The sequence below is a fragment of the Corvus hawaiiensis genome, chromosome 6, assembly GCF_020740725.1.
Source record: "Corvus hawaiiensis isolate bCorHaw1 chromosome 6, bCorHaw1.pri.cur, whole genome shotgun sequence".
Taxonomy (NCBI): Eukaryota; Metazoa; Chordata; class Aves; order Passeriformes; family Corvidae; genus Corvus; species Corvus hawaiiensis.
Genome location: NC_063218.1, coordinates 62,856,517 through 62,924,874, shown reverse-complemented (window position 1 = coordinate 62,924,874; position 68,358 = coordinate 62,856,517). Strand labels below are relative to the sequence as shown.

Sequence of the window (68,358 nt, the reverse complement as noted above, 5' to 3'; positions counted from 1 at the left end):
GGCTTCTGTGGAAAGAGACATCAGTTTCAGATCAAGATGGGCCATTACAGCCACCTTATCTAATCATCATCCCTCACACAGACCTGAAACCATCAGGCAGATCTAAAAAGCTTAAAACTGCACATTCCAGAAAGGCACCCACTTGGCAGCTCTGCAGTAAAACAACAGTGCTTCAAAATGCCACACTTCCTTGGGAAGGGACATCTGACAATTTTGCTGTGAGCACTACTCAGCTCTGGAGATGATGGACCAGCAAGGTTTGCAGCCCATAACATGAATTCAGATAGCACAGAGTGACAAACCCTGGCAGGAACAGCACAGTTTGAGTACTTCAGCTGTGAATTCAAGCTAAATGAAGTAGGTGATCAATCTTTCAGCCCTCTGCAGGTGAATTGAGGGAAACAAAACAGACAAAATGATTGAAGCACAACTTTATGAATAATACATAAGCATTTCCTTTTATATAGGGCTACATGAAATTCCAGAGGTCTGTGGTACACTAGAAAAGAGGTGTAAACCCCTGATTTGTAACAAAGTGCCCCAAAAATGCATGAATGCTTTGATGACTTCAGGTGCCCTCCTTCACAAGTACCTTCTTCCTTCTTCGTTTGCTCAAGAATTTGGGTAGGGTCTTTCCTAACTGAAAGCTTTCTAGCTAAAACGAACTTTTGTTAAAATGGGCAAGTCATTGAGCCCAAAATTCAGCCTTTTAAACATGTGAGGTTTGGATGCACTTTTGCTGAATCCACAGCAGATCCAAAGGAACCTCCAGAAATTCCTGCTAGCATTACTAGCAGGAATGGCCTTTGGTTGCAGTCACTTACAGAGGCTGTAAGGGCTCTGCAGTCAGTGCTGACCTTACAGATCCTCATGTTGTTTTGTTAACATGATGGTTTCATGTCTCTTGGAGATTTGCCCTAAGATACATCCTTTGAAACAGGTACGCATGGAATTATCAGCCGGCAAACTGCCCTTCTCCCCCAGCCCCTGGAAATGATCAAATATCTTTGACATGGGGAAGCTGAACTGGGAGGAAATGCTGGTTATCCTCTTGAAGTAACCCCTAGAGAAGATGAGGATGTTATTGCAAACATGTGAGAAAAAGCAAGTTTTCCCATTGTCAGCATGCAAAATAGACACAGGACAATAGGCACCATGATTTTTCTGCAATCAGGTTGGCAAATCCTTGAATGTGAAGAAAATGAAAGCCAGAGGCAGTGTGTTCCAAAGAACTATTAATTAACTAAGGGTTATAAAGCTGAGATTTAGACAGCTGACTCCTCAAAGAGACAGAAGCAGCACAGAGTCTTGAAAACAACATGAAACCTCAGTATTAGAACAGGTATAATGTATTTCTCTAACAAAAGAAGTTTTTCCAGTATCAGCTTCTTTTCTCAAGCAGTGTCTTTGTCCAAAAGAAAATAAGAAAATTTTGCTACATATACTCCAAATGAAAAAATGAGAACACTCCCATTGGTACATTTTCTATCACCATAATCCCAAAGTGGTCTCTAATAAATTCTCTTCAGATAAAAAGCTCAGATGTTGTTTCTACCGTCACATTCTCACGGATTACTGCATTCCTAGGTTAGACATTAGTGCCAAAGTGGGGTATCCTAAGAGTTTGTACATTTGACCTTCAGTACCACAGTTCCTGTCATTTCCAGTCCAACACCTGAATGTTCTGCAAAAGGTACACAAAGCATGGAAGCAAATAACAAAACACTGCATAAGGGGACATTTCACCCATGTATAGGCAAATAAAAATAACCCCAGAGCTGTGTGGGTGCAACAATTAACAAGGGATTTACTTAAACTAATAAGAGAAAAATTCAGGACCAAACTGGATTCACTGTAATTAAATCACTGCAGATAGAACAAGGATGATCTAATGTAATAACCTCATGACATCCGGTCCAAATACAAAGAGCCTTCCTATGACTGAACAGGTTTCTTTTCTCACATTGATTCTTACCTAATTTTCCAAGCTTTTCAGGACAAGGGACGTCTTAGTTACTAAAAGCTGAGAATCTCTTGCAATAATCTGTGCAAACAAAATAGCAATATAATTTTAGAGATACCTTTCTTCAGAGAGTTCCCAACAGTACTCACGCATTGTACAAAAATAGGCTTTATTAAATTCTGCAGGAGCCAAAAGCCTTTATTCCTTGAAGAGGCCATATGCCACCAGTGAACAAGGGTTTAGGGCTCCTAGGGAGCTGGGATCCAGAAAATGCTGCCTCTTACTGGTGCAAGATCATAACTTTAGGAGATACAGAAGCAAGCACTGAATCCTGAGCTCAGTGAGAGCTTGGAAACAGGGCAGCTCTTGTTCAGAGCTTTTTCTTGTTTCTATGGGCTGGGAGCCTTGGGCTTGAACCAAACAGAAATCAGTGTAGTTCAGAAAAACCTCAGCATTACTAAGGCAAGATCTTCAGGCCAGACTGTAAGGACTGGTACCTGACATTCAGTGCTCATTAGGAGCAGTGAACCACAGAGGTCCCTCCCTATTTCAGGGACAAGCAATTCCCAAAGCCAGCCCATCCCTGATGCCTGCAGGAAGTCCATGGAGACAGTTTTAACTTCCTTATTCCCAGGCAAAGTAGCAAGAGAAAGATGTGAAATTCCTTCCAGTCACCGAGTTTCCACATTTGCAGTGACACTGCCCATAAAGTAGGAGATTGATGGCATTTCCATGGTGGTGACAGCAGAATGGGCAGTTAGAAGGTAAGAGATTTCCTTACAATAGCCAGCAACTCACTATTTTAAAAAAGCTAGCAAACAAAGATATAACTCCATAAAGGAAACAGGCACGTTCCTATGTATGCCTGCTGCAGTTTGTGTTCTCCTTACAGCCATGACACATTCCTTTGTGTTAGCTACGTGGTGAGGTGCTAAAGGAGAACAAAAAACAAATAAAAACAAATGTTTTATCTCTTCACTGAAATGAACACACCCAAAACACACTTAGCTCCTAGTTCCAAAATTAGGATAGATTTTTGAAGTGCTTCAAGCACCATCCACATTATCCAAAAAGCCTAAATACTCACACTGTAGAATAAATATGGAGAGATGAACTTCTTCCTAAAAGGATAACAAATACTGTCTTGCTTGTCATACTTTTACTACAGAAAACCAAAAATTACTAATAAAAACTATCAATCACTTCTTCTGGCCACATTCACAGACCCACTTGATTCTTCCCAGTAGAAAAATTAATTTAGAACTTTAACATGGCTTTATTCACACCAGCACCAAGATGTATCTCTTGGGAACAAGCTTGGTCTGTCAGGAATAGCTGCAGTAATCACATTAAAGCTCCTCACTATCACAGAGCAAACCTCACCTGCAGAGACATAGCTTTTATGTTTACATGTACATGCAGGTTTATGTATAAATATGTATTTTTACATATATACACAGACACATACTCACATGCAAATACGCTTTTGGAGAGAAATCTTGTGTCTCAAACACAAAAGGCTGTCTCACCACAAGTACGATTCTGAGATCTCATCTGCAGTCACCTATATCACAAACATGCAGAACTTCAGTTCTTTCTGGCTTTATTTTGCTGGGATGCCATGGCAAGTGGTAAATGCTCTGCTGCCACCCAATGACGTTTCTTGGGATTGTCCATTTCCCAAGACCCTTTTCTCCTACTCTACAACCAGGTTAAAAAAAAAATAAAAAAAATCAGGTTAAATTAAAGGCAGCACTTAAAGCTGAAGCACTTTGCATACCTGTGGTGGCTTGGCCTCTGGAGAACACAGGACATCTCCGCCTCTCTTCACCTGTATGCAAATGGCCCCAGTCCTTTTCATCATTCCGCCAACAGCGGCAAAACTTTATCTGAATCCCCAGTCACAAAACCATCATTGTGCTGCGGCAGTTAATTTTTACTGGTTTACAATGTGCTTTCCTTTGCACAAGAGATAATGCCAGCTAAGCACAGCAAACCTTTCACCCAGCTGTTATTATGCTTTATAGGCCATCAAAGCGTTGATTTCGCAGCATTGTGTCAATGCCAGACACACCAATTCCCCTCACTGTTTCCACTGCTCAGCTCCTTTCTGTGCCCTCCTGACAAAGCACAACTTGTTTTAGTCCTTACTACTACATCTAAATTTAGTTTGCAATGCTGTATAAACACAAGTGGGAGCCCGTCAGGTTTAAGTGGAAAAGGGGAAATGCTGTAACGTGGGTCTTGAGGTTCCCCCCACCTAGAACTAAGTCCTCAGAAGTTTGAACACTTCAGCTTTCCTTGCAGTAAAAATAGACATTTGTAGAGTGCCAGTTTAAGGAAATCCAAGAAACTAGCCAAGTAATTTTTATCAATATGTATTTGCACACAAGAACAAGCTGTTCAGTTCTGAAGAATCTGCCCAGAGTTCCACGGCAGCAACATGTGCATCTGCTCAAATTAGTATTATTTAACATTTGTCAGCCCAGAGTATACTTTCAAATGTGGTTTACATTTTCAGTTATCAGCTTGAGCTAGTATAAAAGACCCTGACTGCTCAGTTGAGAGTTTATTGTCACAGAGGAACCACAATTACAGGTTTAAAGGAAGCCCAGCAGTCTTTGATTTATTTTCACCTATTTCATTACTATTCTTGTTTTGGCACACAAGGATGTTCCTCTCACCAGAACATACACGTTGTAGAGTAATACACTAAAAACCTACAGGAAGGAAGAATTAACTTCTTTCCCAATAACCATCTACAAGAAAATGTGATCACTGCATTAAAAGCTAGACATTATTTCCAAAACGTTCTGTCCGCTGCTGCTCTCTGGGGTTCTCAAAGATCACAGATTGTCCTGAGACTCATTAGTGGTTAATGGTATTTAACTGTGAGACAACAAAACTAGACTTGGCACTTTATAAGAAGTGCCACTTTCATACTCTTACATTTTCATACTCCAAGCACTGTGCAGAAGTGTTACAGATACAAACATTTTGGTACAAACAGATGTGTATTACTGATAATTCACTGCCTCAAAAGATACCTTTTTATGTTTTGCCATTAAAAAACAAAACCCGATTGTATTCCAACCCCCTTGATTCAGGCCCCAGCACTTAACTATGCTGAGAATGTTCCATTAAGTGCATCCAGAAGTGCTGACCACACAGCCCAGCTTGCACGGTCAGTGTAAAATGGGGGCTTGAACTCCCTCTGCTGGCTAAAAACACAGCTAGAGAGTTTTTAAAAAGCCTCCCACGTCCAAAAAAAAAAAAAAAAAGAAAAAAAAATAGGACATTAAAAAACTTTTTAAAAAATAAAATAATCTTTATCTCTTCTTTGGGAATTTTTAGTTGTTGGCATCTCAAAATGATTTTGCACTACCTGAAAAGAAAACTCCTGACCTCCCATTTGTTGCTCCCATGAAACACCGGTCTGTGACTGGGAAGCTCTGCAGATGAATCCTGCACAACTTCCTTCTTTGTCAATAGATCACAAAGGGGATCGCAGCTGTGATGAAACACCAACCAGTCTGTACAAAAAAGATGGGAGAACTGCTGGGAAAAAAAATCCCTCAACACAGTAGCAATTTAAGATGTATTTGACAAGAACCAAAATTACAAATTTAGGTCAAATTTACTGAGGAGAAAGGTCTACTAGAGGTAATGGAGTGGCAAATGGGGTTCAATCCCCAATCCTGAGATAAGTTTTTGTGCTTAAAGTCATTTTGGCTCAGTTTCTTCCCTGGAAAGTGCTCCTTGTCTTCATCTATCTCAATTTCCAGAGAGAGGATTTCTGCCCCAAGGAGCCTACAGAGCAGATTCTGTCCCTTCTGTGATAGGTCAGATAATCTAGTTTTTTAAAACTTATTCCAAAATTATTTTGAGAGCGCTTCATCTGACCTACCACTACCTTGCACAGGAGTATTCATTTCCACGTCACAATTAACCAGCCAAGATGATATTGCACAGTTAGAAAGACTGTGATAGCAACCCTATAAAATGACCTAAAGCATAAAAAGCAAAGCAGCCCTTGCTGGACAGGGGGCTCCATCCCATTAACCCCACTGGTCAGCCCAGCTCTGCAGGGAGCAAATTCAAATGGCAATATTTTACACATACTCTACTTGAGCCTGAACACCACCACAAGGTACAAGACAGATTTATGTTTCCATGTTTTGATGGCTGCAGTATTTCCCTCAGCCATATAATGTAACAGTGGAGGCATTACCAAAAGTTATGGAAAAGCAGTGTCAAGGAGCACCATAACACCCCTCCATAGCCCCTCCTAAGGACACAAACCAGTGTAAATTTGCTGGAGGAGAAATTAATTGTAGCAATGAAATAACAGCTAGATCCTCACAAATATTCTATCAACAGTTTGTTCTGTAAAATGATACAGCACAGTGGTCCCTAAAACATTAGTTCTGCTTTCTGGCAAGTTTGTCACCACACCAACCCACTGGTGGCCACAGAAAATGTAGCTGTCATGTAACATAGTTGGGACAAATCTTTCAAAATTCCTTTACACAATGGAATTGCCTTCCTCTCAGTGGGATTCAGACATACATTGATGGGTCACAAACCTTTTAACCCAAACCACCATTTTATCTGTGTGGGATTGGGATTTAATTCAGCTCTTCCTCCTTTAATGAACTAGATGTGGTCCTCCCCAAACACCTGTTCATGAGTGTCTGGTGAAAAGCCAGGTAACACCTCTCTGTGCAGATCAGAAATGACACGCATGAAAACTTGGTGCAGAACTGCGTATGAGGTGACTCAGACCTACATTCCACAATGTACACCTATACAATGTATTTGAGCCTTAGAATATTTAAGCCTGAACCCAAACTTTCCTCATACCTCACTTTCCAATGTCTAGGCTATTCAGAAGTAGAGGATGCTGCTTTACAGATCTCCAGAGGACTGCGTCAGGGTCACTCAGGAGATGAGAAGAGAACCAAGGGCTTTGGAAAACGTCAGAGGCAAAAGTTAATAGTCACTGTGGAGGGTCTCAAACAAGCAGATGTTTCAAACATGTGCCTAATTTTTAAGTGCTGAGTTTGATGGCAGTAGATATTACAGTGGGCACCAACCCAAGACAGAGCTAAGGAGGAAAGGCTAGTGGACAAAACAGGAAGAAAAGCAGAGCATGAAAAACATTTTTTCACATGCTTTCTTAGTCTGTGTAATCTACCCTAGAGAGGCCTCAGCAAGCAAGTTAACTTCAGACCTCAATTACAACATGTGGGCAACTTTATTGCCCAACAAAAAGTACATTAGACATTTATAATCTCATTTTATTAAATTTTCCTCCTCGTGGCATTTACTATTGGGTGTGTATGTGTGTGAGGTTAATACAAAAATCTATACTATATTTGTATATTAACAAGATTAAAAGCTCACCTGCGTGGCAGGTGTTGCTGTGGGCACACGCTTGGATTATGGATTAACCAACTCCTATCAAAAACTGGGGTCTATCACCAAATCTAAAGCAAGGAAGGCAGGTACTTTTCCTGCTGATCATCCAGCTGAGGGCTCTGATTCAATTACATCAGGAAAGAATAGCTTTGCTTTCTTCACGAAATCTGATTACAGAAAGAAAGAGGCAACACCTCACACAACATAGTGAATCTTAAAGGATATCCTATTCCTCTATGGCCCCTTCTGCTGGCTACTTTGATCTAAGAGTTATTGTCTGGGCTTAACAACTTCACCTCTGATTTCACAGGGAACTTCTTTAGAGGCGTTTTCCTATAGCAGTTGTCCAAGTCTTTTCAGATGAACCACCAATTATCCAGGATGCTGGGAACTAAACACTTGTAGTTTTGGTGAAACACAAGATTACTCTCACTGGTATTAAACAGGTATGGGAAGACACACTAAAGACTCAAGTTTTACTTTCTAAGATCAGTACTTGCTAAAAAAAAAGAGCACTGTCAGCAGCTCAGCATGTTTTGTGAGGAACCAATTCATTCCTAAAGGCAAGGAGACCTAACATAATGAAACCAGATTGGCTTCCCAGCTCACCTCAGAAGGAAAGCTCGATGTACAAGGCCATTGTTACACCACCACCACTAGCCAGTTCAATGCTATAGTGTTACAGTTTTTCAGCAGACACAAAAGCAGTTCTTTCCTGGGAGCTAACAAATCCATTCTGCTTTTAGCCAGAATCCTCCACAATAACCCTAATTTTAAGCATAAAAATCAAAATCCCTTCTGGTCTTACCTAACGTGACAGGTTGTGTAACACAATCCTCACAACTCAACTCTAATTTCTGCATCCAGCCCAGCAACCTGTGGTTGTATTAGAGATTGTATTTCACATTACACAGACACACACACCTGCTACACAGCAGAATTTGGTCTTAAAAATGCACTCAATTTTCTATTTTGACATGAATTTCCACCTTCTCAAATGCTGATGATCCTTTGCCAGTGAGACTGTGCAGGGCAATTGGCCTCCTGGGCAGTTTTCCAAATTCAATATGATGCTGCAAGTGCTCACCAGCTCTGACAAGTAAGACTGTTCACTCACCTCAAAGAACAAAATACAAGAAGTACAAAGGAAGATGAGGCTAAAAGCATTTTTGAAGTGTGTTTCAGGTCTGACAGAAGACTGAAGCTGTCGTTTAGGATGGTCATCCTGCATTTTTCCTCTAGTTTATGCAGCTGAAGTAGTGACTTAATAACTAGAATCTATCAGTTTACTCCCCCTTACCAAACTTCCAGCACACGTGCCAGCCTCAGCTCATCCCTACTAAATATTTATAAATAAGATGGCAAATCAGTAATAGTCCTCCCTCCTCTTTTGATAAGATAGGAAATAAGTAGAGTTAGAAGTTTAGAGGTTCCGGGATTTTGGTTTGGTTTGGATTTTTTTTAAATTTTAAAACAAAGTAAAAAAGTTATATAAAACAATAGGCAGCAGCAAAATCATAAACCAACTGATGTGGAAAAGTCAACATCATCTTCTAAACATGCAACTGAAGCTCACAGCTGGTGAAAAAAAAAAAAGAAGGCAGTATTGTGTGTTAGCAAAGGCAGTGAGCAGGGACTGCAGGTTTTATTCTTAACTCTCCCACAGATTTCAAGCTCGGCTGTAGGCAGATCACCAAATATCTCAGCTGATCATCTACAAAATAAGGATAGCAATATTTTCCTATCCCAGCAGGATGTTTTCGGAAGAGTGCTTGGGAAGCACTCGCTGCAGTGATGGGGGCCTTGAAAGTCTCTGCACACAACAAAGACAACACCTGCTCAACTGGTTAATGGGAAAAAGATGACTGAGACTGTTACAAGGAATTTCTAGCATTAAAGGACAAGCTGCAATTGCATCTGGCTTACAGTTAAGAAATTCAGCATCAGTGAATCATTTGTTTTGTACAATTACTCTGGAAAAAAATTAAGTATAAGACTAGATGAGAAAATAATGCAAATAAACTACATAAATGGCTGGAATTCTACATCAAAGGTACCATTTAGGTTTTAGGTTTATAGTGGGTAACACAGGTAGCTCATGACAAAAGATCCTTATGCTTCCTTTGGCAAACAAGTGCATAGATGATGGAGGTAACTGCACATCACAGTTCTTCCTCCAGAATTGCAACAATTTTAGTTAACTAAGACACTTTTGAAAAGCATTCATTATGCCTTGTGACTCCATTTTATACAGGCTTGAAGTTCTTCTCATATTCTCTGTGAAAGATAATGATAGGTGGCTCTTCCAGTGGTTTGCTGGACATATCCCTGTGTACTTAGTATTTGAAAAATGCCAGCTCAAGCTTGAGGGGGTTTTTTTCTGACCATCTTCTTTCCCTTTATGCTGGGAAAATTGTAGCTCTACAAATATAGAAGAGGTTTTGAGTTCATAATGAAATATGAAGTTTATGATTAAGGAAGTCTGATGATCTGGTGTCTATTCCTAAATTAGCAACAGATTTCCCGTGACCTTAACTTCATCATTTAGACACTTCATGATCTATTTTATCTTTTAAAAAAAGAGATGGTATGTCTGGAGGGTGCAGGAAAGAAATCAAGAAAGGCTTCAAATTCTACTCTGCCTTGGATCCAGGGAAACATCAGACCAACTTCAATTAACAAAATTAAATTTGTTAACTACTTCACCATTACCTTTGTTAAGGTAAGGTTTTGTAATATTAAGGTTAATTATTACATCATCGCTTTTTGTAACGTTTTCTAGTTCTCCTAGGATTTTTGCAGTATCAGTCCCCTGGTAATAACTCTTGAATTCATTCACCAAACCAAGTTTGAAAGAAGACCTGAAGTGTCAGAGGTATGAGTGTCATGCATTTTGTGACATCTGGTAGCAGGCAGAGCAGAGTGCTCAAACTAAGTGTTCTTACCAAGGGAAAAATCAAATTATCCGACCTACTTGGCTTGTCAGAGAGCCAACACAAACTGGGAGAAGGGCAACACATACCCTCTTCTTGCCCAAAAAGCTAAGGGATGTAGAAATGAGATTAAAGGGAACCCAGCAGAGTGAACTGCATGGAGAACTACGGGGAGCTAGTGCAAGGTCAGCTACCAGCAACACAGCACACACAGCTCAAGCTCATCTTCCTGTGTGTAATGAGAAGCTGAAGGACCATAGTTTTGTTTTTGCTATCCCTACTTGTACAACACTTGCACGCTGTAAACATTTGTAAGCCATTAGCTGGATCCAGCAGCACATGCTGTAACAACAAAAGCTAGGTTTGTTACAGCCATGGGAATTCCTTCCAGTGAAACCACAGAGAGGTAGGCGGGACAGGATCTCAGGGAGCAGCAGAGCCACCACCACGCAGGGGCAGGTTCACAAACATCCAGACAAAGCTATAGCAGGTGACCATCAAATCCTTCCTAAAACAGCTCTCGAGTGAAGGGGAGTCTGCAACCTCCCAGATACAGTGCTCAGCATTAGGGAGCAGCCTCAAATCCAAACTACAGCTTCTCCTACAACCAGCAAACAGAGATTACACAGCATCAGCAGTTCGCTCCTCTCAACCATTTACATATTTGAATATTGTATAAAAAACTATTTGCCTGTCTCTTGTTGATCTGAACAAATTATTTCCTTTGAAGTTCTTCTAAACTCACACCTTTCAACTGTCTTAAGACCTCTGTTACTGACCCGTGATGAACACCTTCTCCCAAATATTTAAAATGCAGGTCCCAAAACGGAAACAGCGGGGCCCAAAGGGAAATACTATTACAAATTACAGCAAAGCAATTCCTTTTGAGCTCTTTCAGATGATGTTAGCTCATTCAATTTGCAGTACACTATCAGTCCATAATATTTGTCTTCTAATACCACTTTTTCCCTGCCATGTACTGCTAAATTGTAACTGCATATTTATCTCTTAAATTTCACTTCAGTAATTTCAGTAATTTCCTCCAGTTTATTAAGGTCATTTTGAAACAGTGTCAGAGTGTATTGCTTAGAGATGGATTACAAAGCCACTTTTACCCCTCCACTCACGAACCCCAAATTATTCCTACCCAGAGTTCACATAACAAAACGGCTCTGAATGTTTATAAAGTCTGCAGATTAAGTCAAAACCATTGGTTCACTGAATCATTGACTTGTGGAAAGCTCCTAAGAGCTGTATGCATTTTTAATTAGACAAAAGTCTAGTGAAAGAAAAAAAAAATCATTAACACCTACATAAACAATGTAGGCAAACACCTATTTTTATATTGTTTTCAATAAAACCCCAAGACAGAGCACTGGAATGACTGGATCTGACTACAGCACAATGTTAAACTGCAAAAGCTGTGGTAACACCCTGTGGTACTCCTAATACACAGGCAAGTGAAAAGATAAACCATCTAGTAAGACAAGAGATATCTCTGAAACGTGAGGTGAAGGTAACTAATCTATAACCTGCATTGTTTTCCTATAGGGCCTATTTTTTCTTCTAGCTTTATATGTCCTTTTTTATTTTTTTTCCCTGCACTTTAAGAAGCGTTGGAGGGATGCAAAGCAATATTCCCTAAAATGTGTCAAGTTCATAGTTGAGTGTGCCTGTGAGGTTCACCACTGTATTTCTGTATTTTTACTAAAAGAATTGAGAAGGCTTCAGTTGAATCCTTCCTCTCCTTCCACTCCTAAATATTTAAGCAATAAAAATTCATAGCAAATCAGGAAGGGGGAAAAAAAAAAAAAATTACATGAGGAATCTCAAATTAGCCTTAATTAGGTGATTAAGGTCTTCCTTCAGAAGCTAGAAAAATCTGATCCTTGCTTTAATAACACAAGATGATCTTCTCTTTGCTTTGGCTTTCACATGCTCCACCTAAGCATCTGCAACAACCATTGTCAGAGACATCAGCTTGTTCCAGAACTGATTTTGTTCTGTCCTTCATAAAACCCCTTCTAAATCAGAACATGCTACCAAAAAATACCACAGACTCTGCTGAATTATGTGCAAAATCTGCCCCAGCTGAAATGCTGTGAGAATGCTTTTGCACTGATCTCTTGGGGAAAAGAGAGATGAAGGAATATCTGTTTTGCAGAGACTGGAAATGCAAATTAAAATCAACCTGGTCAAAACCACCAGCGCTCAGTTCCAACGAGATTTCACCTTAAAAACTGAGTGTATCAAGTACCCACAGAGGATGCTATGTGCCTCTAGAATTGAGAAGTAACAGAGCAGCACCCTTTAGGTCTGCATATTGAAACCAAGCACTTGTACCCCACTTGCCTGTAACCTCCTCCAGGGGCCCAGCCTTTAACTGGCAAAAACAATGGGAACAGAGATGTCGAGAGCTGCAGGAATCAGTAGCAAGGTGTAGCAAGTAGAAAGGCAAAAACAAACCACAAGAATCACTTCAACACCCCAATTATTTTCAAGTTTAAGAAGAAAAAACTTTTTTAATAATGCAAACCTCAAATTTTACCTAATGATGTACATTCATTTTCATGATTTATACAATTATTGCATAAGATTTGTGGTCATTTACATCTTCCAGTTCAAATGACATTAGGTAGCACAATTTTATATTAAATTCTAGTTACACTTCCAGTCAATTACACAAGTGTGAAACAAGAACAAGACAAGAACAAGTCCCTTCAGAATGCCTTCTCCACATTTCACTAGATGCAAAGATGGCATAATGGAGACAGCTGTGATGTTTATGGTAATCCCACACCAATTTGTGTTGCTTTGGTAGATTGTAGTGTAATGTAATGGCAAAAAAAAAGCCAAAAAACAAACCAAAAAAACCCACAAAAAACAAACAACAAAAAAATCAACCACAAAATCCCAAACAACCTTAAGAGGCCATAAAAAATAGTGAAACTTGCAGGCTGATAAGAACAGGACACTTCCTTTTTGGCAAGGCAAAGCTACTTCAAGTATTCAGAAAAGTGGAAAACAAAAAAGATTTTTTTTTTTCCGATGAAAAGGTAAAATAAGACTGTTCAACCACTGCTTAATAAGTCCCAATACACTGGTGGGAGTGATTATAAATCATGCTAGAAGGAACCGAAACCATCCTGACATAAAGCCATACTGAACAAAACAAGCTCAAAACTAGAAAAACCGTGTGCTGATGCCTTTACCGGCTTGCTGTGATGAGTGTTTTAAGTGCATGACTGAAAACAAGCATGATGACGCCACTGAAACCAGGAACAGAGACAAGAGACTGCACACAGACAAGGGCATGTCTTAAGAGGCAGGACCGCAGAAGTAAAGATTGCAGGAGTAGCTCAGAACTCAGCTCACATTTGTTCTACACATACGAAAGCGACAACACGTTTTGCTCCACAGCACAAAGAAAATACAAGCAAAAGATAAAGAAACAGACAAGAATCATTAAGTAATTTCTGAACAGTGAGACCTCAAACACATCATCATCCTGGATATTTTCCTATCCTTCATCCAGGACAGAGAGAAAAGGCAAACAATGAAAAAAGAAGAAGAAAGGTACACAGGATGACTGCTTGGCACTCTTGAAAAATGTTTTTTAACTAAAAAAAAAATCAAGGGACTTAAGAATAGTAGCCAATTACCTCCCCCAAGCCTTTGTCAATACAGAGATGACCACAATAATGTGTATTTTGGTGACAAGTGTCTCAATGAGAAGGCAGTGCCCCAAAGGGCAGTTTGATTTTTACACATAAAAACAGTAGTTGTGGTAGATTCTATTCTTCATAGCAGTTTACTAGTTGTGACAGAGATTCAAGCAAAAACACCTTTTTAGAGGAACACTATGGGATAATGAAAAGCATGTGGACACAGCTTACCGTGAATCCTCCACTTTGGATTTGTTGAGAAGCTGATTTACCCAAAAAGTTTTACCCAGCTGAAAGTTAGTGGTCCACAGCACGTGGTCCTTAAGCCATAAAATAATGTGATCCTGCAATACTGGTTGAGCACCTTCAACTCCCACAGGCTCAAATTAAAATTTCAACTGTTAAGCACTTCGATTATCCCATTCAACCTTTTTTTCCTCCCCTTCCCCCTTTAAGTGGTCGACTCCAGTGACCATGGTACAACATTCCAGCCAAAGTTCATTCCCCTTAGCTTTTTCATGGAATACGACACAGTGTAGAACAGGACTTGGAAAAAAGTAAAAGGAAGAGGTTCAGTAAAGAGCAACATGAGAACATTGACTCTAAAAGAGAGCTCAGTTTTACCACATTGAAAACCACGAGTGCAACTGCTCCAGCCCAGGTTCTGGCTGCTCTCAGTGACCAGAGTGGCACAGCCAGCATGAACCCTCATGGAAAACAAAGAAAAACAGGGGATGTGCAAAGCAGGCAGCCCCTGTTTCTAAGCTGGAATCGATTGTGTTCCGACGTGATTAACTCCTGAAAATTTGGTAAGATATGCTGGTGTCACATTACAATAAAAACAGTGTTTCAACTCTCACTACAGGAAGATTAAGGATTTTGTTCTGGTCCTGCCTAATCCATTCATGAATTGCAGGGCACAGCCCTTGCCACACTTGCCTGCCAGAAAAGGCAGCTCCATTTTCTTGTGCTGAAAAAAGTAGCAGGCTTAGTGGTTATAAAGTTCGTGTCTTAAAGTGCACTGTCATTTTAAACAGACTTCCCCTATTAAAAAAAAAGAAAATAAAACCTTCTGATATCAACACTCTATAAAAATAACAGCTGCAATACTGCTTCTAAAATTGCAACTTAAAATCAAGTTAGCCAGATCCAAATCTTTTCCAAAAAAAGATATGAACCCAAAATAAAAAATCTTTCTGCAGAGAATTGCGAAGCAAAACCTCACATACTGTCCTACAAGCCCCTCTCCTAACAGCATCTCACAGAAAATCTATTCAGTTTCTTCCAGCTGACAACCTCAAGAAAACTGAGGTCCAAATAAATCAGTCCTTCCCACCAGTCACCTACATAACTGCAGGTGTGGGTGCTGGTGCAGTTTTTCCATCAACTCCTCCTCTGTAGGTTCTTCCAAAACATCTCTACAAAGAAAAAGCATGAGTTGTTAGGGGCAGCAAAGGGATCTTCCCAGTATTTGTTTCTGCAATGCACATACTGAGATGTAACGTGTGCTTGTTTCAAGAATGAAACGAGGAATTAAAATTACAATAAGCTGATGCTCCCTAAAGATGCATCTACTTGCAAGTGATCCATCCTCTACAGATGTGTCATGGAAACCAGCAGCTGTTTTCCCACAAGAAGCAGGGAAGCAATTTCCTGCACACAGTACAATACAACTGGAGGTCAGTGGATTTGTTTTCCTGAAAAAACTCCCAAATGAGAACATGCTCCCAGTGCTACTATTGAGTATCCAACGTGCACCAGAAGTTCCACTAATGCACAATCATCGAGTATCAACTCACCACCCACAATTTCATAATAAGCCAAGAACATGCATCACTTTCCTCATCATCCCTTTTCTTCTTTCCCTTGTTTTTTCCTCCCTCAGCAGTTGTTCCCCTCACCCCCAGCACCTCTTTTCCCATCCTGCTATAAGCACAAAATATATGAAGGTTAGGCTACCAAATCAGCTTAAAGCAGGCCTAACTAAAGCCCTTGCTGAATTTCTCCAAACTAACAGATGAAACAGTTTGCTTCAGAGGGAGGAAACAGAAGACCTCTTGCAGCCAGCACACTTTTTTTAAAGCAGACAAACATAAAAAACTACAGTGATTATCAAGTCCAGCCCAACTCACCTGAACATGAGTTCAACTGTCCTCTGGTATTCAATATCTGAAAGAGACTCTCGCTGGCAGCGACGGTCCCACTTGTGAATAAAGTTCTGAAATGTAAAAGGAACAGCAAAAAACATAAATGCTTCTTCTGATGGCACCAGAAAAGAGGTTATATCTGGTCACTATGTTTGCAGATAAGGTTTGGGAGGGGGGTGAGATTTGTTTTTACACAGTATCAGAACACTGATTTATTCAGGCATCCCCTTATTTACTTGCTGCAGGTCACTACTTTACTCAGACCTTTGTTCAGCAATGAAATAACTTTCTCATCACAAACTGAAAGAACAGCAGAGCAGAAGACAGCCCTGCTGCCTTCAGCTCCTAGCAAGGACTGCCTCCCCAAGACAACCGTGTGAACTACCCACGAGACTTCACCTGCTTTGCATTTCTTCCTCTTTAAAAACCCGACAATATATAAACATACTGCCAGTCCAGGCATCACAACTTAAACTCAGCTACTGGTTTTGTCATGTTCCCTCACCCATTTTGAATAACTCTGACAAATGAATACCTAGGGAGTAGACATGCAGCTCAGGCAAAAAGAAAAAAAAAAGGGAAAAAACCAGTGATTTCCTGCTCTCCTGCTATGGTTGGCTCTGCAACCAACCTTTGGCCATAGCCCTGCAGAAGCAAGCAGGTAGAAGATGTCCTAGACTGAAAGTTTGCCACTCTTCCTACTGCAATAAATTTTAATTCTCAGTAGAGTCAGCAATGCCAAGAACAGCTCCAAAAGAAACTTTCATAGGGTTTGAGACGGGGTGAAGTGCCCTCTACAGGTTCTCAGTTCCCTCCACTACCTACAAGAGAAGCCCACAATGATGAATCCAGAGGAGATGGTTATGATTAGCATTCCCTTCACCATTGGAAATTTGTATTTGCAGGGAAGTATGCAATGAGAAACCAGCAGAACCACATGTTCTTCATGGCATTGTTTAGGCAACTGCACTCCCACAGCTTCTCTGAAAAACTCTAGAATATGATCTCTTGAAAATAAGTAATCAGTTCCACTCCTCTAGCGCGGAACCGAACAATGGTGGCGATTCAAACAGGGGTGGGAAGAAACACAGGAGAACCACATAAAATAGAAATTTTAAATTTAAATGGCTCCCTTCATTTGCTGGCAAATTAAAATGCAAAAAGCCTGCAGCTTGAATAACTAATGCTGAATTTAAATGTTAAGGTACAAGAGAAGCAATTTTACAACACACTAAATACTTCTCACCTTTATAATAAAGAGTGATACAATGAAATTGTACACAGCCAATGAGACACAACCAGTTTTGTGACAAAATTGCAAATAAAACATACAATTCTCTAGGAAAAAGAAAATATTTCCTCAGCTCCTTGGGCATAGGGCAGCAAGGAGAAAGGTAAAGTAAGCACACACAAACCCAGCATAAAGTTTTCTGGGTTATTCTCACTTCCTGCACAAATTAGAACCCATTTTCAGGATCTCACACCAAATAAACACACTTCCTTACCTCCAGAAGTAAAGCTACAAAGAGATTAACCCAGATGACAGAGGAGATCAACCACCAGGCTACAAAATAGATCTTTGCCCACCTGCAGATCAGATGAACAGACAATATATAAAAGAGGTCGTAAATAACCTCAGCCTGAAAGTCAGCAGAGCACCATGAAATCACATTTTTTCCCTTGAAATATAATGTTACTACTTTCTTAATGGAAAAGGGGGTATGGATCAAAAAATTAAAAATAAAAAATGTTTGCTTTTCATTAAGTTAGCCAAACAGACTCACTCTCCTGGGTTAACCAGCTAAGGATCACTGGAACAGCTCAACCCAGGCACCATCCAGTTCATTCAAGCATTCCCATGAAGTCAGTAAATACAAATGAAAGATATGTCCAAGGTTTTACATCTACAAGAAATTGTTCACCCACAGAGAAAACACAGAAGCATTAGGTTTATTTCCTATATACCTGAATTGATCCAAAAGAAAGGAAAGCAGGGTATACTTCTTGTTCAGGTACCTTACAAGCTGGATTTATACAGGACTTCTTCAGTATGATTACTGCTACTTACGGACTTGAATATCTTGAAAATGCATCCAGAAAGACTTGCCAGTTGTTCACCACCATCACATCCCACAGGGTTACCACTGCAGCCTAAATAACGTGAGTAGAACAGAGCTTAAGCAGCTGTACCACAGATTTAAGCCCCAGAAAATGAGGAGGAAAGACAAGCAGAGAGGGGAAGAAGGAGGGATTTCATCCATGATCAGACTCACAGCAAAGTCATCGAAGTTGTTGGGCCAATATTCCAGCTGTTCGTAGGTCCCACACTGCAGAGTGCCATTGTCATTTGTTGTGTTGGCAGCACTGCAAGAGAATTACAGGCTGATGTGAACACAGCTCCCTGTGAGCTCTGCTTTAGAATTCTTCTTGGAGAAAGTTAAGAGTATCTCATACGGGCAGAAAACAAGGGAAACAGTTCAAAAAAGTATTTCAGATTAAGCAGGGTAAAATTCCAAGCTACAGATAAGCATTCCTGCAACTTCAATGCAGCAAGAAGAAACAGAAGGAGCAACAGAAAATGAAGTCTTGTGATTTAACATGAAAAGTAGGGTGGCTCCAAGAATGAGAGAAAAGAAGAACCCAACAAAACCAACCACAAACAGATCAGAGGTAAAAAGCTGCAGATGCTTTTGAAAAAAAGATCCTTTCTGAGCAGTGATGTTTAGAATGTTACCTGGTATTTCCCAAGGGAACAACAGCACCTTGAAATAGCATTATGCCAGTTATAGCAAATGCATAGAAAACCACCTGGAAGGAACACAACCAACCATTAGCTTTGAATATTTCTGTCACTAAATAAGAAAGCAAAATGCAATTAATACGGAATTTACATTAGTACCACAGTTAAGGTAATTGCATCAAGAAAAGCCTGAAGCTTTTAAAGTGAATGTACTTCTCAACTGCTCACTCTTTTTAATATTCTACTTAGCTTTAAGTTGTTAAAATGCATTAAATCATTTTATTTCATCATCTGTTTTACTTCTCTGTGTCTCAGAATGCTGATATTTAACTATAAACGTTGCAGAACAGCAACTTAAAACCAAAACTCAGTACCAGTATTTACTAAGAACAATATAAATATCTGAGTTTTCTGCTAGATTCAATAAAAGTAGGCTTTCACTAAGTTTAACTGAAAGACAAAACTAAGTCAGTATTTTATATTCCATCAGCAACTTCCTTTAAAAATTCTAAAAATAAAGTTTTCTATAACACAAAGGATTTGGGAACTTCTGTCTTTTAACTGTTAGAAATGCAAACTTCTTTTTAAAGAGACACCTTTCAGTCTTTAGCAGTTGCCTAAGCGATTTTTGCAATTTTTATCCTAAAAAGATTGTTCTAGAAATAACCTACAGCTTTGCTCCTCTGAGAAGGAGCCATTTGTCCCAGGAAACCTTGAAGCAAGCTGAGTCTTCACACAAAAAGGAAATTTTTTTTTTTATTTTGCTACAAAACAAACCCAAGAATGGGAGGTCTGGAAGGAATAGAAGAGAACTGTCCTGGCCTATGAACCCTGAAAACCACTGGAGTAAGCTGAAGCTGACATTTCACAGCCTGCCAGAAGATGGGGTATCTGGCCTGGCAATAAAATTAATTTTATTCTTTGAAAAAAGATATATTTAAAACACTCACTGCCTGGGAAATTAGCTAATCAGTTACATTATTTTATCAGCATGTGTGTCCCAGGCTAACTTTAGGAAAGATATTTTGCATCAGCTGGCAATGGAGTTGGATTTCACTACAGCAGAAGCTCAGTGAGAGTTTCCATGTAGCCCAAATTAAAAGCAAATCAAATCAATGGAAGTGGCAAACACTGTGGCAGACTTGTCTCATAAGTGTGACTTGAACAGCACAACAAAGTTTTTACCACCTTAGTTTTGCCCCAGTCAAGATCTTTATTTCAAAGTACAACATAAGCCAGTTTAAGGCCTATCCTCTACAGATAAAAGCACAGATTATTAATGACAAAAATAGGTATTCTGGTTAAATTGCATGCTAGGTATATAGACTAGAACAACAAATCATTGGTCTTCAACCACTCCAATTAAGGGACCCTATAAAAACCCATGAACAATAGCAAAACCAAACCCACCCAGGCACTTCTTTACCCTACCAGGAAGATGTGGCTGCAAAGCCAGCTCGAGAGTTGGGAGAATTTATGTAATGGACATCACACATTGTGATCCACCCTTTAATCACATGTTTGCTGAGTCTATGTTCCTACACAGACACACCTAAAACAGGATAGCAGAGGCTCTTAAAAAATCCTGCCCAAACATGCCATCTCAAGACCTTCTCAACCAAAAACAAGTATATAGTTGTTTTGCTATTTAATTTAACATAAGCAAATCAGGGTAAGGAAACCTGGTCTACTTTTAGCATGGATGAAATTGTATTTGAAACCACACTACCCAAGCTAAGGCAAACACTCAAAGGAAGCTTTAATCAATCTTTTAAAGATACTCCTGCTAAAGGAGGCACTGCCACTGTGTGCTTGCCACCACAAAACAGCAGTTTATTGTGGCTTTCCAAGACATGCCCTGGGGAAGAACTAGCTGGTTAAGGTGAAATGTTACTGCTCATGGTGATTGTACAAGAACCTAGTTAACTTTGTTGGTGACATACCCTTATTATACCATAAAAAAGGAAATTACAGTCTTGCATCATGACTTACCACAAGGATTCCTGCAAAGGCTCTTAAGTTTTTCACCAGATCCAGCAATGTAGTAACAACCAAAGCCATGAACTGAAACAGAGCAGAATCCTGTACATATGACATCCACCACACTTCCAACCCATATCAAATTTTTACTAAAAGGACAAAGAATCACATCCAGAGAACTTGCCTGCCCCCTCCTCACCAGAGAAAACCAGCTCAAGAGACAGTGATTTTGTGAGGGGCTGTGCGAAAGTCAGGACAGTTAGAGCGGAGCCATCCCACTCGTGTGCAAGAGAAGTGCAACCTACACGTTATTCTGAAAGGCTCTAACAAAATTTATAGCTTGACCAACAAAGAAATCCGTGTTGTGGAGGGAAAAGCAATCACCTTCATGTTGGGGATAATCCGCAGGAACCTGAACACAATCAACATGTTCACCAGTCGCACCATATCCCACAGCGACAACAAGCCCATGAACTCAGGTCTCCTAGACAAGGGAAGAAAGTAACAAATCACAGAAACAGCCCAGGACAGAAAGACACAGTTCAATCTACTGGGTTACAGGAAATGTAAGTGCATTGATTTACTTAGCAGGAATCTCAGCTACAGTAAACTAATAACTGATGAAGGAAGGAACCCCTTTAGCCTGGGCTCTTAAGTGTGCCTAGAGAGCCCTTTGAAGTGCACGTTTGTGCCTTCTGCTGGGGAGGAGGCACCAAAGAGGGTCCTTTCAGAAAACAAAGTGAATCAAAAGGACTGCTAGAGGGAGATACTTCAGGAACTCATGCAAAGATGGGCATCAATCCTTCGGGGTATGCCTGCCTGAAGAAGGGCTTTGAAAACAGCATGAAGTTAAAAAGACTGTCTTGTCAACCTTCTTCCTTACATGTGTATATCACGGGAAATGGGCATACACTTCAAAACTCAGCCTGAATTTTAGCTTTTACATGAGCATGCTGAATGGTTCTTGGCTGGAAAGGAGGGCAGGTGGTGGGGGACTAAAGCAGCTAATGACAAAGGACCTTGGTAACAGGGATGCTAAATCATGATTTGTACCTCCAATATATTCATCTCTAATAACGAAAGAAATTATTTAAGATAACCCTGCATAGAAGGTATATTCTAGATAACAGCAACATCACTGTCCTGCCCTGAAGGTGGTGATTGCTTGATCTGTGGGTGTAATACCACACATCAGGACCCAGAGTGACTCATCTGGGTTGTAATCTGTTTGCAGTGACTGACACAAAGACCTAACAAGAATTACTGGTGCTCCAAGATGATAGAGCAAACAATTGCCTACATTTAAGAATCAAAGGACAAAATCAAACCCAAACATAATGATAACATCAATAATTAACGTCACTAGTCTGTAGCAATTACTCTTCTGGCAACCATCATGGCTGGGTGATAGGAATACAAGTAGTATTCAAACAGAAACTCTTCTAAAACCATAAGATCTGACTTGTCTAACCCTCTTCAGAGATTCTAGTGTAAATTAAGATAACTTCTTGATGGCAACATAACAAATATCCTGAAAAATCATGGACTGCCAGTGTCTTAAGCATGAGCTTGTACAAAGACACAAAGTAACAGAATGTGTCATGAATCACCCATGAAGATTCAGGAAATCTTCCAGAATTCCTTTGCTTTCCTCTTTTCTTGTGGAGGCAGTTTTCAAATTTTAAGATGAAGTAATGATTTTTATGTTTTTTACATCAAAAAAGAAATCAGGATAGTTATCCAAAAGCTGTTTGAACATAAGAAAATCAAAGTACAACTGCTTGCTATTCTAATATAGACAAATAGTGTAAGTCCCATGGGAATTTTCTTACTACATTTTGCATCATGAAGAAAACCTCAGCCTTCAATCTACATACAGGGTTAAGAGGTTTCATCAGCTGTTTGGGAGTTCATATAATTGGATTTATGGACAATCTGATACTGAAACATATTAGGTTATAGATGGTTGTGTATGCAGTATCAAATTCCCACTCCTGCACCCCTGGTAAGCACAGATCTGCCAAGATATTATTTTAGATGAGATTACAATTAAAACAAATGCACCTTCTCAGAAGAGCTATACAGAACTCTAAAATACTATGGAAGAAAAAGAATTCTTTCACTTATCCATATTGCATGCCTCTAGGGACTACAAGGGTGAGAAATTCTATCAAATTTGGTAAATTAAAGACTGGGCTGACAGTCACAGCATGATGACATGTGTGAGTATGACAGTGTGTGTGTATTTCCTGACCCACCCCAGCCACTGAGCAAAGTGCAGCAGGTCACAGAGGTTACTCACCAGCCAGGGTGAGGAAATCCATACACAGCAAAAGTTGCAATCTCCAGTACCTTTAGTCAGGAAAGAAAAATGAAAAAAAAATGTCAAAACTTTACTTTGTAATTCTGAGTTCCCGAAATTATGTAAGCCTCTCAACAGGAAACATTTTCAAGAGCTTTAAGCCACTAATTTGACTCACTTTAAAGCTCTGAATTGTCATATTTGCCTAGTTATCCCCCAAATCAACCAAATGTACACAGAGCATCCAATAGTGACACAAAAAAGGATACACAGTGAATACCATTAACCATGAATTTGACCTCATCTGCCACAGGGGCGTCAGGTTTTGACCAAATAATTATTATAATAGCCTGATAATTTTTTTTTAATTTAAAGAGAAAAGTGGTTTTAAACCATGAAACAGAATGCCTCATGCAATTATTCCAAGAGCTGAATTTTTCCAAATGAAATTTAAAAGGCTTCTTATCAGGAAAAGCACCTTTTCCATGGATTTAAATAAACCTATCTTCAGAACACAGACCCTAAGAGAACCATGCACTATCACATAAACTTTCAAGCCACATAAACCCACAGCACTGGCTCGTGTTGATCAGCTCAGCAGATCAGTGTTGAAAAAAAAGCAATCCCACCAGCTCTTGTAGTTCCCTAACCTCCCTAGCCAACAAATCCAAGAATATGTAAGCTAACAAAACACTTACCAGCAAAATTACAGTCAGAAGTCCATCAAATCTATTGCTTGGGTAAGACAAGTATCTTTTCAAGCCCATTGCTAAGATTTTCAGCAACATTTCCAGCAGATAGTATAGGATGAAGAAGCAGTTGATAGCCTTCACCCCCACAAAATAAAAACAACCATTAGAATTACTGACATCTCAGGGAACAGCAATAACTGCATGGAATACTGTTGTATCTTACCCCCAGGAAGAAGTCATCTCTTTCAGATGGCTGCTTATCTGCATCCATCACCAAGACCACCTTAAACAAAAAATATTTTATTAGTTTACTGCTTTACTGCTACATAAAATACATTTTTAAGCACAAGAACAGTTTTTCTTGCTTTGAACAGACCTTTTCAAGCAGTTCAAAACACATTTTTAACTGCAGGTATTTCCTCTTAAGACTTTGCATGTCTAAAGCATGCCAAAAACCCAACTGCTAGAAAAAGTAGTTATTTAAAGAGAAATTAAAGAACAAAAGCAGAAATTAAATTTGTAGCAGAGAAAAACCGGAAAAACAATCACAAAAAGAAAAAAAAAACCACTGCCCCACAACAAAAAAACCTTTACTTACACAAATAGAAATAATGTTTGCAAGGGCTACCACATTCCCCAAGTAGCCAAAGTAGGGATGGCCAAAGGCAAGCTGCATTTTCTGCATAAAATGGGATTGGTACTCTGGACTGGGAGGGTGCTGAAAAGAACACAAAGGATTTGCTGAGTCATAAAGCATAAGCATTTTAATAATAATAAAATAATTTAAAAAACGTTCCCCATCTCAGATTTAAAAAACCCCAAACATTTTCAAAGCAAAACTTCAGGGCCACAGGCTAATTTTGACACTGCATCTGGAAAATGTTTTCCAGCTGTGGCTATTAGCAGCAAGAGACCGTTCCTGACAATGGCACAACACAAGGTAATGGCAGAGAAGGGAGATAACTCAACCTCTCTCCAATGCCCCAAGCAGATAAATTAACATGAAGCTATTAATGGTATACATCCCGTCCTCATTTCCCAACATTTAATTTCGAAGTCTTAATTACATGCAAACATAGAAAAGAACATTTCCTAGCCCTCAAATAGTTTAGTGTTTTGTTTTTCCTTTCTCTCTCTCTCTCTCTCCAAGAGAAAGAAAAAACTGCTTTCTGCCCATCTTGACCTGAACACCGAGAGAGAATCCACATTTTGCTCTTCCTTCAGGGACTGGAGAAAAAAGACTGAGCTATTTTGCCTGACCAACTCAGCATTAAAAATGATGAAAGAATAAGCAAAGATGCATTTTATACATTTTACACCACCTGGTAATCCGACACTAGTGCTGTAAAAGCCCCCAGAGCAATTTTGTTTGTGGCTATAAAAGCAGCTCAGAATCAATGCCATGTGATCACACCTTGTGTTCACGTGTTGCAAAGTTTGTTCATACACTTTACACAAGAGTACTCTCACTTATTATTGCACAAGACCAGGCAACTTCTGATGCTTTATAAATGATGGTCACATACATACTTGCTTAATGGCATCTTTGTCTAGTTCTTCAAAGAGCTTCTGGAACTGGGCAGCTGACAGTTGGTCACAGGAGCGCATTTTGAGCGACTGCATATGAAAGAGAAACATTCAGCTTAACATCTGCAATAGGTACATCCGCAAAGTTTGCTAAAACTCCTCAGACTACATTGGAAATCTAGGAATAAAGATGTAATTCAAGCTGTTAGAGTAAGGTTCAGTATTGCTCTGCTTTAACACAACGCTGCCACATGACTGGAGGACGTGTGTGGCTGTTGGAGTGAAAGCTCCTCTGGACTCAGGCCCAGAGGGAAGCCAAAGCACAGGGGTTGAATTAAAACCTCTGGACAAGCTGAGATACATGAAGACACACCAAAGTGAAATAGAATTACAGATTTTTTAACTTTTAGTAGAAATACATGCTAAGTACCTTAAACATTAAAAAGCTGTAGCAGAGACCTTAAATACAGTTCTTACTGCAGCAGTGTTACCTTTTCACAGAATTCTTTACTTTAGACAAAATATAGATAGAATTATACTGTTCACATTTTTTAGATAGTGTTCACATAAACAGTAAGAGCTGATAGAAACTGTATAAGCAAATCTGTGTAATACCTATGTAACACTTGTGTATGACTTACGACTGTTGGAATTAGACCAGGATGGGTTAAGAAAAGGAAAACTAGAATCATGTGTTAATCTTACTGGTCAATTAACAAATAGAATCCACACTTCTGTGAGAAAAAATATAGAGTGTATAGAGTATATGGAGCATATAGAGCATATAGAAGAAGCTGTTTTTGCCTGCTGTTGCTGCTGCTGCTTGCCTTTATCATGTAACCCCCTTCAAACTCTGCCTTCAAGAAAGCTGTGAGACCACAAAATAAAGAACTTATCAGAACAGCAGCCTCCTCTGCTCTTTTACCCTGGTCCGAGAAGGAAGGGTACCCCGTCAAAAGCTCAACATTTGCCCTTTTCTATTTTCCCTCTCTGGGATCACATATTCTTTTGGCAAACTTAAATCTTCAGTCCCATGTAGTAATGCCACTATTCTGTTATGATCCAAGGAATGCTGCAACAGAGGGCAGATCTCTGGATTTGCTAGTCAGGATTGATAGTCACCAACGTAAAGGCTAAGAAAATCCAGTTCTTACTCTCATGATGGCTTGCTTGCAGCGAGAATCCATCTCAGCTTTCTGAAGCACCTGTAATAAGGCCCCAACGCTGACACAGGACCTATTTAAAAGAAAACAGAATGGCAAAATGAGCAGTTCCAAATGCGTTTCTGCCCTTTTCTTCTTTTGAAAAGCGGATAAAATTACAAGTAGGAAAAAAAGGAAACAGACTCCATAAGAGTCCCAAACAGTGAACACCCAGTTAAAGAAAAAATAAATAAATGAGATGAGCAACAAAGTGCCACTTTCAAGAATGGATCCTAAGTAAATATATTAAAACAAGATGACCAAAAATCTACTCTTTTTTTTTGTTAGATAATCTACTGTTTCAAGACTCTTCACTTACTGTTGTGCACTAGCAGGAGTCTCTTTCAGGGAAGACAGCACCTCAAATGCAGCTCGGATTCCCAGCCGCCTCCTGAAGAGGGAGGACTGAACTGATTTCTGAGCAGTAAAAACACCACAGAGGAAACAATTTACTCACACTTCAGGCACTACTGTGTCCTATGGCCAGATAATATACTGATCCTTGGGCACACATCCCAGATTTGTGATTAGAGATCAGAACAGGAGACTGCCCTAGGCCTCACTCCCTCCAAGAACTCCGTGTACAAGGAGGAAGGAAGCAAGTTAGCAAACAAGTCCCTGGAATTCAAGTAAACATCCAGGTTATGGTTTATTTTCAATTATGGAGTGCATAGGCATATGCCTGTTCCAGAGACACTGGCAACAGCAAAGCTCAAGCATTTACAGAAATTCACACTACTGTGCAGGGAGGAGATTAGAGAGCTTGTCCAGCTCCAGTTTCTTGCCTAAAAGCACAAATCCAGAGCCACGGTTTTTCATGCTTTTTTTTTATTACAGTAATCACTTTCAAACTCAGTTACTTTATCAGCAGTCAGATTATGCCATGCTGTCATGTGACAAAGCAGAAAATTGAGAAAGAAGGGATGAAACAGAGGACACGGAAAGGATTACCAAAAATCCTCTCTGCACCTATTCTGTTTACACACCCCTCTGTCACAAGAGGGTGGGGGCCATTCCTTCTGTGTAATATTGCCTTGGGCTCATTATCCAACAAACTTCATCTTCTCTCTCAAACTCTACTGGAGAGGCTACTGGACCAGTCTGGGTAAGGCCTTGAGTAACCTGGTGCAGTGAGAGGTGTCCCTGCCCATGGCAGGGGGGTTGGGACTGAACGATCTTTAAGGTCCCTTCCAACTCCTTAATATTCTATGATCTGCAACAACAGCTATTTAAGCAGCACAGCAGATTTCCTTCTTTCCTTCCCAGAGACTAAGTTTAAGTTACTCTTGTCCTTGTTCAGTCATACAACAGTTTCTTTTTTTTTTTCCCCCCTGTAATAGTCAAAACTGCAGATCCACAGCATACATGGAAGCATGCAAGCAGGTCATTTTGTCACGGAAGGGAATCAAGCTGTAACAGCACATAAAGGGAAAAGTACCTGCATCAAAGAACATTTAGTACCTTAAAACTGTATCTGCAATCAGAATGGGAGGGCTGTTTTAATAAACAGATGAAAATACTTCAAAGGTTCAAGGTTACAGCAGAACACAGAAATCAGGAATGCTTTACTCACCAGAAGGTACCCTCGAAATTGGTTGTATATTATTGCTGTAAGCAAATTCATCAAAAACAAGTTGCCTATTGGAGAAAAAGAGGCAGTAAAATTTACTGAAAAATATCTGTTTATCTGTGGAAAGAAGTTTCAATGTATGCAGTAAACCAGATAGAAAACTTAAAAAGGGTTGGTTTTCTCATGTTTGATTTCCAAAATGTTTTTAATGTTTGAATACACTGTAATGCATCCATTCCCCTGTGCCATGTTACTAAAAATCTCCAAACCATAAGTCCCTTCCATGAAAATGATCTTAGAGACACTACACAATCATTGGAAGAAACACAAAAACAGAGAAATTCATGATTAAACTTTCCTAGAAAAATAAAACACTGTAGCTGGTATGCACAAGTGTCAAAGTTGAAATGCATTAACTTTGCTGAAGACAAGAGGTAACTTACCTAATACAGTGAAGAGGATGAAGAAGATTGAATATGCTCGATTCTTAGAATATGCAGGTATCATCACTGTATCAAATTTAACAAAAATAGGAAATAATACTTTAATGCTTGAGATGCACAGTGGAGACATCAATGGACTTTCGGCAATTGGTAAAAGCTCTCATACAGCTGGATTTTAGAGTGGCATATATAATTACACCACAGAAAGGCAAGAATCAAGTCACTAAAGGCATGAAAAACCTTTACACAACCTTCCTCTGGCTGTACTAAGAACTACCAGCTGAAAGAATGGTTACAGTAGGCTGAACAGAGTGATCTTACTCTGTTGTTCTTCAAAAGGAGAGGCAAGAGTTATTTCAGAAAGACTGCTCACCATCAGGATTATTTGCAGTAGTCAGCAAGACCAGCAGTGACGTCAGGGATTCCGGCAAATTCCGGAAATACACCACCCATTCCTTATCCTGCTGGTTATCCTAGGCAAAAAGATTGTCATTGTTAAGAGAAATACCAAGTAATCACTGTCTTACCAAGGAAGAGGGAAAAAAATTAAAATTTTTTTAAAAAAATTAACATCAGTCAACAATCAATTTCTTACACACATAATCAAATCTACCCCGTGGAAAAAGCAAAAGCCAAACATAAAAATTAAGAGAATGTGTATGAATACAGAGCAATCCTATCACTTATTAATAGCAATTAAAAAACACAAGGAAGAACAGGAAGCTCCACATGGAAGTTGTGCCTAGTTAGTACGTCAGACCCAGGAAGAACAATCACATCATAAACTCACAGCATAGGACTCTGAAGTAAGCCTGAATTGATAGAAAAAGCATCACCTCTTAGTCTGCAAGAGATACTGATACACTGCAGATAAAAGGACTCCCTGAATATGATTCAAAAAAAATAAACAGAAAAAACAAAGAAACAAACCAGCTTCCTCACTAATGAAGAGGGGCCTCAATAACCACAAAATATCCTGCCTATAAACTCCTCTCAAACACCTGCAGCTCTACCACCATACTCAGAGTGTCTCTCACTACCCCTTTGACTTCCAAATAGAAAACTTAACATCCTCTGAATTAGTTTTTTGTTACTAAAGTTACAGAAGTTACCACCACTACTCAAAACAGGGGTTTTCCCTTCCTCCTGCTATCCCCTGAGATCTGTAACTAACTGTAACTAGCTGTAACTAACATTTATGCACAGCACAGGAATTGCTGGGCAGGTAGGAAACAGGCAACTGTTCTGTTTTGAAAAGAATGAAGATTTAAAATGCTGTGTTTAGTATCAATGAAAACATCACATAAAGCTTCAACATCTTGGGGAAAGGAAATTAGGAAAAAAAGATCAGTGCCACAGCACCCAAAAATATATTTGCAATTACTTTGGCAACTAAGGTCATCAAAATTATTTTGTGGCTCAGTGGAAACATCAAATGATCTGCAAAAGGCTCAGATAGTGTCAGAACCTTCATCAAAAACACACTGGGAGGCTGATCTTGGATCCTCCACAAATGTTTTTTTTTCCTGAGGTCAAGAAGAGACGGGTAAAAAAGATGCAGAGTGCAAACAAAAGAAACATGAGTCAGGCAGCACAGGACAAGCAGCTTTTGAATCTGCTGCAATGACTGGAATATGTAACCCTAGAGGACATACACAAGACAAAGCAAAAATGCAAAGTCATGAATTTCATTAATAAACCTACTTTTAGAACTTGCCTGCGGTATTTTGCCGTGTTAGACAAAATTAATTTGTATGAATGTCAGAGCAGCACACTGAAATAGGAAAGTCCACTCTCTAATTTGTTATTTTTTACCTCAATGTACACAAAAGTGACTGGTTTAGGTATACAAGTTATACATCTGCTGAGGAAGCTCATAAACGAAATTAGATGTGACAAATAGAGATAATACAAAGGAAGGTAACTAAACAAAGTGGGAAAACAGAGCTCTGCTTCTAATTCCAGAGATTCTGTAACATGGGAATTCAGGGAATTTGCTGATCATAAGGAAGACTAGAAGAAGGCCCAAGTGCAAATTACAGTGGAAATGAAGGTGCAAAACTGCGATTAAGGACAGGACCAAAATTACTGGGAGAAATATGCAAGAAATTTTTGTGTTCACAGTAATATATTTATGGAAGGCCTTAAAAAGTAAGAACAAAAAAATACCCCAAATAATCTGAGTGTGATAAATTAAGATACAGGAAGTTTAGAAGAGAAGGAACATACCAAGATTACTGGAACACAAAAATTATTTTAAGCACAAAATTTCAAATTTGCTTTTCAAAAGCAGGAAGAGAAAAACGAGAGGAAAACCCAAAGAGATCTGAAACCAAAACTAATACAGGCAAAAACCTACCAGGGCATGGCCAGGGATACCAGTATTGAAAGGTGAGAAAGCACAGAAGAAACTAAAGTTAGCAAAAAGCTAGATAGGGAAGAGGGGAAAAAAAAAAAAAGAGTGATAATATAAATGAAAAAGTGACGAGAGCTTTGGAGACAAAACAGCACAGAGGGTTTCAACAAAAGCAGAGAAAGTAACTCAAAGGATCAAATCAGGTAAATGCATAAGGAAGTCCCCAGCATGCATGAATACTGTGCACATGTTAGAACTCTCCAAATGGACTTCAAACTCAACTCAGCAAGTCTGACAAGGTATCACAACCTTTTCAGGGGAAATGAGTTTCACTAGTTTGACTGTAAAACTAGGCAAGAGGCAGCTGTGCAAGTACAGATAAAAGGCACCCAGATCTACCAAAGCAGCAATAGAATTGATTACCTTTGTTCGAGCAAAGAGCAGCATGGCAAACATGGTAAAGAGAGACAAATGAACAGCCAGCAGTAGAACAACACTGTTGGAGAGAAAATATATCACAGGTTAATAGTAACTTATTCTTAATATCCTCTGCTAAAAATGCAAAATGATGCCAGATGAAGAGAACCAGGGGTATTTTTAAGAAGTTATATGGAGATAACAGGAGGAGATGTGAGTTTCGATTCAAAATAAAAATAACACTTGTGTGCCTCAGTTCTTCCCTTACAGAGGGCTTACAAGAGCAGAATTAAAACCTCCCACTCGACTAGGACTAAAAAACCTATGTCACATACACAGTCATGTCACAGTCTAGAGATCCTTTACAGACAAAAGGGAATCAGAAAGTTACCACAGCCTCCACCCACTGTGACCTGATCTCACTGATCTCTTAGGTACCCCATCCAGAAGGAAGCTGCTCAGATGCCCCACACCAGAAGACAGACAATAACCTGCTTGCTGTGACAGGATGTTTCCTGTGCCATTACCCACCTCGCCATTTCAGGCAATGTGCTGTTAATACTTTTTAACGTTTTCTTCATCATAGAAGAATTCTGGAGAAGAAAGAAGGGGCGAAGGATTCTTCTTATTCTCACACTCTGCAAAAACCAACGGATCAGACACTGAGCTCCCACAAGACTGGCAGCACAAACACTTTTAATGCAAGTTTGTCAAAAAGCACTGACACACATTGACAAAGTCAACAGTGTAATAGGAAAAGAAGTGAGCTCTGCTCTTCTGAGCTCACAAAACACCAAAAGCGATTTCACACCTCATTAAAATGATGAGAGATTGCTTTAAAAACACACATTGACCTTTCAATAGTCTCATCAGGCCACTAATTAGAAACAATCTAAGTTTATTGCTCACTAGACATAACAATCTGGCAAGAGATGCTATTTTTGTATTTTCTGCCAAGGTCCATCTCAAGAAAGGGATTAACAGAGAGCTACTCTCCATAAAAGCAAATAACACATTCTAAAAATAAGTGCTTGACTTCAATTTTCAGGCTGTTTGTTTTATAACCAAAGGGCCTGCTTATTATTTAGCAATTTCTGTCTCTGACAAGACCCCAACTGTAATTGCTTCTTTTCCCCACAACACTATAGCAAATAATCTGATTCTTGCAGTCAAGACATTTGCAAGCCTTCAAGTTATTCCTGTTACTTATATGCTACTTCAAGTGTTTCAGCATCCTGCATTTCAGGATTAGTCTTCTGTGGGCTACACTTAGCAGCAAAGAAACATAAAAATCCCTTTCTTTATTGCTATTGTCTTGTTCATCCATCCCAGCAGTTCAGCTGCTCCTTCTGCCACTGCTTTGTGTGGGAGGCTCCTGTTCAAACTACCTGTCCACTACCACACCTCAAGATTTTACAACGTTTTAAGATCATCTCTTACTCACTTCCCAGCATTTTTACCACATTAATATTTTCTTAACAAGGTTGCAAGTGCACAACAACTAATTTAATGTAAATCTATGGCAAACAAAACCAACTAGGAGAGTGCATTATCACATCAAGGAGGGCATGTCTAAAACCATTTCACCTGATGTGCCTCTCAGGACACAACTGTTTTGAACACAGCACAGCTTCATGTTAGAAAGCAGCTGTTAAACTACATAATTAACTTTTTCTTATACAGCACTACAGAGGCTCTGCCATTCAGTCAAGTTAAGAATATAACTCTCCAACTGCACACCAAAATTGGTGCCAGGCAATGAGTTTTCCCTGCCCTCTTTGACTGCTGAGACTAAAGCAATGAGTGTTATCTAATTTTACCAACACAAAATTTACGTTAAGAATCAAGCAGAATTCTTTGCTAAGCTACATTACATCAAACTTTTTCTGTGTTTCAGTGCATTATCCAGCTATCAAAGACCAAAGTGAACCATCTCACCCTCCTCTTTTAATTCTCCAATACACCACATACACCCTGCTGACTCTCCCTTTGCAGGTTCTTCTCCTCTGCCACTCTCCACAATTAAGCTGCTGATTATTTCTGCAGAAAGCAGTTCTTACCTCTTTGCAGAAAAAACTCAGTGACACAATCCAATCAGTAAGGGAAACAATTAATGTCAGTATATAAGCCATTAGCCATTTATTTTTCCAAAATTCTTTCCATCCAATTAAGTAACTCTGGACAAGGAAAAAAAAAGAACAACCATAATTTACTTTAATAATAAAATCAAATCCCCTAATAAGTCAGCACCACTTGTTTTTCCCAAGTATTTGTAATTTTACATCACTGCTCTTAGAAAGCTCTCCAAAATCCAAACAAAAATACATTATTGAGAGATTTTTTTTCTACAAAAAACTAAATAAAGGTCAGTAAAAGTGAGAGGTGCACATAGGCCACGAGAGAGAAATCCTTTGAACGCAAGAAAAATCACCACTTAATAAACGTAAAAAGGGATTTTCCAGAAATAAGTATCCCAAGAAAGGTCAGTTTCTGACTACTTTTATTTTGTATAAATGAACTGACATATATTTATTATATACCCCAATTTTATAGCCTAATACAAGCAGCTAAGCCAAAATAATTGCACTCTTAGCAAAATTTATTTCACTTATTCCAGACAATTAGGAAAATTACATTAAAAAAAGGGAATAAATGCCTTAATTTAATACATATACACTTGCTAATTTCTCCTGAAATGAGGCTCTAATAAAGCAAGGCAATTTCATCCTGCAAACACAAGACTTGAAAAACAATTCTACCACACACCTACTGTTTCATTCAATACCAGATGAAGGAGATGCTCACCTTCACAGATACATCAACCACGAACACAAGGAAGCAGAGCAGCTCAATGCTCTCCGTGAGGCCACAGGGAGGATTCCAGGCGGGAAGGCGGTACCGGACATCCGACGTGACGGTGAGCGAGGAAGGTTCTTCAATGAAAGCCAAAGCCAAGATTACAGTAATGGTTAAGCTCAAAATCCTGTTTGAAGAGAGATGAAATTAAAAATAAAACCAACAAAACCATAAAAAAAAGAAAAAAAAAAAAAAGGAAACCAAAACAAACCCCAAAACCAGCCACAAAATGAGTCAAAAGAATAACAAAATACTTCCAGTAAAGCAGTTTTTTTTGAAGTAAACCAAGCTTTATGATACCATACTTCACTCAAATGGGTTAGACCACACGGCAGCACTTGCCTAGCACGTTGTTGCCTGCATTGGTGATGTAACTGCTGACCACCAAATAACCTGAGGTGGCATCCTTTTGAAACTTACAGCAGCAAACAGTCTTGCTGTTAGCCAACATGTTTAGAAATAGACACTTTGAAGACTCTAAATGCACAGTGCTGTAAATCATGCTAATTAGTCCCCTCATGCAACAGCCCTGTGGCTGTTCCAAAGAGCCATCTACGTCATCACACTTCGACAGAACTTGCTGCTTTCCACTTCTATCATGTTCACATGTGGTCAATCCCCTTGCTTCCCACAGTAAGTTCTTATGAAGATAAAAGCACAATTATCAAATAAGCAAGAAAGATGAAGAGTAATTTTTTAAAAAGACTAACTCCTAAACAAAAAAGCAAAGAGAATAACCAAGTTCTTACCACTGGCAAGTCCTGGAATAGTACCATCGATAAAGCCACAGGGATTTGGAGTCCACACGGTGATTTATAGATCGATACTGAAGGCAGGAAGCAAAAAGGCTAATTTAAACATTACATCCAGTCTGTCTCAAAGACAAAGATCAAGTTACCAAAGCAAAGCAAATCAGTGCATGTTATTAAAGTATCAGGTCACCCATGACCACAGAGCTACTCTACATGTGTGAAAAGGGAAAGGTTTTAAAGAAGTTCTCCTATCTAAGGACCACACAGCTGCTCAGATAATTAAACTGTGTGGCAGTCATCTGAAGCAAGCTCTGTCATCATTTCAAATGACAGCATTTGTAATGTTTCAGTGACTATTCTATGTACTCGCCAAAATGGTCCACCCACTTAATTCCCCTCTCCAACATTCATTCCGCTCACGGATCTCATTTTGTCTTTCTCTTCCAACAAGCCATAAGATGCAAACAAATTAATTCTCAATAGAAGAGACCTCAACCTATGTCTTTGACTAAAACATGCTTTAAGATCAGGAAGTGTGATTCTTCAGGAATCCACAAAATCTGCTCCATCCCCCCTCTGCAACAGCTGCTGGGCTGCTCTTACTCTGCCACCACTGAGACGTACCTGCTTCCACACCTTAAATACATCTGACTCCCAGAAATCTCCCAACCAAAAGCCATCTAGAGGCAGCAAGAGAGCTCAAGAACTGCCCTTCAGCATTCCCACTGCCTGCATCTACCAGCTGGGAGATAACAGGATCTAGGAACCTGCAGTAACAGCCAGTAAAGGAGAGACAAAGAGGGCATCAAGACTTCCAAAGGCACCAAGTTCAGCTGAAGGGTTCCACCTTCACACTTGAAGCCAGCCTTAAACTCTTGAGCTTTTACCATTTCTTAAGATGTGCAAGTAGTCAGACTGAGAGGCAAATTACAGGGTTTGCTCAAATAGTTTCTCTTAGCAGTAGGTTAGTCACTGTCAAAACACTCACACTCAAACCAACCCAAACAAATAAACAAAAAACTACCATGAAATTCACTCCACAAACCAGCATCTCTTCTGAACCCTTAAAGAGATTACTTCATTGTGGGGAAAAATATATTTCTCCTAGGCAGAAGTTCACTGAGACTTGCATACCACAGGAATTTGAAATTCTGATTTTGCTTTGTGAATCAAGATGATGGTTTACAAAGGTTGCCTGAACACAGAAAAACTTAAAAACTGGCAGTGTGTGACAAACATCCAGCATGGGAAGCATAACAGCTAAGAAAAAATTAATACTTACTTGTATTGCATCTTCAATAAATACTATGGCTTGATTTATATAAAGGTCATTATCAGCTTCAGCACCTATGAAGTTAAAAAGAAGTAAGAATCACTTGCTGTATTTTGGACAAATAAACTTTGGATAAAACAGCTTATCATTAACAGAAGGTGCACAATCACAGTTCTCATGACAAAGGGCACTGTACACACACAAAGAAAGAGAGTTCCTGCCACATTTGCTCTGTTAGCAGCACTGTGCATTACGTTAAATAAGTAATAATAATACCAAACACATCATGCATCTTTCTGTGTTTTGTTAAAAGGTTCTCTTTTAGGTTTAAGTAGCCAGACTACACTGGTAGTTAAGTAACACAAAACTACACAGAGACAAGTCCTAACAGGCAAAATAATGGAATTTAAATTATTCTGTGAAAGAGTGTACAGTCAAGTGAAGCCAGAAAAATCAGGCACTACTATTATAGCAATTTTTATTTTTGTTTAATAAAGATACTGTGGTTTAAAGTGATCTTGTTCCTCCAAAACCAACAGGAATCTCCAGTCATATGAGAACTAAATTAAGTGCTTTTTTAATTTGTTCTGACAGTTACTATTACCATAGCAAACAGATCAGAGCTCAAGACACAGCAAGGGATGAAAGAACACAGATTGAAATAAAATACCACTAAATTAGTTACTATGACACTTTTCAAAACCCAGTATTAAGAAGTCTACGTGAAGATAGACACATGAAAAATAAAGGGCAGCCACTTGCGTTTACTTGAAGACAGACCTTTCAGGAACTAACCTGGCAATTAAGCCAAAAAGAGAAACATAGGCAGTTAAGGTCAAAACAAGGAAGAAAAAAAAAGAGATTCAAAAAGAGATAAAAAAACTGAGGGGGACCCAAGATATGAAAAATATATGCTACTGTAACCTTCCCACAGAGGGGAAGAGTCCCAAAGAGCACTTCATACCATCTCCACCGAGGAGACAGCAATCACAGCCCAGGATGCAACAGGAAAGGGTCCATCCCAGCAGTAGCACAGTGCTCTCCTCCAGACACCAAGCAATGCCAGCAACACCACTGATTAGAGTCACAGACAATTTTATGTTCCACATGATTCAGTAGCATCAATTTCCTACAAAGACTGCAAACAGTTTTTAAATGTCGCCCTTTATCTGAGCATCAGCAACAACAGCTTTGTACTGATCCTGATATGAACCATGGTGCAAGAAAGACCTGAGCATAAACAGGAGACAAGCCAGGCAGTAAAGACATTATTTTTTTCATGACATCTCACACTAGTGAGATAAAAATAAAAGTTGCTTATAGGAACTATTAGTTTAAAGGACTGCAAGGACAGCAAAAGCTTTAGGTACTTGAAGCACACACCAAGCCACTGGTGTTGATGCCAAGGATTTTGGAAGGGCAGAATCTAAGCGACTGTTCAGAGTATAAAAATAAAACAGGGAAATTAGCCAAAAATGTTTACTTTAGCAATTTCTCCATGCATTCTACCACGGATATCCAATTTATTCTGCAAATCTTAGTCACAGCAAGTGACACTTAGTCACAAGTGATGATTAAAGCACTGCTTGGTTTGGGCACACAGGATCCACCCGAGACCCCGCTGCACTTCTGGCACTGCACAAAAGAGCAACAAAAAGCGAAGGTTCTCTTAGGTGATGCGATACCCTGAAAAGAGACAACCTGAGGTCTCCAAAGGATTCCATCCTGGGGGAATTGAGATGTCAGACCTACGACAGTCACCGGGTTTGAGAAAAACTTGTCAGCACTTTAGAGAAAAACCCTAAAATTACATAAGGAACTAAGGACGCCTGGGGCTGCAGCAGCAGCGCAAGGCTCGCACCTGAGTCCAGCGATAGCGGCTCCCTCAGAGCCGTCCCCGCCAGAGCTGCCGAGAGCAGCCCGGGCAGGGCAGCCGAGCCCCGAGAGCAGCCCGGGGGGCTTCCTGCCCCTCCCGCTCCTCCCGCTCTCGGGAGCGCCCCAGCTCTGCGGGGAAGGCGAGAGCTCCGCCCGCTCCAGCGCCCCGCGCACTCACCGTCCTCGGCGGCCGAGCGGGCACTGCCGCGCTCCCGCCACAGCCCCCGGCCCGCCCGCCAGCGCCGCGGGGGCAGCAGCGGCTCCGCCTCAGCACCGGCCTCCATCGGCACCACCGACCCCGCTCCCGCCGCGCCGCCGCCGGGCTGCGATGGGGCAGGACGGGGTAGGAGGGGAGGGGACCGGGGGCGGGACGGGAGCGGGGCTCGGCCCGCCCCGGGCGGCTCCGCCCGCCGCATGTGACCGGCTGCGGGGGAGGGCGGGACCCGCGGCCCCACCGGGCTCCTCCCGCCGCGGCCGCGGGGCCCGGCACTGCCCCGGCACTGCCTCGGCGCTGCTCCCGGGGCGCCATTGCCCGCCCGCCCCTCTCAGACTGGGGTGCTGAAGCAGGCGGGGTGTGATGAGAGGCACACCCCTCGTGTGGGGTAGAAAAGTGTTGGGTTTTCACCTGAACTTCCGAGGGGGGAGTCCCAGCGACATTTAAGGTTTAAAAAATATATCCCTGACGAGGAGTTGCAGCTTTTTTGCTTCACGGCAGCTGCAGGCTCCTGGCTGGGTGCCTGAGGGCAGCTGCGGGGCCGTGAGGGTAGAAATTACCGCTTCCTGCATGTATCACAGTCCTAGATAACCACTGACATCCCTGGTCGCAGAAAGTACTTTATTTGTATTTAATCACCCGGGCATTCCATAATTCATAACTGTGAACTTCACTCACGTTGCTTGTACTGTTAAAAGATGCTTCACTTGTGCTACTTGCCCGCTTTTCTCATGGTCCCCTTCACACGCCCTTCCACTGTTCAGTTTCATAAAGCTACAATTTCAAAAGAGGCATCAGGAAAATTTAACAATGCTTTTCTGCCACATACTGGGATCTATGGCAGCATAATGATGAACACGAGAGTGTATCAATCCCTCATTTTAGTATTCCAACCTGGGAAGTAAAAGTAGACCCATCCTTCACTCTTTAATTGAAGGTTACACATCATTTATGAAACTGGGTGCTCTTTACTTCAGTGAATATTTTACACATTTACTAGTCAAGACTATTACAAGGTAACTCTTAAGTGCAAGAACTAGTTGAATTGCAAATAAAATCACGGGCCAGGGAGCAATGTTCACTGTGGACAGTGGTGTTGACACAGGCCAGCTCTCTTTCAGGGAGCTGGTGGTATGTAGGGATAACAACAGGCTCATAGTCATGATGTGTCACAAATTCAGCCAAACGACAAAAAAATGACTGGTCTCTACGGGCCACCTTTATTTAACTCAGGAACATGCATAGTTTTATATATGTTTCATAAATAGCAATGGGGTAGCTTTTGCCTTCAGCTGCACCACTGATGGGTCAAAAATGAGTTTTACACTGACTTTCAAATAAGTCAGGGCAATATCCAGCTGAAGATTAAAAAAAAAAAACTCTTTGATGTTATCTTTACTGTAAGAGTTGTCAGTGGGTTAACCTGGGCTGCTCCATCACTCCCCTCCTCAGCTGGACATGGAGAGAAAATATGAGTTAAGGGCAGGGAGAGGTCACTCACCAAATATCATCACAAGCAAACCAGAACTGACATAGCAAAATTATTTGAATTTATTACCAATCATATCAGAAAAGGATAAAGAGAAATAAAGCAAATTCTAAAATACCTCAGCCCTCCCTCCTTCCTGGGCTTAAATTTATTCCTGATTCTCTAACCCTCTCCCTCAGTGGCATAGCAAGACAGGGAGCGGGGTTATGGTCAGTTCACGTTGTTTCTGCCACTGCTTCCTCCTCAGGGCAACAAGTCCTTCCCCTCCCACACAGAACTGTCCCCCACAAACTTTTCCAACATGACTCCTTCCCACAGGCTGCAGTTCTTCAGGAAGAGCCTGTTCCACTGTGGATTTCCCGCAGTGCCACAAGTCCTACCAGGCAACCTGCTCCAGCATGGGCTCCTCTCTCCATGGGTCTGCAGGTCCCTGACAGGACCCTGCTCCATATGGGCTTCCCACAGGTTCACAGACTCCTTTGAGCATCCACCTGCCCTGGTGTGGGCTCCTCCATGGGCTGCAGGTGGATCTGTGCATTCCTGTGGCCCTCCATGGGCTGCAGGGACACAGCTGCCTCACCACGGGCTGCAGGGGAATCTCAGCTCCAGCACCTGGAGCAGCTCCTGCCCCTCCTTCTTCACTGACCTGGGTGTCTGCAGGGCTGTTCCCCTCACATATTCTCACCCTGCTCTTCTCTGGCTGCAATTACTTCTGCACAATACCATATTCTCCTTTTTAAATCTGTTATCAGAGGCATTACTCCCACCACTGGTCAGCTTGGCCTTGGCCAGCGGTGGCTCCATCCTGGAGCCAGCTGGGATTGGCTCTGCTGGACACAGAGGAAGCTTCCAGGAACTTCTCAAAGAAGCCACCTCTGTAGCCCTCCCCCACTAAAACCTGGCCACACAAACCCAATACAAGTTGTCCCCAGTAAAAAGAGAACATCAGCAGCTACACCTTGGAATTATTTCCCATTCTCAGTGGGTAACAATGCACTGACAAAATTGGAGTTAGTGTTGGTAACAGTTGAACTAGAGGCATCAGATGGAACAGACACAGTGAGGATTTCTGGATAGTAAAAGGAGAATAGGGGGGGCCTGGTACAATCTGTAGTCAGCATTAGCAGGCAAGAAATAACATGTAATTGGTACACGTGCTGTAAATGGTATTGCTAAGAGAGACAAGTGTCCTTTCACTAAGTGTCTGAAATAGGGTAACAACACTAACAGGAAACACATGTAAATACTGTATTTTTTTGCTATTATTTTTTATTTGAATGAAAGCAAATGTCTCCTCTTTCCTCTTCTGTGATTGTCAAGGAAGAGTAGCCAGTAACTTCTGGAAGAAAGAAAGAAGTCTTCTGCTCAAAATTCATCCACTCCCTCAGGATGGAATGGGAAGTGGAAGCGCCCAACTAACTGTGAAGGAAGGCAAATTTCAGCTGGGGTTTTCCATTCTTTGTACCAGCAGCACCCATTAAGGTAAGTTAGCTGTGCATTTAAATCAGTACCATATAACAAACACACAGTGAACAATGCAGCATCTTTAACTCCAAGTGAATCACTCCTGAGTTGTGGAAAACCAATGTGGAGAATGTGGCCTTTTTAGCAGACATTTTCCACTAGCACAATGTAGGACTATTTTAACAGAAGTCTCACTGGACCTAAGATCTCCTGTTGTTGCAGTTAAAATGTTTTTTGCCCAGAACTGCAGAAATGCATTTCTAGTCTTCCCTATTAAAACTGCACCTTTCAAATCAAGGTTTAAAAAAGAAATGGAAACAGCCAAACATTAAATGAAAAAGCAGAAAAGGGACTCAAGCAAAGGAACAAGCCTATCCTTTTTTATTGCTCCACAGCATTGAACACATTTAAAAGATCAGTTGAAGTCATGAAGCTAAAAATAAAGTTTTTGCAAACTCTAGGTGGAATGTGGGTAACACTCTAATTGAGCTCAGAGGATGCTGGTTTTATACTTCATTCTGCAATATTCAAACAAAACAAGAAGCTGAACCCTAATTTTGATCCCATTAACATGGAGATTACCAATCTGCTTCAAGATAGACATGTTTCCAATGCGTTGCTGAGTTAGACATTATGTGGCCATTCAAAACACTGGACCAGTCTACAAAGCCAGTGCTAGGTAAATAAAAAACATGTAAAATAAGAACTGAGTCAATTAGCACGACAGAATTACAAGTTTATTGCAAAGTAAGGTGAGTATTTCCCCCTCAACAGCACATGCCAGAACTGTTAAAATTTTACACATTCAGTTGAATGTTACTCAAAAGTCATATCCAAATTATCAGAACCAAACAAAATACTACCCTGGATTTATTTATGATGGGTTTATCCAAATATTTTAAATGAAAGGCAATTAACTCAAGAAGTTGAAGAAAATCCTTAATAAATTATTCCTTAGCCAAACTACAGTTTAAGTATATTGGGAGTAAAACAGAGAGTCAATAAAAAAAAAATTGATACGATAGTCAGCTCAAGAATTGTTGAGTAGGTCATCCCTGCTCATTATCACAGTATAATCCAGTTTTGAACATTCTGTTTGGCAAATTAATTACCACAGTTAAACAAGACAGGAAGTCAGTCCACGTCTTCAACTACAGAAATTCCTTCCTTTTCTTCTAGCTTGGATACCTGCAAGTAAAAAGGAAACAAATTCAATAGCAAAAATAAGCTTATGCTTCCATCAGCATCTGCTACTGGTTGTAAAAGTGACACACAAAGATCAGGTTTTTATGAAGTGGATAAATCTTTTGGTTTGTCCAAATGCAGCTAATCTTGTGGTGTGACACTGGAAGGAGCAGAAGACAGCCTGCAGATAACTCATCCTTTGGGTAGATGTGCCAACTTTCTTTTGAGCTGCATCACAGTTCCTTCAAATTATGCCAGCTATAAAAATCCCAGTGAACGTTTTGGCACCTGGAAGTGCATGCTCTAACCACAAATCCTTCACTTCAGACACAACTCCAAGGCAGAAGCTACAGACAGTGCTGCTGGAGTTCCTAGGGTTGCTCTAAGCCCCCTCAGCCAGGCAGAGCTGAATGACATTAAGACTCCAAGAACAAATCTGGCAATTCCCAGTAAATGCTATGATCTCAACTTCCTTTTACCCCTGTTCCTTCTGCAGCAAATACAAAGGGAATTTTGCACTAAAAGTGAGTGGATAACTAAACTGGCTTGACTACACTACAGACATCCAAAGCAGAAAAGTACTTTCTACAAATCCAACAGATTTCTCTATCATTAGCACTCCAAATTGTTTCCATTTACAAATGAGCTCAAGCTGTAACATGACTCTCCCACAGGAAAACCTGGCATTACCTAACTAAAGGTGGGTTTTATGTCAATTTTATGCTGTATTTCCACAGTCCTGTTACTATGCCAGAAAAATCTTAAGTGCAGATTGAGTCCCAGGAGCAGAATGATGAGTGAGACACTGTCCAAGAGAGTGATTCTCTTCAGAATTACAATTGTGCTGAACACCTACGATCAGAGGCAGCTCTTACCATATTCCATTTCTTGAATAGGGCAGATTTGACTCAAACCATTGCAAGTTATTATTTTCCAGTCTTGCAAAGAGCTGCAGGAGTTATCAGTTCAGGTTACTGTTGCCTACACAATAAAATCTTCCCCAGACTTGTCTCCCAGTTTTCAGGAATAAGTTGCAATGGCCACTACCCTTGCATAGCACAACTGCTATTACATACTAATCTAGTTAAAGAGTGTAACAATACCCTGCATCATTAAAAGACCTTAATCAAATTTACTGTAAGCATAATATAATTACATTTTGGTCCAGACCCTACAAAAACATTTTGCCTGACTCCCACAGAGGCCAAAAGAACTTTTGTCCTGGACTTCAGTGGGAAAAAGTCCAATATGATGTAAAAAAATCTCCCACCATTCATACTTTACAATAAAGTACTGCACATGGTAGCTTTTATCCCAGGTTTCAAGGTAGTAAAACACTATTACAACATGTCTGGCATTTCTCAGATGAAGGAATTAATATTTTATTACATGTATAAACATATTCTTAAAAGCAACCGGGGTGTAAAATCTCTGGCAGAAAAAAACTTCAAGGTGCTAAAATTCTTCACCCAGCACTTCTGCCATAAAAGAGGCATTAAAATAAGTTTGAAGGGGTGACTAAAAACTACAAAAAGTTAAGCATGGTTCCAATAATTGCCTGAGCCCCTCCCCACCTCACAGTGCTCAAACTGAGCACGGTACCATTACTGCTGCTGTGTTTGAGCAAACATGTATTTGTGAGTCAACCACCTTGAGATTCAAAAAAGGAATTGTTGCAGAAGGAGGTGGGAGAAGCACTCACAGTGAATTGCTGCCTCTTACAGTGGCTTTCCCCATGCTGATGTAGGTCAAGTCTTAATTCTGCAATTAAGCAGATCCCTTCAGACAGGTCCTGAACTGAAACCAAAACACAAAAGCTTGTTTTTCCCATTAGCATAGGACTTCATGAGTCTGGGTACACCTATTAGTTTCTGGCCTCAGTATATCTATTTCTTTATTTTTTCTTTTTCTTGTTTTCATAGCAGGATGACAAAAAAGAACCCAAACAGCCTACACTGAAATCAGAGGATTTAGCCTCACAGTTATGTGAAAAGAACAATCACAGTTATTTCTGTAGTAACTACTACCCTAAATGCTAGTTGCCTTTTGCTGGAGATTCACTGGAACCAAGCTGGACCCACTGTGAATAATTTAAGTATAAAACCATCCCAGAAGCAGAGGGCATTTACCTGTTTATCTATACACCTGAACTGCCAGGACCATGAGGTGTTGTAGAGGAAAGGCCTCAGGTCAAATCGGTTGTCGTCTGGACTGTAGTTTTCAGCGTGGTAGGAAGGGGTGAGGGTGGTCATTTTGTGCCTGTTGACTGAATACATCCTGAAGAAATGCTTAACCTTGGATGCCACCTGGTGTACAAAGAATATAGGTTTTAATCAGATGAAGTTTCTTAGTATTTTAATTAAAAGATTTAGAGGAGAACAGTATTTTTGAGACTGTTTTCTCCCTTTACACAGTCCAAATATTCTTTCAAAGCAAGAGCCATTTTTTGTCTCAAAACATATAACCAAAGGCTTCAAGAGTAGTTGGTCATCTGTATTTCAGAGAACAATTTTGCCCTTGAGGTATAGTTCTGAAGTAATTGTTTTCAAACTACCCAATTACTGTTTTAACAATTTGCAACACAAGACAACAAACTCCATTTAAGAGATGCAGACCAGCTTTTCCACCATATTCTGCTGCAGCTGTAGAATAATCTCTAAACACAAAATAATGAAACTATTCCTTTCAGTTAAAAGGCACCTGACCTTTCTCCAAACATACTCTATTTTGGCAAAAACATTAAACTATTTGATTTTTTTTTCCTCTTTGGTATCTTACCTCTCTTGGAGTACAAATTTCCTTCCACATAGTAATCAGCTTACAGAACATACTGTATGGTCCAGCCTTTGCAATTTTCCTTAATTTCCCATAGACTGAGAGCTCTGCATATGTCATCCCCATATCCGCCTGAAAACACACACACACACAGAGAAAGTCACTGAAAATCTTAACTATGCAAATTTTAATTCTTTTATGGGGCAATTAAAATAACCCAGTTAAATCAAAGAAACACCAAAATGAAATTGTCAATGTCAAAAAGACATAGTAATATTATGAGCAGAAATAAAAAACCCCACTGGAATCTCTCCAAATTGGTAGACTGGAGCCTACAGAGGTAATTTTATCAGTCCTCTCTTTTCCAAAGGGACAGCAAAGAGAAGGGTGTGGGAAGAAGAGGGCTTAGTCCATAGCAGTAAGGCCCTGACTTTCTTCTGATATTAAAAAAACTTAAAACAAACTGAATTTTATAACACCTGTCCTTCTAAGTGTCCAAAAATCTAAAATAATTCAAAAATGTTAATTTGCTGTTTTGGAAACTATTGTCAACACAGATAGGGCAAGCGTGGGAAACTAATGCCTTGTTGGCAGCTTTGAGACTGTTTATAACACGCTTGTCAATAAGCGTGGATACATACAAGAGTAAACAACAGTTATTGGACAAAACCCAGATTTTGGGGTAAGGCTTACAAGATCATTTTAAAGGCACTGCCCATTACCTCATCAGTTTGAGCCACCTGTCCATCCACCAGGGGCTCCAACTCCGCAGTGGGTGGAGCTGACATGATACTGTAAGGGAGAGGGAAAAGGAAAACCATGGATTCTATGCAGTCTTACGAGTGCTGGTTTGTTACAACAGTGCTTCATCGCCAAAACAAAGCACCTGGCTCAGACAGTTCCTGCAGTGGAATTAACAAACACAGTCACTGAATCACTGCTCACCTTCTGAGGGCTGTGAGCTGGAAGTTTTCAATGCAATACTGAATGAAGTTCTTCAAATCAGTCTTGCTGATGCCACCGATGGGGTTGATATCAGCACTGGAGCAGTCGTACTTGGTCAAGTAACCACGGAGACTGAGCAAGATAGGAAATTTTATCCAGCAACAGTAAATAATAATGTAACTGCAGCATAATATATAATCCTTGACATTATAGAGAATTTATATGTAGCATAAAGAAAGGGAGAAACAGACTGCAGATTGGTATAACATATTTATACCTAAAGGGCAAACATATTTAATTGCAACAAGGCTATCCTAAAGCCATGAAATTTCCAGAAGATGATACTTTAAACAATCATAAAGCACTGCGAAACTGTCCATGATGAGCCAGTATGTGCAAAACAACTAAAATACTGTGCTGACCAATTAAAACAATAAATCTCAAAACACCCACAGAACCAGCACACAGTAGTCTCACAGCTTTAGAGGTTACCACTCCCACAGTCTTACAGGGATTGCTCTAACCTTCAAATACTCAGCTCTAATAACAGTACTCCAGATTTTAAAGTCTGTTTTTCAGCTCAAAGTTCACATCTTAATTCCTAATACAGTAATTGAAAATACAACAAATTGGGAAGTTAGCCTAGTGAATGCACAAGTAAGCTCTACTGAAAACAGCATTTTATGGCAGAGCTATAGCAATACTTTGGCTAAACCTCTGAAAAACACACAATTTCCCATTCAGGCTGATTCAACTGTTTTCACTAATTTCACTGTTACTGGTCTATTCTTAGGTTGTTACCGCTTCTGAGTAATAATCTACACTGGGATTTGGTAGAGTTGCAAGGAAATGACAGTGTCCTGTTCCACCTGGGTTTGGATTCATAATTTTCCCCAACCTTTCATCCACATTGGCTGATCCCAGCACCAGCAGTCCCCCTGGCATTCCACGAGCCCACAGTGTCAGCTGAGCAAAGAGGTAGGCGATGACCATTCTTATTCTAGCCTGCAAAGCAAAATGAAAAGGAAAGCAAAATTTACATAGCAGAGCGATTTCTCCCCAGTCACTTTTATTATCAATTGTCTAAACAAACTCATGAAGAACAAACTGTGGGCAGGGTAAGTGTAACTTCAAGAAGGATGGTCTTGTGGAGAAAATGCTGAACACGCACAGGAAATCCGGGTTCAGTATCTGCTACTGCCACAGACTGAGGAAGTTTCTCCTGGTCTGACCTGCAAGCTGGGGAGTAGTTGCCATTTTCTATCTCCTACAAGCACTAAAAAGGAACCATGAGGGATGAAGTATGCAGACAAACCGTACTTTTTTATGGAGTAAATAAATCCCTCTGGTCTAATACACAACATTTGTAAAAAGTTCACTTTGCTTTTGTCCCCATTCTAAAACTCAGCTTTTTCTGAGGATGGCAGTAATACAAAACCAACCTGGGACCCAGCCTCCAGCTCCAGCCACAATTGTGGGTGATATTAAGGAAATACCCACGCTCCTCTGTGACTAAAGCCTCTCCTGTTGCCAAAATGCTGATAAAGGATTCAGTATTTGCTTACAGACCAAACAGCTGGATTTCTCCAGTAACAGAGGGATAAAGACGAAGTCCTCAAATTAACAAAAACTATCAAACAGGATAACCAACACTCAGAACTAAAGCAGAGTTGCTGGTTAGGTTGGAAAAACAAAAAAACCAAACCAAAACCCACAGAACCAAAGGAGTCTGACCTGATTCAGCCTACAGGGCACACACCTGCACATTCTGGAGTGCCAGGCTCTCTCTGCTGCTCCCTCCATAGACAGAAAAACGGGGAGTTCGACCTGTCACCACACTGAAGATCCCCACAACAGCTTTCACAGCTGCATCAATGTTCAGGTTAATGTGGTAGCTGAGAAGAATTCAAGCACAAGTGACTCAACTAACACAATCTGACTATATAAAATACCATTTAAAAAAAAACCAAAAAAATCCACCCATCAAATGAGGTTTTAAGGCCACTAAAATCTACCACTAAGATCTGGTACGAAGAAACTTAGGAAAGAATAATGCTTTTCAGAGTCTGTTTCCAAAATTCCATGTCCTTTGCCAAATGCTTCTAAGTTTGCCCGACTTTAACACTTAAGTAATAATATCTGTAACATTCCTACTTAACCCACCTCCTATTGCTCTCTTATTTTTTCCCATTTTCAAGGTTGAACATTTTAGATGCAAGTCCTTGCCAGAACATGATTTTTTTTCCCAGCACTTCGCAGCTTGTACCTGCCTATTTGCTCAGCCAGCAGTTTAGCCCTGTTGCAGGTATCCTGGGAGGAGTTCTCACTAGCCATGTAGCACGTGGTGAAGACACGCTTGCACAATTCCCGAGGATCCTGAGGGATGTAGGTCTCATCATTCACAATCCTGCGTGCATCAGCCAGCACATCTGCATCTGAGGACAGAGCAAAAGAAACACAGGAGTGGAAATTATGGTGCTCCTCCTACCAAGGATATGCAAATATCTTGTGCATCCCTTGTATTCCAATTAAGCTTTACAGTGCCCCTGACAAATAAGATGACTATATCTACCTCCCAAAAAAAAATTTCATCTATCAAATAAAAGAATTACTGATTTTGCTCCTGATTTTGAGCACAGAAATATTAAATGCATTTGATCTACTGAAGAATTTTCACAGAAAACATAATCCAGTATGTATAAAGACTTAGCTAAAAGCATAAAGTCTGCTTAAAACCAGTTTAAGAACTTCAACCATCCCTAACCATGTAGTGCTGGTTTTAATAGAAGGGGAAAATTTTCAGAATAAACTGAAAACTACATCAGCCAACATCTGAACAATACTCTAGACAGAAACTAGTCTAAGTTCCACATCCAATTCTTAAACCCAAAACAAAAACTATTAAGCCAATTCAGAGAATCCGGACATGCATTTTTGCTGGAATTTCTGAAGAGATACAAAGAACTCCATTAGAACAACAGGAAAAAGGTCTGCCATTAATAAGCTCTTGCAGCTACCGCACCCAGCTAATATTAGCTTGTCCACAACCATTAGTGGGTATGGCTGGCCAGACACACAGATCTACTTACTGCCATTCTTGACTGCCAGGCAAACCTGGTGACACATGGAATACACGATGCAAGCTGTAGCAGAGCTGTCAATTCCACCACTCAGAGGTAGGAGAAATCCTGCCTTGAAAACAGAGCAAGGAAGAGGTTCCACATAGCAAAATTAGAAAAAAATATGTATTGTACTACTCAGGAACACACTCCTGTAGAAGAGTGACAGGTGCATTGTTCAAGTCTGTTTATATTCTACTGGGGAAAAACAGAACAAACCACCCAGAGCAAATCCTCTTAAACTCTCATTAATTGGGTAATCAAACAAGTAGTCAGTGTAAAGCCCTTTGGCTAGAAAAAATTCCAGTTGTCTTCACCCTCTAGTAAGACAGAAAAGCTAATAAAAAGGATTACATTTTTCATATATACTTTACTATTACACTGAATTACTACTTCACACCACCCTGGCACACTCAAGAAAGCACAATTCCTAAAGGAAGGGTGCACAGAGCATACTGAAGTCAGACTTGGAACACGATTTTTAAGTCTGAATGAGCTGCTTTAAAAACTCAAATTTTTCACCTTGGACTAACATCAGTTTGGGTTCAGTAGCACAGGATGACAATTTGGATTGTCCCTGTGGCACAAAAGAAGCTGTGTATGCCAAGGGAAAAACAAACCTAGTTGTTCTTACCTGTTTGCTACGCCTTAAATAGTCCCAGAGCCAACATGCAGGTCCAAGGCTGAAATTACAGAACATGATTGTTCTAAGAAGGTTAGGGAATAACACCTAAGCAAGTCAACATATTTACTGTGGTCTTCCAATGAGAGACTTCCTTTATTTAAATCTAAACAACATCTTATGTTTATCTCTTTCTTTGGTTTGTTTAAATTTTGGTTGGTTTTTTTTTTTTTTAAATCAAAATAATTTTCAAGCAGCAGATTGAGTGTTTGATTACCTGATCTCCTCCTCAGGACTGTGATGTCTCCACTGGATTGGCACACAAGTAGGAACAGCTACATCGTCAGGACACGACAGAGCAAAATTCACTTTTACCCTGGGATAAGGATTCACTTTACTTGCCTAAGCAACAGCACAGAAGAATTCAGAAGACACCAATTTTAATGTAGCATATACCTATAAAACACCACATCTCTAAGATACTGTGAAAATCAAGACAACGCAAATACTTTTTACATTCAGTAACTATTCAGACTTGGCACACCTTACAAACACCAGGAGTTCTTACCGCCAAGTTACGAGATGAAATCTCTGCTCTGTAACTTCGAACATCTTCCAGGTCCAGAGTGGCAACCAGCACCTCCTATGAAAAGGCTTTCAACATTAGATCACTCTACACAAACGATGCTTGGCAAAAGATTCAGCAACAGCTGTGGCAAAGGAAAAGGCAAGAAACTTTACTGGGGAAAGAGATGGATCTGGCATATATTGTGAGGAAACCTAGATGACAAATCTACTTTTTTCTGAAATCAAAGTGAAACCTTGTGTCTACAAAACTGGGTCATAATTAGAACATTGCAGTCTTTGCCCTTTCTTCCTTTAGATAAGGGAATGTAAATTAACAGGGTCTCTCCTCCTCACGGTGATTGTCCTCACAAAAGCAGGAGAGCTACTGTAGGTAATTTGACTAGAAAAACACTTGGATCTAGCTGAATAGCATAATTAAAATACACCCTTTTTAGTCTAGAGACATGGACCTAAAGTCTGGAATGTCTGGGAAGTGTTGAGCATAAATGTACTAGCAGCTATAGGGTGAATACATTACCACATCATCGAGTGAAAACTGGGATCCTTGTGCAACTGTTTCTCCATTCATGGAAATCATGGCACAGCCATCGTAATACAGACGATCACCATCACAGCCTTTCTGGTTTGCTAAAATATATATCCCACCATTCTGCCGGGGAAACAAACATACAGAGAAAGAAAAAAAAAAAAAAAGCAGTTCAGAATATAGCACCTGACAGGATGTTAAAAATCAAAATGTTACTTCTCTGTTCCTGCTCTTCTTACAAACTTCCTCTCCCTGTACATCATAAATGATTTATGGCTGGGATTCTCTCTTGACAGGAGTCTCTATTAGTAGCAAGAGTCATTCTGTTGCCTTTCCCTGGTCTTAAAATTAAGAACCAAACACAGTTTAAGGGAAAAGGGGTTTTTACTTCAGTATTTAATTAAGGATCCTTAGGTGCACAACTCCGTCCAGGTGGAATGTGTCGAAATGCACACCGAAAATGCGCCCGAAATGCACCTCCCGGAATGCACCCAAAATGCAGCCCCCAAAATGCACACATCGTGTATACAATGTATAGACCTTGCAAATTAGCATATCTAACAAAGATTCCCCAATGAGAAGCTTAAATGAATAGCGTGATATCCCCCCATCCTGAGGAATTCCCCCTTGGATGGGCCTATCTTAGTTTGCAGGATGTGTTCTAGAGAGGACCTTGGTTTCTCAGGATAGCATAGGACTTTCTGGCCCCAACTGTGAGGCCTCCAGGATGTTTGGTCTCCTGGCTTAACAGAATATTAGGACTATGCTAAGTTATCAAGCTTAAGGAATTACAAATGTGCATGCTAAAAGCACTGAGGATACATAAAAGCTATATAAAAAGGGTATAAAAAAGGTATGTAAAAGAAAAGGCAAAAAAATCGTCATGGCATCAATTCCCTCAACCCAAACAGAGAGCTGCACTTCTAAATTGAAATTCTGAGTTCAAACTGAGGTTGGGAAAAGCAGGAAGGTGATGACAGAAGCTGTGTTCGGATATCAGAGGAGAGAGCAGATACTGTTAAATATAAGCAAAGCATGTTAAATTACAATGACAAAGCAGCTTTTTCACAGTGTAATGTACACTCGTTGCTTTATTTTTGTCCCCATCACTGTTAGATAGGATTACAGTCCAACTACTTAATGTCTTCTCATTTTTAAAACAAACAGAACTTTCAAAGTAGAAAAGTGCACACCTTTGCTGTGGCAGAATTCACCAGGTCCACCCGGGCATGAGCCTTCCGCAGCACGTGGTGACTCCCGGAAGAGTTGGTGAAAATTTCCACGCCGTCAAGTCCCATCTCAATGTGAGGGCTGTCAAAGCAAAAGGCACAAAAATAAATCACTACTGTGCTGTGAAAACTGCAAATATTATTAAAAATCACTGACAAACAGAAACATCTATGGCATTGTCAGTTTTCTGCATGCCTTAGCTCAAACAAGGATAGGGCTTTCAAAAATATCTGTTTTCTTGCATTGCACAACTCTTCTGTCAAAGACCAGCAGTGGCTGCAGAGGTCAGGAGGGCTTTTGCTCATTCTGTTCTAAATGAAATGCCTTCTACTCTGTATAAGGCCAGGTCTCAAAGAAAGAGAGAATTAAAAAATCTTGGTCTGAAAGGGCAACATGGATATACACTGCAAGGTCAGCTGTCCCATTTTCCTTTTCTCTTAGGAAATCCAAAAACAAAACCACAAGGAGAAGATTTTTACTGCTTTTTTTCTTTTTCCAATGTCATAAGAAAGAAATGCAAAAAAAAAAAAAAAAATCACATCTTTGACACACCACACCTTCTGCAGTTACAAGGAAATCAATGTAACTGGGAGACTTGGAAAAATATCAGGAATGTGAGCACTGTAGTTTCCTGTCATTTGTTTCCTTAGATCACTCTTTTCATTCTGCTTCTTTTTGGTATTTCTCCCCTAGCCTCTGTTTTGAATTGGTTTCGTTTAACCACCTACATTTCTTTGCCATCCTGCACCCAGCCTAGTGAGGTCTTTCCCATGATGTATTCATTGCTCCTAATTACATTTTATTTTACTGGCAATTTCTGAAAGATAAATTACATAGAAGAATAATAAGCAGATCTTCTCAAACGTTTATTTCAGGCAGCTCAAGGGTATGTTTTAGTTTACTTTTTATTCTCTCTTCTCCTTTACCTGTTTGGTGCCCAAAGTTCTTCACATATTTCTGCCCCTAGGCAGGTATCTTTGGTTGCTAGCACTGCATCCCCAAAAGGAACAGTTTCCTGAGGAAAAACAAGAACATTCTTACACACATGCAGTATAACAAGCTATTCAATTCAAAAACTCAACTACAAATCCTAAGAAAATATAAAAATCGAATGCTCATTTATGTGAAATTAGTGAGTGACACAGTATCAATCACATTATACCTTCTTTCATTTTATACCAAGTCTGTGTAAAAAAAAAAAAAAAAAAGCTCTGAAATGCAAATTTCTGGACTGATTGAAATTTTGTGGTTTAATTTCAGTAGTATTCAGATCCAGTGCTTTGCTTAAGGACAGGAATTAAACAATCTACAAAACAGAAACTGTCCATTGCTAGGAATCACACTCATGCTTTAGCAGGAACTAACATAAATTTTAGATCCTTCTGAATTTTTCTGAATTTAAACCTTCCTGAAGGTTTAAATGATTTTTTAATTTTTTTTAACCTAAAAACACATACCCAATTCTAGTCTCAAGCACAGATAAACTCAGTACCAAAATTGTGCAAAATATGGCAGTCAAGGTTCTGTATGTACAAACAACTGAGATTTAAAATTTACTTGCTTTGCTGCCACATACTAACACAAATAAGGTTAACTATGCTCTCATTTAATATAACTTAGAACCAACTCTGAAACATATGAATCTACAACATGACTGTCAGCAGAATTTTGGGAACTACAGTGTTTAATTGCTGGATCTGGAAGATGCTAAAGTTAAAAAAAACAACTTACCTGTCCCGTCACTTCCTGAATTATCCTGGGTAGAAAATATTCCTCCACGTGCCTAAAACAAGTTTACAAATTGTGAATATATCATTACATAAAGCACAGCATAAAAACTGGTTCTCATCTCACCTTCTAATGCTGGTTAAAGAAACCGTATTGAAGTTGTACAGGGCTGTGTGTGTTTAAAAAATAAAAAAAATACTGTCATATTTTCTGTGGAATTTATCAGAAATGCCAACATTTTAAGATAGCAACATCTATGCTTCAGAAAGGCATGGTAAGCAATGCTCCCTCCTGGCTAGAAACCAGACCTAACAAAGAACACACCATGCAAGTCAAATGCCAGAGGGAAATTTCTCTCTTTGCAGGGTTGCTACATGAGCAACTCAGAACTGACTGGGGCTCAGAGGATGGACCAGAAGTGCATTACTGAGACCATCAATTTGGAGGCATTCCCTGACTGCAGGACAAGTGCACAGCATCAGAGATGAGTGCCAGGCGTATTCTGCAGCATCATAAGGTAGGTAACTTTTACTCTCTGCAGTTGTTAAAGCTCTGACAGAGCTCATCCATTTCAATGTTTGCCAGTTCAGTACTGGGCTGCAGCAATCCAGCAGACAAACACAGCCTTGTGCAGTCCTGAGCTGGGTGTTCTTAGAAAGCAGACACCAGGAAAATGACACTTTACACTGGTTGTAGGATAAAGCAGCCCCACTTTTTCTTCCAGCTCAGCAACTCAGAGTTTGACTGCTCAATAAGCTTCCTAACCAAGCTGCAACCATGTAGCTTGGCTGACTCTGCTGGTCTCCCTGTAGCAGCCAATGATGATTTGCTGTAGATATTTCAACCCTGCTGCTGTGGCTGCAAACAGCAAGCTGTGTTTTTTAACACAATTTTAACAGTTGACAGCATACCTTGCTTTACTCCATGGGGTGAACCATCTAAGTTCCCTGTAGTTTCCTCCATTTGCCAGTGATATTTTTGGTCTGATCAGAAGAATCTTCCTTAAATCACAAAACAAAAGAGAAAAGCTGAGTCAAGACATGATGTACAGCCAAACAAGGCTATATACGAGCACTGATTAACTCCTTTTTTTCTTTTATAATGTAACATTTTTAAAGTTTCTGTTTGCAGACTCAAGGGGCTTTTCTGAATTCTTTCAGAAAGCAGTGGGAATTTAGTTTCTACAAATTCAGAAAAGAAAAAACAGATAATGAAAAACCTTAGTTGTCTTTCTCAAAATTTAGCAAATAGGAAGATAAATCCATCACTCTAATGTAGCACTGAAGAATCTTGCTTGAAGGCCAAACTGGTGTCTGAAAAGATAATGTGTTACTTTACAAAACACATCAAGAACTACTTACTTATTTAAAAAGATCACTCGACAATTGTAACGAACATTCCTGTGCAGAACAGGCCTGTGAAAATAAGAAGCAAAATTAGCAGTGACTACACTCACTAAATGAAATTATAAAAAGCTACAGAATCTACTTTACTGCATAAAAACTATTTGTAAGACCTCACTAGAGGGAATCAAGCAAAACAATACATCAAGTTTTAGCTTCTAATTTTTTACTTAAAGTAGTTGTTTGAAAAAATCAGAGTTAGTGACTGTGCTGTCAGTCTCAGATGTATCAACCACTACCTGAGCCTTAGGAACATGAGCAGACCAGAAGATTCCCCATGGCTGGGCCAGGTTATTTAATCAAACACGACCTCCTGTGATACTGCCAACCCAGTTCAAAACCAAACTAGTTTTGCACATTTATATCAATACTGACACGATAATTTTACAGACATAATTTACCACCCTTCCCTGTCAGCACGAGACTTACAGTGGCTTCAGTGATTTTCGCATACACTTATGTTGCTTTAAGATGTCTGTCAGTCAAAGAAGCCCCCACATTCCTCCAAGACAGTCAATTTATAAAGCCCCTTGAGTTACACCTCACACAAAGTCTGACCTGTGGCAATAGGGCCCAGCCATTAATGTTTCCAAAATATAACTGTAATTATTCTATTTCTCTCTTGAAGGGCTCAGCCACCAGCAGTCTTTGAAAGGATTATCTTTCAGAAAGTGTTCTGCATGTTGCAGTCCTGGTCATGGCAATTAAAAGGGGAAAAGTAGTGCAGTTCCTAAGGTATGTTTGAAAGTTTGGTGCAGAGCCCTTGCTATCCAGAGCATGGCACAAGCAGCATTCCCTAAGGACTTACCCCTTTATCATAGGTACACAAGAAAAAAAAAACTTACATTCCCACATCACAGATAATATCTTGAGTAGCTGGAGACTCCAAGAGCTTTTCCAGAACTTGAAACGAATGCAACAGTGTGTCTGACTCATAATAGTGATCTGAGCAGCCGTAACCACTGCATATAAAAACAAGAAATCAAAATTCAGCCAGACCAGCATCAGAGCCAAAGAACCAAAACTACTCCAGACAGGGAACATTTCACCCACACGGGTAATTTATATAGAAAATGAAGAAGCAGTGCTGTCAACATCATCCCTACTTACAGCATTTAAAACTCTGCAGCGTTTTTTATCGCCCCATGGGGGTGATATATTCCTTTAAAGGACAGCAGCCTGGGCCCAGGCAGAAATCAAAGCACTACAGTTTCCCTGAAGGAAAACTCACTGAAATAGGTCAAAAATTATCGCTACCAGTCAGGTTTCCAAGACAAGAGACCCAATCCTGTGCTCATAACTACAGTGCTTTCTTTGCACCGACAGCCGCATGCACTGCAGCACCACGGGGCTGATGCTCTTCCTGACTGTTCTTCCACAATTAAGTGGAATCGCACCAAATCCAGGGCCAGCAAAGCGCCCTTACCAGATTTCGAGCTCTGGACCAAGCCGGTACCGGGCTCCTTTTCTCTTGGCGATGTCGATACCTGGAAGAGTGTTGGGTACGCAGTGTGTGAAACAGGCACGGGCTGCGCTGCTGCGCCCGTGGGAGGGAGGGAAGGAAGGAGGGAAGGAGGGAGCGGGAGAGGCTTCCTGACGGCCGGGGGCAACCAGCCATCTCGGCACTCACTTCTGAAAATCCTCTCCAGGTTGCCCTCAAAGTCCAGAGCCCACTGGTTGAGGGCGCAGGTGGCCACGGTCACTGCCCGGCCCATGGCGGCCCCGCCGCCTTCCCCGCTGCTTCCGGGGCGGAGCCAGGCCGGGGCTGCCGGTCCCTCCCCCGGCCGCTGCTCCCGGTCCCTCCTCCGGCCCCGGCAGCAGCACTTGCACAATCAGTGCTTCAAGAATGGACTCCATCCAGACCCGGTATCCACCCCCGGTGTGACTCCTCCGCCGGCGTGTGCTGCTGCACACCCGTACGCGGTTTTCGCAGTTTTTTCTCCCCAGAGCCCTGAATAACGGGAGTCAAGCCTTAGCCCGTTTCTTAGCCCTTTTTAAGAGGTGTCCCTCAAACCGAGTTCAGAGCGTGAGTGCTGAAAGTAACTGGAACAGGGTGCCAATGTTCTGCGTGTTCACATTTCAGCATCATCCCGGCAGCTCTCAGGGTGCTGACCCCAGAGAGGGTGACTTCAAAGTCCAATCTCCTATGTCCCTCATCACATACTTGGCTGCCGTGAGCCGCCTTACACACAGAATTCTAACTTCTTTCTGTACTAGAATCAGAATCATTTAGGTAGGAAAAGACCTTTAAGATCACTGAGTCCAACCACTAACACAGCACTGCCAAGCCCACCACTAAAGCATGTCCCCAAGCGCCACATCTACACTGTACACGGCTTTTACCTCCAGCAATGGTGACACCACCACTGCCCTGGGCAGTCTGTTCCAATGCCTGGCAACACTTTCCACGAAGAAACTTTTTAATATGCGATCTAAACCAGCCTTGGCATAACTTGAGGCCATTTCCTCCTGTCCTGTCGCTTGTCTCTTGGGAGAAGAGCCTACAGGCTACAGCCTCCTTTCAGGGAGTTGTAGAGTGTAAGAAGATCCCCCCCTTGAACCTCCTTTTCTCCAGGCTGAGGTCCCCCCCTCTGCTCTCCTTGTGCTCCAGAACCTGCCCCAGATCCATTCCCTTCTCTGGACACACTCCTGCTTCTCAATCTCTTGGATTAAGGTGCCCAAAACTGAGCCCACGATTCGAGGTGGGGCCTCAGCGATGCCCAAAACAGGGGGACAGTCACTGCCCTGGTCCTGCTGGCCGCACTGTTGCTGACCCAGGCCAGGATGCCAATGTCCTTCTTGGCCACCTAGGCACACCTGGGCTCGTGTTCAGCAGCTCTTGGCCACCACCCCCAGGTCTTTTTCTGCGGGGCCATTGGAAATTGCACAGAACGGTCAGTGCAATGTGGGGAGTTTAGTAACAACTCCAGGCAGCCCAGTCTGATTTAGGGACTCTGTGGCCGCTTTGCTAACAAGTCAAAGCGGCCCAGTTCCCTTTAAGGGCTCTGTGGCCGCCTAAAGTAACCAGCCTGTAGCGCTGCAGGGGGATGTTGCGAGCCAAGTGCAGGTGTAAACTGTGTCCTTGGACACCAATTCCCGCTCTTCCAGAACGTTTGGGTTTCTGCAGTGCTCCCTCCTGCCCGGTGGCCGAAGCGCCTTCTGCGCGCCCCCGTTGCCGGCCGTGCTGGCGGCGCAGCCACGGAGGAACGGCCGCTCCGCGCGGGCCCCGCGGCCGCCGCTCCCCAGGGCACGGCCGAGCGCTCCGCGCGCGCAGCGGGACAGGGGGCGGAGCCTGCGTCGCTCGCGCTCCTCGGCCCATGGGATGAGCGCGCGCCACCAATGGGGAGCCGCGGGACGGGCGGAGCTCGGCGGGGATTGGCCGGGGCCGCGGGGCGGGGGCGGGGCCCGGAGGGGCCGGTGCCGCTGAGGGGCCCTGGGGGCGGCAGAGCGGGAGCGGCGGCGGCGGGGCGGGAGTGGGTTCGGGTTCGGGTTCGGGTTCTGGTTCGGGTTCTGGTTCTGGTTCTGGTTCTGGTGGGGGAGTGAGCCCCGGCGAGGGAGTGACCGGCCGGGGGACTGACAGAGCCCCGGTGAGTGGCCCCGGGCGTGTGGGTGGGTGCGTTCCTTCCTTACCGTGTGTGGGATCGGGCCTGGAAGGGAGCCAGCCGTGTGGGCAAAGGGGAGCGGCGAACCGCCTTCCCCTCACATCGCTTCTGAAAAGAAGTCCACGGGGGGAGGACTAAAGGAAACGGCCTTATGGCGAGGTAGTGGAGATTCAGATTAGATACGAGACAATTTTTTTTCGCTGTTGGGGTGGTCAGGCGTTGGCACAGGTTGCCCAGGGAGGTGGTGGTTGCAGAGGGTACGGTCAGGCTCAGTCAATGTCCAGGTAATGGATCAGGTTGGCGGCGATGAGGCACGTCGAGCTGGGAAGTCAGTCCGTATTCCAGATTATAGGATGATGATCTTTACCATAAGAAGTGTTTCATCAGACCGAAAGAAAGCTGTAGTGCATGTTGCACAGAGAGAATCAGGTGTTGCTGAGTAAGTCATTCTCCATTCCCACTGAATTTTTGCTTGGATAGGATTCTGTCTTGTTTTCTGTGGTGTAAATGGCATATATGGAGCAAAGAGTCTGGGCAAAAGCATCCAATTGACAAAGTCCAGTACAGGTAATGTTAAAGCAGTAGCAATTTCTCAAATTGAGAAAGGCAGTTAAGTTACAGAACTTTATTTCCAGAGGTTTATGAGAATGTGGTGAAACTTTTTTTTTCTTTTACATCTATGTGCAAGTAATAAGCCATATATTATCTATGCATCTTAAAAGAAATTTCCAATTAGCAAAAAGTTTAATGGATTACTTTGATATAATTGTTTTGGTTATGTTTTGCTAAATGTAAGTTCATAAGGAATTGGTAAGGATTTTTTGCCTCCTCTCCTCCACCCCCAAATTTCACATGGTCTATAGGCTATATAATAGATTTTAGTAACTTTTATTTGTGATTGTCTTGTAGAGACATAAGACTTACTGTGAACCAGCTGGAGTAATAGGATTCATATTTTCTTTCCTACAGGGCATCATGGCAGCCCATCAGGAGAAAAAACTTGCTGAAGAAAGAAAACACCAAAACATGCAGAATGATACTAAAGCATCTCAAGGCCAATGGGGAAGAGCATGGTGAGAGAAGCCAATGATCCTAAGCAGTCCTTGTACTTCCAATTGCTTCATTCTTACTCTTAGAGATGCTGTATTCCTTTTAAACTTCCCTCTGTTAATAACAGATTGTTTTCTTGTCCTACTCTGAAAGCTCGTGGATCATTTGCTGTAGCAACAGGTGCTGAAGAAGAGTTCTTCAAGTTTTTTAAGGCAGAGAGTTTGCCGGGTTGTTTGGGTTAAAACACAGTCCTTGCAAAACAGAAAAGCAAATCATAACAATTCGTAACAATTCCAGTTCCTTCAAGGAAAGAAATATTTCATGAGATCTGGAAAACAAGCATCCCAGCATCTGTGGCATTCCCAGCTGATCAGTCCCGCTGTAGCAAGATTTAGGACACATATCCCAGTTCTCAAAGAGCTGAGTAGGTATTAGCAGGGCATTGTACTGCAGCTGGGAACAGCAAAAGTGGCTGGCACAGCAAGTTCAATTTATGGCTGTCCAAGGTCTGTCTTTTGCAAGTTTCCAAGCTTTGCATAATGTTCTTGGGATTCCATTATCACTTTCAATTGAATACTCTACCAGTTAGAGCCATGATTGGCATCAAAACCGTCAAGTCTGTAATAATAATCTGGTTTTTGGAGGGGAGATTTTATCTAATCTCTTGCTCTGACCAGCTAGTGTAGTTTTAGAGGAGTTTGTGGTAAAGTATGTTCTGTGCTGATTTTTTAATGGCTGTTTGACCACCAGACATGTCTGTGCCCTGAACACATTTTCAGTTTTCATCCAGTTAGTCCAGAAGGTCCACTGAAAAAGTTATTTGATGTAACTCATCTATCTGAAACGTGGGCAAACCAAATGCTCTGTTTTGGATTACAGGGAGGTGGACTGGTTTTCCTTGGCAAGCATCCTTTTCCTGCTCATGTTTGCACCACTGATCGTGTATTACTTCATCATGTCCTGTGACCAGTACCAGTGCTCTCTGACTGACCCACTCCTGGACTTGCTGACAGGGAATAAACATCTGTCTGACATCTGGAACAGGACTCCCACACTGACCTATAGGGCTGCTGGCATCTATTCCCTTTGGGTCACTTTCCAGGTACATGATTGAGTTATGATCTGGATGCCGTGTCTGGTTTCTCACACAGCTGTTGGATGAATCCTTTTGCACAAAGGATAGTGGAATGTTGAACTGGCATTTACTCTTTGGTGTTTCACACTTTCCAGGGCTTTTTGGAATCCAAATGAAGCTTATGTACTTGGAAAATAAGCATGTGGGGAATATACACAAATGTTCCTTGTGTGACATATTCCTTAATGAGGTTTTTAAGAAAAAGCAACTTTATAGCAGTATCCGTTTGTTTTAAATTAATACACAAGAAATAGATTAAAATAAAACGACGAGGACCTGAATCTAGTTACCAACTGTCCTGCCTCCCCACCAAAGAAGGATGACAGCCTTACATGAAATACATCTTTGAGCTGTATAAAAGCTTAGATGTATTACTAGTCTAAAATCGCAACAGCTAAATCTTGCCATATTTGCTTACCCAATACTTAATAGAAACTTAATAGAAACATTCTATTTGGTATATGTATGTAAGGAATAGTGTTTTGAGGGATTTTGTCTTGTCTGTATTTCCTGTGAATACATTCTCTCTCTTCTAGGTGGTTTTGTACATGTCCATTCCTGACTTCTGCCATCAATTTCTCCCTGGATATGTGGGAGGTGTACAAGAAGGTGCTGTCACCCCTGCTGGTAAGGTTTTCCTTGGAATACATGGACACCGTGCAATCTTCTGAAATGATAGTATTTCTGTACTTAGAGTGTTTGATAACCCATGTGTAGCCAGAGGAAACGTGGACAGAAGTGCTCTCACCTTCCTCACGTGTTCAGTTCAAACAAAAATAGAAAGCAATCTATGTCATCTTTTAGAATAAGTTATAGCATTTCTATCTCTTATAATTAGTATAACTGTTGATCTGGTAGGCACCATACCAGCAGTGAAAAAGTACTGGTTGATAATTTTGGCACTTGAAATTGTCAGTTGCCTATAGTTGTCAGGACTATTGCTGGTATTCGACAAGATAGTTTTACCTGCTCCAGCTCCATTAACCCAAGGGACTTGAACAAAATGTGTGATGTGAACTGTTAGAAGGAGTGGTTTGTTACTCTAGTCAGTTTTGGGGGAAAGTCTAAATTCAATTTTGTGAGGAGAAAAACTCAGCCTAACAAAGCCTAATGGGTACAGCAGAGTCTAATGGAACACTCAGAAACGTGCTTTAAGGTATTTAATTGGGAGGATGAGGAGAGAGAAGTTGTTTCATGAGCACTTGATTGAGCTTCTGTGTATTCTGTGCATACCCATATTAATTAAAAGCTGCGGTAATGCGGGGTCAGTAACACTCGATTTTTTTTCTTCATCTTTTAGGTGTCGTGAATAAATATGAAATCAATGGACTTCAGGCCTGGATCATTACCCATGTGCTTTGGTTTGCAAATGCTTCTTGCTTCCACTTCTTCCCACCTACCATCATTTTTGACAACTGGATTCCTCTCCTGTGGTGTGCCAACATCTTGGGATATGCAGTGTCCACATTTGCAATGATTAAAGGCTACTTTTTCCCTACCAATGCCAAAGACTGGTATGTGAGTTTTAGTAATGAGAGAATACGAGGCAATCAGAGATTAGAACTGTTAAATAAAAACCGGGTCTATGAATTGAATGACAGAATATATTTCACTGGCAGAGAGAGCTGAGCCAGTGTATGACAGTGGTTCTTTGCTTCACTAGCACCATCCCCTGTGTTTCATGCTGCCCACCATGGGACTGGCAGCCTCAGTGTCACAGATACACCCATCCTAGAAATAGTGATACTTAGACTGTTCAGAAGTGTTAGCAAGAGTAAACTCGGGCACTTCTGAAACTCTACAACTTATGTCTAGGAATGTAATACTTCAGTTGGGTCAGCTTGTGTTACCTTGCACAGCGTTACATGGTTTGATGATTTTTATTATCACTACATCAAATTAATCTGAATTGTGTAGTCAGAGTAGTAATTACCTGTATTTGTGTATAACTCCGTCCATTTCTAATTTTTTTATGTTTTACAGCAAATTCACTGGAAACTTCTTTTACGACTACATGATGGGGATTGAATTTAACCCTCGAATAGGGAAGTGGTTTGATTTCAAGCTGTTCTTCAATGGGCGCCCTGGGATTGTGGCCTGGACTCTGATCAACCTTTCCTTTGCTGCCAAACAACAGGAGCTGTATGGCGAAGTGACAAACTCCATGATCCTTGTCAATGTCCTTCAGGTAAATTCCAAGGAGGAAATTAGGAAACCAGCTGGGAAGTAAACTAATATTAAAGTAGGAAAAGAAGTCCTTCTATGGGAATGAAAATGAAGTGTTTTTTCCTGGCCTGAAACAAGCTCATTCAGTGATGGTGTGCTGGGACTTCTTTGGATTTATTGCCTGATCTGTGTAAATGGAAGCCTGCTCAATAGGAGCTCCATCGCCCCTCTTTGTAACCCTGTGACTCTAAGCTGAAGAGAGATTGGGGTGATCAATTGTGAGTTCACTTCCCAAGCGTTTGTCCTTGAGTTGTACCCTTGCCTTAGTCATCCTACTGTTGCTTTACCTGTGTAGATAGATAGATAGATATTGTGTATCCACATAGATTGTATTTATGTGATAGTTCTTCCTAACTGTGTTCAGAAATGTCTGGGTTTGAAGTGCTAGCATCAAAACACCAATGAATTGTGAGATCACATCACAAGGCAGCACAGACATGAAGCTGATGCTGTTAAAGAGGGTAACTGGTGACAGTGCTCTGTTATGAATGTGAAATTATTCTGTTGCAGGGTATTTATGTTCTGGACTTCTTTTGGAATGAAGCCTGGTACTTGAAAACCATTGATATCTGCCATGATCATTTTGGATGGTATTTGGGCTGGGGAGACTGTGTTTGGTTGCCTTACCTCTATACTTTGCAGGTAAAAATGTGTACACTGTGTATTTGGGCTAACGGGAATGGAACTTTGCAGAAGCATTCTTCTCAGCAGGTTAATGTGTACCTTAAATGTTTCTAGGCAGTTTGACTGTTGAGAAATCCTTGCAACATTCTTTGTACCAATTCCTGTGTAGGAAGGCTTCCTGTCCGTGCACAGATTGGACATCTTTTCCTCTCCTGCCCTTCTTTTGTGCCTCTTTCTGTCACTGTCTATTGTGTCTGTATATTTTCTGAATCCTTTCAGTTTCCTTTTTTTTTTACTCCTGCTTGTTGAGGGTCTTTTGGTTAGTGGTGGTTTGTTTGTGTTTTGTTCCTTGCTTTTTCTTTCTGTCCGGTTTGCATCCTTGCAACTTCTCTCTTCTTGTTTCACGAAGAAGTTCAATTTTGGAGAGAGAAAGAGAGAAGGAAACTGTTGGATGCAGAGTTTTTTGAAAGTTTTCTGCAGTTTTACTGTTGCAGTCGATTTTTCTGCTCTTTCTTCTGGTCTGTTGTGGGCCACTGTAGTCAAGGAATTGGTCTGGCACGCTGAGCCTCTGTTGGAAGTAAATGTCTGATTGTTTTTGTGCTCCCCAGGGTCTGTATTTGGTTTACCACCCTGTCCAGCTGTGCACAGCCCATGCCGTAGGGGTCTTGATGTTGGGCTTGCTGGGCTATTCCATCTTCAGAATAACCAACCACCAGAAGGACCTCTTCCGTCGTACCAATGGCAACTGCAGGATTTGGGGGAAGAAGCCGGAGTACATCGAGTGCTCCTACATGTCCGTGGATGGGACCAAGCACTACAGCAAGCTGATGACCTCTGGCTTTTGGGGCTGGGCACGTCATTTCAACTACACGGGAGACCTGATGGGCTCGCTGGCCTATTGCCTGGCTTGTGGCTTTGAGCACATCCTGCCTTACTTCTACATTGTGTACATGACCATTCTGCTCACCCACCGCTGCATTCGGGACGAGCACCGTTGTTGCAGCAAATATGGGAAGGACTGGAAGCACTACACTGCTGCAGTGCCCTACCGGCTCCTACCCGGCATATTTTAAGGCTAATGCAGGATCCAGGGGAAAGAAAAAAGAAGAAACATGCAGGCATGCCATGTTTAAAGTGTTTAAACTGAAGTGGGGCACTGAAATGTCCCGTTTTTTTAGAAGATTCTTTTAATTGGAATACCCCTCTGAATCTCCCCATTTCCACATGAACTTGGAGCTGGAGAAAAGTTGCATGTGTTGATATTCCTGAGAAATCCCAAGGCCGGCAGGTGGCCTTACCCTTGATTGTAGCAGGGTCCTGGAAGCAGTTTGCAGTGGCTCAGGAGAGGAGGAAAAGAGTTCTGTCATCTCTTTAGGAAAGAAGTTGTCTGATGCAGTTGTGACCACCAAAACCTACAATCAGGAACAATGACAAAGGAGGTTTGACTGTTGGGTGCTTGTCAAGAGATGAACGGTGGAAATGCTGAACTGCAGGACCTGGTCTGAAATGATTGTTATCATCTAAACCAAAAGTGAAAACTGTTATAAATTAGTGACATTTTCAGCACCTGACTATATGGAACATGACCAATTGAGTATTATTTTGATACTGAAAGCAGACTTAGTGAAGCTACTGAACTGTGCTGGTTGGGCTGGAGTAGAGTTAATTGGTTTTTTTTTCCTAGTAGCTGGTATGGGCGTAGTTTGGGATTTGAGCTGAGACAGTGTTGATAACACAGGGATGTTTTCACTGTTGCTGAGCAGTGTTTACACAGCATCAAGGCCTTTTCTGCATCTCACCCCACCCACCAGCGAGGAGTTGGGAGAGGGGACACGGGCAGGACAGCTGACCCCAACTGACCCAAGGAATATCTCATTCCATATGGCATCATGGTCAGCACATAAAGCTGGAGGAAGAAGGGAGTGGGGGATGTCAGGAGTGATGGTGTTTGTCATTCCAAGACACTGTTCCATGGGATGGAGGCCTGCTTTCCTGGAGATGGCTGAACATCTGCCTGCAGGTGGCAAGTGGGGAATAGATTCCTTATTTTGCTTTGTTTGTTTGCAGAGTTTTTCCCTTTACCTATTAAATGAATGTGTTTATGTTAACCTGTGAGTTTTCTCCCTTTCCTGATTCCCTCTCCCATGCCACTGTGGGGGAGTGAGCGAGCAGCTGTGTGGGGCTGAGTTGCCAGCTGGGGTTAAACCATGACAGTCCTTTTTGGTGCCTAACATGGAGCTCGAAGGGTTTGAGATAACAGCATTGTTTCAGATTGACTGGAATGTGCGGGATGGGATTTATAGCTGTTGGTGCTGTTGAGCTGTCAGGCTCCTGTGCTTGCCATGGGGCTCACTCTCTGTATATTGCAGGGCTCATTAGGGGCTTCATTTTGATTTTGCTGCTAGCTGTAGTGCTTCTCCTCTTCCTGGGCTGTGCCTGGGGACACTTTGATGACAGCCCTGGTGACACACCTGGGTTGGCAGGTGGCCAGGGCATCGCTGCTGTTTCTGTGCTGCTGGAACTCCAGTGCAAGCTCAAGTCGAGGGAACTGTAACCTGTGGATGAGCCCACATGGGAGCAGGACACCCCCAGGCATAGCAGCTGGGAATAAGCCCATGGTAGAGCAGGAACCTCTCAGAGCATCTGTGGCCGTGGGTATGTCCGTGCCCAGGAAGGGATGGTGGCCCAAGGATAAGCCTGAAGCCTCTGTGGCTGTGGGTAAGGCCACGCTCAGCAGGTACCCCTTGAAACATCAGTGCCTGTGCATGGGGTTGTGCTGGAGCACCTCAGAGCCAGGGCCATGGATAAACCCCTGGCAGAGCAGTTTACAGCCTTGGAGAGACTGCATCTGTGGGTAAGGCCACATCCACTTCTTTAGTGTGGATGGAAAACTTCATTCCCTATTGTTTGTATAAAATCATGTTTGTAAAAATTGAAGATATAAATTCTTTCGGGACAAATAAAAAAAATCCTGCTGATTTTCCTTCAGCTATTTCTTTTCTTGTTACATGGTTATCTTTTGGAATAACTAAAGGATACAAAAGGAGCTCTTCAAAAAGTTTGATTTCAAGAGCTCCTTGAAATTCTGTTTTCCAAGGTGAAACAAATGAAAAGAAAGAGGGATCATAGTATGAACTATGCAGCTTGTAACAAGCTCAGTAGTTATGTCCAAGCTAAAACACTTTTTAAAAAATGATTGTACATAAATATACTGTTAGTTTTTAGAGTAAGTAGAAAAGTGTGTAAATCGATGCAGCTGAACGCACTGATCTTCATGGCAAGTTTGGATGAGTTGTGTAGGCAAGTGTGTGTTTTGGTTTTGTTGCAGTCATCCTGGAGAGGATGGTCTGGGCAGGAGAAGAAGGGTCTCTGCAAACCTAGAAAACAAATGTATCGTGTAGCTGGGCTTTGTTTCAGATCTAGATCAACACACATCCTTTCTTATGTAGCCTTGGAATTTGCACTGCCACTTTGCTGTTAATGCCAAGGTTATTTAAATATTGCAAGATAATCTGGACTCTTAAATCATGGTAGCCTTGCACAGCACAGTGTGGTCCCTTCTGTTCCCTGAGAAATCTTGGATGTTTCATGGAAGAAATTACCCCTTCAAGACCAATAAAAAAACCATTTTATTCTGTAAGCTTCGTATTAACATAAGCACTGTGTAAGCACTGCTCCAAGCAGTGTCCCACTAATGTCACCCAATGTGAAGGACCATCAGCTTGCTCATCTTCATACCTGGGTTGCTTTGTTGCATGCATGGCAGTGCTGTTAAATTTGTTTCTTCCGGAATTAAAAAAAAAAAAAGTTAAAAATCAGAGGATTGTTGAGGGTGTGTATTGGATTAACTTTTGTCCTGATATTTCCTACTTATTGCTACTCTGTTATTACCGCAGGCCTGGTTCCTACGGTATATCACCGTGTCCCGCAGCTATAGGGAGGAGGAGAAGATCCAGCAGGCAGGAATTGTGCAGCAAGATTGATTTATTTAATTATTTTACAAACTCTTTTATAGACTTTTTTCTTCATAGTCTAATTGGACAAAGGACCAGCCACCCCTTGGGGGCGATTGGCCAAAATCCTAAAACATCCATTATCAAAATATTTTCTACTATACCATAAACAAGACTTTCCAAGGTTGCAGGTGGCTTGGTTATTTACATTCCCTGCTACCTCTTCTGTGAGAGAGAAAAGTCTCTCACGGACTTAGAAAAATAACAAGAAGATCCTCACTAACAGCATTTTTGTACCTACACTCTGTGGTCAATATCACTTCTCAAGTTTGAAGATCACCTATGAAATCTCTGTAGTATGCTGGG

General features: G+C 41.1%; 3 protein-coding genes across 8 annotated transcripts; 1 reads left to right on the top strand and 2 right to left on the bottom strand.

Moving 5' to 3' along the window:
- Positions 1 to 12,811: 12,811 nt before the first annotated feature.
- On the bottom strand, positions 12,812 to 38,435 carry TPCN2 (two pore segment channel 2). Of its 4 annotated transcripts, none has more exons than XM_048308109.1 (25): positions 38,293 to 38,430; positions 36,249 to 36,313; positions 34,964 to 35,040; positions 34,164 to 34,341; positions 33,419 to 33,535; positions 31,890 to 31,996; positions 31,365 to 31,437; positions 28,959 to 29,058; positions 28,586 to 28,651; positions 28,146 to 28,210; positions 26,892 to 26,989; positions 26,525 to 26,606; positions 25,374 to 25,460; positions 24,442 to 24,561; positions 24,067 to 24,126; positions 23,850 to 23,978; positions 23,152 to 23,201; positions 21,234 to 21,333; positions 20,862 to 20,933; positions 18,864 to 18,937; positions 18,403 to 18,493; positions 18,198 to 18,280; positions 17,635 to 17,716; positions 16,115 to 16,200; positions 12,812 to 15,400 (listed from the first exon to the last, which is right to left on the bottom strand). In XM_048308109.1, exons 1-25 carry the CDS (start codon positions 38,396 to 38,398, stop codon positions 15,322 to 15,324), a joined length of 2,247 nt encoding a protein of 748 aa, XP_048164066.1. In that variant the 5' UTR covers positions 38,399 to 38,430; the 3' UTR covers positions 12,812 to 15,321. The 4 variants fall into 4 exon arrangements, with proteins under 4 accessions (XP_048164066.1, XP_048164068.1, XP_048164065.1 ...); XM_048308110.1 differs by lacking the exon at positions 12,812 to 15,400 and adding an exon at positions 15,517 to 15,635 and having other exon boundaries at positions 38,293 to 38,432; XM_048308111.1 differs by lacking the exon at positions 17,635 to 17,716 and having other exon boundaries at positions 38,293 to 38,432.
- Positions 38,436 to 41,992: 3,557 nt separating this feature from the next.
- Positions 41,993 to 57,154, bottom strand: NADSYN1 (NAD synthetase 1). 2 transcript variants are annotated; one of them, XM_048307980.1, is made up of 21 exons: positions 57,033 to 57,153; positions 56,829 to 56,889; positions 56,248 to 56,364; positions 55,361 to 55,414; positions 54,911 to 55,000; positions 54,003 to 54,054; positions 53,198 to 53,286; positions 52,235 to 52,352; positions 51,033 to 51,164; positions 50,496 to 50,570; positions 50,205 to 50,329; positions 49,940 to 49,988; positions 49,276 to 49,378; positions 48,453 to 48,621; positions 47,946 to 48,081; positions 47,085 to 47,191; positions 46,187 to 46,318; positions 45,964 to 46,033; positions 45,245 to 45,373; positions 44,596 to 44,772; positions 41,993 to 42,469 (listed from the first exon to the last, which is right to left on the bottom strand). In XM_048307980.1, the coding sequence occupies exons 1-21, from the start codon at positions 57,115 to 57,117 to the stop codon at positions 42,416 to 42,418; spliced, it is 2,124 nt and encodes a 707-aa protein (XP_048163937.1). In that variant the 5' UTR covers positions 57,118 to 57,153; the 3' UTR covers positions 41,993 to 42,415. The 2 variants fall into 2 exon arrangements, with proteins under 2 accessions (XP_048163937.1, XP_048163938.1); XM_048307981.1 differs by lacking the exon at positions 41,993 to 42,469 and adding an exon at positions 42,476 to 44,263 and having other exon boundaries at positions 57,033 to 57,154.
- Positions 57,155 to 58,873: 1,719 nt separating this feature from the next.
- On the top strand, positions 58,874 to 67,015 carry DHCR7 (7-dehydrocholesterol reductase). 2 transcript variants are annotated; one of them, XM_048307959.1, is made up of 8 exons: positions 58,874 to 58,989; positions 59,974 to 60,077; positions 60,934 to 61,156; positions 61,726 to 61,816; positions 62,490 to 62,703; positions 63,173 to 63,377; positions 63,926 to 64,057; positions 64,648 to 67,015. In XM_048307959.1, the coding sequence occupies exons 2-8, from the start codon at positions 59,980 to 59,982 to the stop codon at positions 65,110 to 65,112; spliced, it is 1,428 nt and encodes a 475-aa protein (XP_048163916.1). In that variant the 5' UTR covers positions 58,874 to 58,989; positions 59,974 to 59,979; the 3' UTR covers positions 65,113 to 67,015. The 2 variants fall into 2 exon arrangements, with proteins under 2 accessions (XP_048163916.1, XP_048163917.1); XM_048307960.1 differs by lacking the exon at positions 58,874 to 58,989 and adding an exon at positions 59,221 to 59,443.
- Positions 67,016 to 68,358: the final 1,343 nt, after the last annotated feature.

What these genes read in the sequence shown, in the direction of transcription:
- TPCN2 (XM_048308108.1), bottom strand. Translation starts at nt 38,398, where the DNA reads ATGGAGGCCGGTGCTGAGGCGGAGCCGCTGCTGCCCCCGCGGCGCTGG. An exon ending in ACATTGCCTGAAATGGCGAG is followed by an intron (nt 31,438 to 31,889) that starts GTGGGTAATGGC and finishes TCTCTCCAACAG; the next exon opens with TGTTGTTCTACTGCTGGCTG. An exon ending in GTTCCCTTGGGAAATACCAG is followed by an intron (nt 18,494 to 18,863) that starts GTAACATTCTAA and finishes ATTCTCTTGCAG; the next exon opens with TGCTGCCAACACAACAAATG.
- NADSYN1 (XM_048307980.1), bottom strand. Translation starts at nt 57,117, where the DNA reads ATGGGCCGGGCAGTGACCGTGGCCACCTGCGCCCTCAACCAGTGGGCT. An exon ending in CCTGGAGAGGATTTTCAGAA is followed by an intron (nt 56,890 to 57,032) that starts GTGAGTGCCGAG and finishes ACACTCTTCCAG; the next exon opens with GTATCGACATCGCCAAGAGA. An exon ending in TGGCACTCCAGAATGTGCAG is followed by an intron (nt 47,192 to 47,945) that starts GTGTGTGCCCTG and finishes TTTGCTTTGCAG; the next exon opens with GCTAGAATAAGAATGGTCAT.
- DHCR7 (XM_048307959.1), top strand. Translation starts at nt 59,980, where the DNA reads ATGGCAGCCCATCAGGAGAAAAAACTTGCTGAAGAAAGAAAACACCAA. An exon ending in AGGTGCTGTCACCCCTGCTG is followed by an intron (nt 61,817 to 62,489) that starts GTAAGGTTTTCC and finishes TTCATCTTTTAG; the next exon opens with GTGTCGTGAATAAATATGAA. An exon ending in CCTACCAATGCCAAAGACTG is followed by an intron (nt 62,704 to 63,172) that starts GTATGTGAGTTT and finishes TATGTTTTACAG; the next exon opens with CAAATTCACTGGAAACTTCT.